We start from the raw sequence: 72,089 nt of genomic DNA on the forward strand, positions 1-72,089 counted from the left end.
TAAGGAAGATACTGTACAATCTCCAAGGCAAGTCGTTTATGAGGAATCAGACGGAATAATCCAAGAAGCAAATTCCCTTGATGATGATATTCACAAGTCTAGCTCTCTTGGTGATGAACTTGCATCCGCAAGTGAATTCTCTAAAATCGAAGAATCTTCCCCAAGTGAATATGAAGATGATGCAGAGGTGGATTTCTCTCAACCTCCAATCTATGACTCAAGTGATGAGGAAGACACGAAAGACTTTGACCAGGACACAGATACAATTGAAGATCTTTGCAAAGAAGTGGAGGAATTCACAGAAGAGCACAAGGAAACGGAACTTGCAGAACCACCAAAAACACCTATCCCAAGGCCATTACCACCTAATACAAGCTTCAAGTGGGTACAATCCTTAACTTATAACTTCACTTATTCACTTGAATATGGTTTGCTCGAAACAGATGGCCAACTTAGAGCTCTCTACGGCTTTAAGAGTAAGAGGGAAATGGCTCGTACTCAGAGCTGGTGCACAAAGTTCAATAAGGTTCCACGCTTCACCTCGAAGTACACGGATTGGTATCATGCTCAATTGCATGGATCACGGAGAACGTTTGGTCACCACGGTGAGATTCTACTTTTTAAACCGCCCGGATGGAGACATATAGATCAAGACGGAGGCGGATTTAAAAGCAAGGCTTGGAATCTTGGAGTTTATTCTGACATTTGTCGTCCCGGGAGCCTAACAATATATTTAAAGCTGCTCAGAAGCTTCACATGCCTAGTTTGGGACCCCGGAGGCTATTGGCATTCCAAGCACTGGTGGAGATTTTTGGACGAATTTAAACATAAACCACCATAACAGGATACTCCTCCAATGTCCAACTTAAGGACTTTAACTAAAAGTGCTAGGTGGGAGACAACCCACCATGGTATGGTCGCTTCTTTTTCAATTTATTTCTTGTTGATTGCTTTCATTTTTCCTTTTTTATTTTAATTTTTTTAAACCTGGAATCATGCATAGCATTCATGTTAATCATTGCATTCTGCATTTTTCATGCATATATAAAAAAAAGGGGTGCACGACGCGATCGCGTCATATTGCGAAAACACCACCCGCGCGACTGCGTGACTCACGCGGCCGCGTGATATATATATATCGGCGTAAGGATCCAACGAACAGAAAGTTAGGCTGGAATCGTGCGGCCCTTGTGCGTTTTGCGCAAATTGGCCCACGCGATCGCATGCCCCATGCGATCGCGTCACTTACACAATACCAATCCTACGCGACCGCGTGAGCGACGCGATCGCGTCGCATGGATTACACATCACCCCAAAAGGAGACAGAGAGTTGCACTGAAACGGTGCTGGAGTCGTGCGTTTAGCACGAATTCCAGCGACGCGATCGCGAGACCCACGCGATCGCGTCAACCTTCTTTTCCCCCTCTCATGCGATCGCGCGCCCCACGCGATCGCGTCACTCCCATTTTCGCCCCAACCACGCGACTGCGTGCCCCACGCGGCCGCATGGATTCGAAAGTATAACCCCCCAGCCACGCGAATCCTATCAGTCGCGCAGCCCCCCCACCCCCAACCCTCTTCTCCCTCTCTGCTTCTTCTTCCTTCTTCTTCCTCCAGCGCCACCCAGCCGCCACCGCACCACCACCCAAACGCCGCCTCCACGCCGGACGCCGCCGCCGCAACCCCCTCCCTTCCCTTCTTCTCCCTTCTTCCTCTATCCTCCCCTCTCCACCACTGTCCTCCGCGACCACCGCCCCCCACCGCCGGCCACCCAGCCGCGCCCCCCCTCTCCGCCACCCACCCGCAGCCCCCTTCTTCTATCACTAACCCTAAACCCTCTCCGCCACTGCCCCCCTCAGCCGCCACTGCGACGCCGTGCCCTGCCACCGCGCCGAACGCCGCCGCAGCCACCTTCTTCCCCGTTCCACCCCTCCCGCCTACCAGGTTCCGCAAAACGCAAATCCTTTTTATCCGTTCGTCATTTTTCTATAATTTTTCCGTTTCTGTTCATAATTAGGATAGATAGATATGCATGTTGTAGTGGAATTTTTAGGTTGTTAGGTAGCTTAGGCTGTGGTTAGTGGATCTAGGTCTGTTTACTTGCACTGTTCTTGTTTCTGTTTTATCATAACTGCAATTCTGCTGTTCCTGTGACCTCGTTCATATGCTGTGATTTCTTGCATTTGCTGCTTGTTACTCTAAATTTTCCTATTTCTTTTCATTACTGGTAACTGCAGCAAGTTTTTAATTCATATGAATTGCTATGATTGCTGTTTATTTTTCGGGACAATCCAATTTTAGCCGGAATGCTGCCCAAATTTTTTGAAAATTATTTTCATTCATGTTTTGGTTTGGCATTTCTGAACTCTGTTTTACTCTGCTTTACCCAGACCATTTCATGAATGCTATGGCAGACTTTCTTATCCTCTTTGATTTCCTGGTTCATAAACTACATTTGTGATTCACTGATTCCAATTTTTGCTTTTTTTTATTTCTATTCAAATCAGCATCACCCTGTTTCTCTTGTTCGATTATGAGTACTTCTATTCTTACCTGTGAATCACTGTTATATGGAATTTTTCTATGCCACTTACTTTAACCCGCACTTTACTAACTCACTAATTTTAATTTACTAATTTCTTTTTCAAAATTCTAACCATACTAACCCTTTTGATCTCTTTTCTGATTATTTTCACTTTCCTCTAACTTTCTAACCATGTCATATTGATTTTTTCTCCATTTAACATAAATTCCATCACATTTCATTTCCTCATTTTCCTTATTCTCCCTTGACGCTTTGAGTTTCCTTTGTTTACTTGCCTATTTGCTTTCCTATTTTTTTATCCATATCCTGGTTTTCTATTTTTCAGGATGTCTGCCTCACAAAGGAAAGGTAAAGGCAAGGCTACTGGCAAGTGCAAGCGAGGAGTTTCCTCCCAGTCCATCATTGCTCTAATGCACGATTCTTCATGGCGGGAGAAGAACTTCACACAGCAAGAGAAAGCTGACCAGCTGCTTCCTACAAATGATCCATTAAAATTTGTGAACCGGTACTGTGAACTGAAGTACCCGACTTTTGCAAACTCCAGAAATCTATACCTGGAACGAACTCTGAAAATTCCAGAAGCCCTCCAGCAGTACACCACTGAGCAAATCTAGCAAAGGTGCTGGTTCTTTCTGGAAAGAACACTGACAGAGGTCAACACATCTTGGGTCCGGGAATTCTATTGCAACTACTACCTCACCACCCTAGATGCCATAAACCTGAGAGGAAAACAAATTTTGGTCACTGAAGAGGCCTTAGAGGACATCCTCCAGCTCCCAGCCAAATCCGATCAGCCTGATGGTTTTTCAAAGGCTGAGGAGGACATGAGTCAGATGCAGTTTGATTGGGATGCCGTGAAGGCACGGATAGCTCTCGACCCGACAGTTCCTTGGGAGATGGGTCAGGACACTACCATGCCTAGAGGGATCAAGAGAGCGTACTTAAATGATGAGGCTCGGTTATGGCATCAGATCTTGAGTAATTTTGTGATGCCGAGTACTCACGAGATGGAGATCCCGGCTACCATGATCACCCTCCTTTGGTGTGTGCTGGAGGGTAAGGACCTTTATCTGCCACGTTTCATTCGGCACTATATGGCCAGGGTCCACGTCCGAGGCACCCTCCCTTTTCCGTATCTAGTTACACAGCTTGGCCGTCAGGCTGATGTGCCATGGGAGGATGCCGATGAGAGACCACCAGCGACGGATTGCAGGAAGATCATTCCTCACAGCAGGAACTTCCTAGCTTTGGGCTACAGACGACCACCCTTCACTGCTACTGATGAGACAGCCCCACCGTCTGCTGGACCCTCTTCATCCACAGCTGTCACTACTGCTCCTGCCGCTACTACTGCACCTCCACCTGCCTCTGAGCCCGTATACCGCCTCGTGCACCGCCTATTCCGACAGCTTGATCAGATGGAGCACCGTAACCGGTGCCGGTATGGGAGATTGGAGCGTCGCAGCCAGCGACGCTATTCGCATCTGAAGCTGATGATCCGACAGGGTGGTGACATCCCCTCTGAGCCCGACACACCATTTGAGCCATCAGAAGAGGAGGAGGATGAGCACGAGGAGGAGACTCATTTCCAGGAGGAGACCCATCAGCAGGCAGCCACAGAGCAGGCTGCCCCGCATCAGGAGGTTATGCCCCAGATAGAGGCTGCGGATCCAGAGATCCCGATACAGTCAGCCCCACCTCTACAGCAGCCAGACTCCCAGCCCACCACCACTGAGACTCCAGCTGCCATCCCTACCAGTGATGACACCCCTTCACACCCGGCTTGATTAAGCATCGGGGACGATGCTTCCTTTTAAGTGTGGGAAGGTTGCCATCTCTAGCGTTTATTTTGGTGAACCACTACATACTTTTTCTTTTATTTTGGATATTTTTCTGTATTTTTCTTTTTACTGTTATTTTCTGAGTACTTATACATTGCTTTTATGTAGTTTTACTCTATTTTCTGCATTTTTCATCTTTAGTTCATATTTTAGCCATTTAGTTTATTTTAGTTATTCAGTTTAGTTTGCAATTCTGATTTATTAGTGGATTAATTAGTATAGTTTACCCCTTTTAGCATAAGATAGTATAGTTTAAATAGAAAAATATAAAAAGGAAGTAAGCTAGGAAATTGAACATATCAAATTTAAATCCATAAACCTTGTATATAGCATTACATGATGTAGTTAAGCTGACAACATTTCATCAAGGAGGAACATTAAAACTTTAAAAGCTACCCTAAATAATTTTTTTATGAGAATAATGGGAATTTTTAACTAAACCTGCATACAATATATAAATGATATATGATGCTTGAGTTAGAGAACACACAGCCTCTAAGTCTTGAGCTTAATTGTATGGTTGCATTCAAACCATAATTTCATTTCTGTGTGTTACATTTCTTTTTATTCTGATGTTCTTTCCTTTGCTTTAATCTATATGTCCAATTATAGAATATAGAATAGATACATACCAAGAGAATGATTGAGGCCATCATTTGATTTTAGCTCACTTACCCTAAATTAGCCTACCTTTTACATCACCCTTGTTAGCCCCCTTGATCCTTTTAAAACCCCTTTATTCTATTTAGCCAAATTACTAGCCTTAAGCAGAAAAATAAAAGAAAACCCCAAGTGAATCCTTGGTTAGCTTAAGATAGAAAATCATGAATAGAGTTAAATGTGGGAAACCTTTTGGGAACATGGATGATAGAAACAAAAGGGTAGAGAAGCTAAAAGAAATAAAATAAAGTTGGGAAGCATGCTCATGAGAAAATCAAAGTGATTCAATTACCATGTGCATTAAAAAAAAATTTCAGCATCTAAATAAAAGGGGATACAAAAAGAAATTCCCCAATGAAAACAATACACATGGGATAAAAATAAAAAGTGAAACATGAGCATGTAAACAATAAGTGGGATAATATGGAAAATAGGTAAAAAAGTTTTATCTTGCTGAATATGTATGTTAGGTGAGATCTTAGTCTAATTAAGGATTCACTTATTAGCTCACTTGACCCTATACATAAATCCTTACCTTTACATTGGCCCCATTACAACCTTAATTAAGACCTCATGATTTTTTGGTACGACTATATTCTATAATTGTCAATTGGTTAGATGAAAAACAAAGCTATAAGAAAGTAAGAATAAAAAGAAAAATAGAGTGAATAAACCCAATAAACACTGAGTGACTAGAGAGTAAACACAAAATCCAGTGAGGGTTCAATCACTCATCAACATATATCTGTGCTTAAAATTTACTAATTGTTTTGCAAGTTTGTACAATGTTTTCTTTCCCCATCTCATGTGTTAAAATGCTTTATTATTTAAGGGTTGGCTATATATATATATATATATATATATATATATATATATATATATATATATATATATATATATATATATATATATATATATATATATATATATACATAACTCCTTGGGAATGTGAATTAACTTAGCTACATGTAAGCTTTATATATGAGTGAATAAATTAGAGTTGCATGATGCATGACCCATTAGGTAGTTGCATTTAAATTAGGTTGCATTGCATGACATTCCATCACTTTAACCTTAATTATTTACCTTGGATTTAGCATGAGGACATGCTAGTGTTTAAGTGTGGGGAGGTTGATAAACCCATATTTCATGAGATCTTTTGTGCTTATTTTGAGTGATTTATACAATCCCTCACCTACTTATTCACATTAATTGCATGGTTTTACTTTCCCTTCCTTATTATGTCATATTGTGAAAAACATGTTTCCTAAGCTTTGAAAATTAATTATTTTAATTACCTTTATTTCCATTCGATGCCGTGATTAGTGTGTTGAGTAGTTTCAGATTTTCTAAGGCAGAATGACTTAAAGGATGAAAAAGGAAACATACTAAAAGGAAAGGAGAAAGCAAAACGGAGCTTTAAGGAAACTGGTATCCACGTGATCGCATGGACGACGCGATCGCGTGCCAAGCACGAATCAGCAGCAACGCGGCCGCATGACTGATGCGACCGCGTGCCTTAAGCAGAATGCACATGACGCGGTCGCATGACTGACACGACCGCGTGGCAAGGAAAAGCTCCGAATGACGCGGACGCGTGACAGAGGCCACGCACCAGAAATTGCAGAAAACGCTCATAACGAGTTCTGAGGCCCTTTTTGGCCCAAATCCAAGTCCAGAAGGCATAGACCAGAGGTTAAGAAGTGGGGGAAAGCATCCATTTAGAGAGCTCGCCAATTTCTAGTTTTCTATGATTTAGATTTAGTCTAGAGAGAGATTCTCTCTCTCTAAGGATTTAGGACTTCTTCTTGTTTTGGAGTAACTCTGGATCCAGGTTTAAATGTTCTTTTATTTTAGTTCTACAATTATTTATTCCAACATTTGAATTGATTATTATAATTTGATTTATGAATTATTCCATGTCACAGATTGTTATTTGAATTAATGATAATTGAGGTATTTTCAGTCTATGATTGTTCTCTTTGATTTAAGTTGCCATTGCTTCCCATCTAAGGATATTTTTATTATTTCAGCAAATTTACTTTTTCCCTTTTGGTTCTGGTTAAGAATTCAGTAACTCAACAGTTATTAAACTCAACATAATTGATAATCGTTATCTTGCTAATTGAGCTGAACTTAAATAATCCCAACCTTTTCTTAAGAAATAATTAGGATTCAAAGGTCAATTTAATTAGTCCCTTGACTTTCCTTTGCCCTGGTAAAGGTTGACCAAGTGGAATTAAGATACAACTTTCATTATTGTTGAGAGGGATAACTAAGTTGGACTTCTAATTTCTCTTATCTTGCCAAAAGTTGTTTTACAGTTATTTATTTATTTTTAATTGCCATTTAATTCACTCGTCATTTAAATCACTTGCTTCCCATATTCTAAACCCCGATTACAACCTTTATAGCCAATAATAAGAACACACTTCCTCGCAGTTCCTTGAGAAGACGACCCGAGGTTTGAATACTCGGTTAACAATTTCTAAAGGGGTTTGTTACTTGTGACACCCAACACGTTTGTATGAAAGGACTTTTGAAGGTTTAGAAACTATACTTGCAAAGAGGATTTTTCCGCAAATTTTTAGACCACGCAAAAGTTCTCTCGTCAAACTGCAAAACAAAAACTTGTAAGCAAACTACTAAATTGAAATGCATTGGTGGTAGCATACCACTGAATGCAGAATTGTCACTGCCACTGCTGGGATTGCGATATGGCTTGAAGGATGTTGCTTCACCTCCATAACCAAAGGCAATCTATGAAGCTGACACTACAAATCACAAAGATAAAAATACAGTTTTAGAAAACAAAAAGAATAATGCTACCCCTGCTTTAGGGAAAATGAAATTATATCAGCCATCGTTATATCAAATATGTGATCTCCACTCTCAACATAGACAAACTAGATGCTTCATAGTAAATATTCAAATTGATCAAGTTCAATTTTAATTTTAATTATTATAGTGCTAGGAACTTACATAGGAATTACAGAATCATTTGTGAGAGTAAAGCTAAATCTTAGCAGATAAAACTTGTTTTGAGTTCAAATGAAAAGTAGAAAATTTTTCCCTAAGAAGGAATTATTTTGATTTTTAGTAGTAGCTTTTCATATGTCTTGCAAATATATTCTATAATTGCTGGTCCCTATCGAATAAACACAAAATCCCATACAAAGATAATGAAGTACAGGAGTAGCAACATTGACTCTGCTACATGAATAAATGTCTCTCTACAACTTCTGGTACAAATTACAATGTTAGTCTCCATGCTTATTTTATAAGTAAATCCAGCATTATTAATTTAAATGATTGAAACAATTGCGTGGACTGTCAGTTTCTTAACAAATTCATAGAAAATCAGAATCGGTTTTCATGATGAGCACAAAACAATCAAACACAGCTTAACATGATGGAAGCAGGAAATGAATGCTTAAAATACAAAAAGTTAAAGAAACTGGGATCAAAGAGCTTCAAAATCAAGAGGAGTAACATATTAAACCTTTTTTCTCAACCTTGTGTCTGCCATTCATGGCACTTTCCTGAAACAAAGATCACGAAAATATCAACAAGAGAATTTCAAGTCAGAGAAAATCGAGTAATCCAATGTCAATCGCAGAACCTCCCCTAATCAGAATAAATTCAACACAACAACAACAAGGATCAGTAACAAATTCAACTCAACTCAATTATCCAGCAACAAATTCTACTTCCAGCAACAACCACATTTATGATATGTTCAACATCAAATTCAACTTACAGTTGACAACAAATTCAACTTCTAGAATTCTAGCAACAAATTCAGCTATGATAACTATGATAACTTTCAGGCAGCAACAAAAACTTAAACTATGATAACTTTCAGGCAGCAACAAAAAACCTTCAATTCTCCAAATATGATTTACAGCAGATTAACATTAGCTAAATCATAATTTCAGCAACAAACTCAACTTTGAGCAATAAATTCAAGATGTACTAATAATTTACAGCAATAAAATTGAAAGAGAAATAACAGGGCTGAAGATAAAACTCACATAGATAGAGAGACGAAGCAAGCATTGATGGAAGACTCGAGCCGAAGCTGAAACCCTAAACCCAGACTCAGGGCCGAGGAAGCGTTGATGGCCGAAGCAGGAAGGCGAGCTTACGAACTATGATAGAGCGCGATAGAGCTTGAGCGGCGATGACCTTGAAGCGGTGACGCGAGCTCGAGGCGGCGACGAGCTTGAGGCGGCGACAGAGCTTGAGGCCGTGACGAGCTTGAGGGGGCGACAGAGCTTGAGGCAGCGACAGAGCTTGAGGCAGCGACGAGCTTGAGGGGGCGACCAAAGCTTGAGGAGCCGGCGACGGGCTTGAGGGACAGAGTGGCGAGAGAAGAGAGATGTGAGATGGGTTCTGATTCTAGGTTAGGGCACCACGCAAAGAGGGTAAGTGAGGGAGAGAGTGTAGTATGTGATTTGGTGAAAAGGAAACAAAAAATTACTAAGTGTTTGTGAGTTGTGTTAATTTTTTTTTGCACTAGATACATTAGGCATCACTTTTAAAATGCACCCAAAATTTAATAAATAGGCTACCGTTTAAAAGCGTCTCCTTTGATACAAAAAGTGAACTTATAGATATCAACCTACGGCTACGCTTTATAAGTGATTTCTATAATACCTAAGGCTACACTTTTTAAATGATGCCACAATTGTGTATCCTTATCTCTTATAAAAAGGCAACACGGAGAAAAGCGTAGCCTATTCATAGAATAGGCTACGCTTTTCAAATGTAGCTTAAAAAAAGTGTGGCTGAATGGGTATTTTTCTTGTAGTGTAATCATCACATTCATCATGTTCTTGGGTACGAATGAATATCTTAAAATAAGAATAAGCGTAAATTGAATAGAAGAACAATAGTACTTTGCATTAATACTCGAGGAACAGCAGAGCTCCACACCTTAATATATGAGGTGTAGAAACTCCACCGTTGGAAATACGTAAGTGATAATGGTGTTCATTGGTTTCGACCCCAGAGGCGGAACCAGAATAACCAAGACGTCTAATACAATGAGAAAAAGTAATATTTATACTAAAACTAGTAGCTTAGGTTTACAGAGATAAGTAAATGATGCAGAAATCTACTTCTGAGCCCACTTGGTGTATACTTGGGCTGAGCATTGAAGCTTTCATGTGTAGAGACTTTTCTTGGAGTTAAACGCCAGCTTTTATGCCAGTTTGGGCGTTTAACTCCAGCTTGTATCATGTTTCTGGCGTTTAATGCCAGAATAGGACAGGAAGTTGGCGTTTGAACGCTAGTTTGCGTCATTAAAACTTGGGCAAAGTATGAACTATTATATATTGCTGGAAAGTCCTGGATGTCTACTTTCCAACGCAGTTGAGAGCACGCCAATGGGGATTCCGTAGCTCCAAAAAATCCATTTCGAGTGCAGGGAGGTCAGAATCCAACAACATGAGTAGTCCTTTTTCAGCCTCTGAATCAGATTTTTGCTCAGGTCCCTCAATTTCATCCAGAAAATACCTGAAATCACAGAAAAATACACAAACTCATAGTAAAGTCCAGAAATGTGAATTTTGCTTAAAAGCTAATAAAAAATATACTAAAAAGTAGCTAGATCCTACTAAAAACTATCTAAAAACAATGCCAAAAAGCGTATAAATTATCCGCTCATCAGTGCTCAGCGTCCCATTTAAAATGCATCTGTAACAAAGAAACTTTAAAATTAGTTAAGCAAGATAGAAGATATAAACTAGTTAAGAAGGTTTGAAACTAAAAATAAAATTAATCACCGCCCATTTCCAAAAACTTGGTGCACAATACCATGATTCACACATCTCTTCACAACTTCGCACAGCTGACCAGCAAGTGCACTGGGTCATCCAAGTAATACCTTACGTGAATAAGGGTCGATCCCACAGAGATTGTTGGCTTGAAGCAAGCTATGGTCATCTTGTAAATCTCAGTCAGGCGGATTCAAATGGTTATGAAGCTTTGATAATTAAAAGATAAATAAACATAAAATAAAGATAGAGATACTTATGTAATTCATTGGTGGGAATTTCAGATAAGCATATGGAGATGCGTTATTCCTTCTGAATCTCTGCTTTCCTACTGTCTTCATTCAATCATTCATACTCCTTTCCAAGGCAAACTGTATGTTCGGTCTTCACCGTTGTCAATGGCTACCTCGCGTCCTCTCAGTGAAAATGGTCCAACTACGGGTTACGTAGGGCTAATCATCTATCGGTTCTCACTTGTGTTGGAATAGGATCCAATAATCCTTTTGCATCTGTCACTACGCCCAACAGTCATGAGTTTGAAGCTCGTCACAGTCATCCCATCCCAGATCTTACTCGGAATACCACAGACAAGGTTTAGACTTTTCAGATCTCAAGAATGCTGCCAATTGATTCTAGCTTATACCATGAAGACTCTGATCTCACAGAATGGAAGGCTCTGTTGTCAGTAGAGGCAACCATGCATCGCGAACTAGGAATCCAAGAGATATACATTCAAGCTTGTTTTCAGGTAGAACGGAAGTGGTTGTCAGACACGCGTTCATAAGTGAGAATGGTGATGAATGTCACTTGATCATCACATTCATCATGTTCTTGTATGCGAATGAATATCTTGCAATAAGAATAAGCTTGAATTGAATAGAAGAACAACAATACTTTTCATTAATACTCGAGGAACAGTAGAGCTCCACACCTTAATCTATGAGGTGTAGAAACTCCACCGTTGAAAATACATAATTGATGAAGGTACAGGCATGGCCGAATGGCCAGCCCCCATAAAAGTCTAAGATACCATAAAACTGATCGAAAAATAATCTAAGGATAATCCAAAGATGTCTAATACAATAGTAAAAGGTCCTATTTATACTAGACTAGTTACTAGGGTTCACAAAAATAAGTAAATGATGCAGAAATGCACTTCCAAGCCCACTTGGTGTGTGCTTGGACTGAGCATTGAAGCTTTCATGTGTAGAGACTTTCTTTGGAGTTAAACGCCAGCTTTTATGCTAGTTTGGGCGTTTAACGCCAGAATAGGGCAGGAAGTTGGCGTTTAAACGCCAGTTTAAGTCGTCAAAACTCGGACAAAGTATGGACTATTGTGTATTGCTAGAAAGTCCAGGATGTCTACTTTCCAACGCAATTGAGAGCGATCCATTTGGACTTCTATAACTCCAAAAAATACATTTTGAGTGCAGGGAGGTCAGAATCCAACAGCATCTGCAGTCATTTTTCAGCCTCTGAATAAGATTTTTGCTCAGATCCCTCAATTTCAGCCAGAAAATACTTGAAATCACTGAAAAACACACAAACTCATAGTAAAGTCCATAAATGTGAATTTTGCTTAAAAACTAATAAAAATATACTAAAAAGTAGCTAGATCCTACTAAAAATTACCTAAAATAATGCCAAAAAGCGTATAAATTATCCGCTCATCAATACCTCAGTAGCAAATCTCTCTAACAGCTCTATACAAGTCCTCATGATGGGCACCCCACGTGTAGAATCATAATCAGCGTTAAATTTTTTAAAGCGCAAGTGTGCAACACACCTTTGAAAATGCTCTACAAAACTTGTCAAATCATACCACGACCCCATATACCTTAACACTACTGAGTGTAAACCTTTATATCTTGAGATAGTTCTAAAGCCAGCAAAAAACTTACCTTTTATATATACAGTAGCCCACATATGCTTTTCTTCATACATGTTGTTCACCCACAGCTTATCCTCAAAGCCAAATTCTTCAATAAGCTGAACCCATTTTCGCTTAAACACGAGAATCTCGTAGTCTCCCAACATTATTTTCTTAAATTTATATGAAAATGATGGATTTTCAACATTGTTAGTTGTATTTTGAATAAGGTGCCAAGCGCATAATCTATGTCTGACTTCGGAAAATACATCTGTTACTGCATTCCTAATCATTATGGCTCCATCAGTTATTATTGAGGCTAGGGTCTTACCTTTAATTGCAAACATGAGTTGACGCATGAGCCAAATATATGCATCAGTAGTTTTGTCCTCAATTAACGTAGTAGCAAAAATAATTGTTTGGTTGTGGTGGTTAACCCCGCTGAATATGACTAATGGACAACTATACTTATTCTTCTTGTACGTGGCATCAAAAGCAATAACATCTCTGCAGAGTTGGTAGTCTAGTTGGCTAATCCCATCATACTAGAACAAGTTACGTAACAAACCTCTTGAATCATGACATGCCTTGAAATATAATTATGGATCCTTCAACCGCATATCCTCCAACATCTTCAACACTCGTGCTGTATCACCAGAAACTTGACGCCTTTGCCTTGCAATCTCATTGTACATATCTCTGGGACCATAGCCAATAAATTCATACCCGCCTGCTTGACTAGCTAGAAGACCAAATATCTGTGAAGTGCTAATCCTAGACTTTAGCATGTTCATCATTTGCATAATATCTGTCTCTGATATTTTTCTATGGGCAGGCAACATAGCATTGAATTGTGTATCCAATAGAACATGGTTGTTTTCCTCAGAGAAATAAAAGATATGCCACCTTCCAATTTCTGGTACAAAACATCCGTTCGGGCTTCACACCCATTTCTTGTTTCCAATCTAGGCTCTTTCCTTTTTTTTCATCGTGTAATACTTCTCCTCCCTGAATCTTTGCCTATGACATACAAACTTTTGTTTGTAAACCTCACCTATACTATTCTTGAAAGTCTTACTCTTCCTTGCACTAAAGCCCTTTGACTTTGAGTACTTCAGATAAAAATCAAATGCAAGCTGCAAAGCAGAAAAGTGATATTTTCCAATTTTCTCCACACAATTTTCACTTAAATTCAAATGCCTTGCACGGAGTCAACCGCAGAAGCAGCTTCAAGGGTATCTTCTGACAGATCAGATTCAGAAAAATACACTCCCTCAGTAAATTCATCTCTGAAATTTTGTTCGGATTCATTCTGTTCATCCATCATATCTTGGTCACAAACTAGCTCTTCTTGTTGCTTAATGTCATTGTCCTCCTGGTATTTCTCATCCATATCAATGTCCGTAAATATATCTGATATCTTAAAAATATCCAATAAAAAAAATTTCAATACACTATGTCTTATAACATTAAAAAAGTAAATAGCTTCCAATATCACATCAATGTCCTAAATCTAAAACGATTACATAAATGTGTGATTTTGCCATATAACTATGTAAATCAAAGCAAACAAATTCGATTTACACTTATTCTATTTATTTATTGGTATAAAATGAGATAACTACAAAAATTTTGAATAAAATATACTAATTATGTTATTTTTTTAATTATATTTTCATTAACAAATTTTTATTTTAATAATATATATAATACAAATGTTTTATGTATGCACATATAATGGTTACATACTAGTACATTTTTTTATTCTAAAAGAAAATTAAAAAAAAATAAAACATGTTGAAAATATGTTGCTATTTTTTAATTGTTTTTCTAAGAAACACAAATAAACGTATCCAAGGAAAGTGTTTGAATTGATAGACTTAGTAGGTAAATATTTAATATTTAAAATATTATTATTTTGAGTAATATTTAATAATTTTTTTCAAAGGTGAGTACCCGTGATAAGATTCGTAATTAGTTGCTTTGATTTAGAGATTTGATAAAATGTTAATTGATTCGATTTACTATGACGCTCAACCTATTCCATAAATCGAATTAATCTAATTCGATTTATCATGGAATATAATAAGCTTCATTATAGTGGGACTTACAATAACAAAAAAAATGTAAGTTATATAAATTCTTTTAGTATAATAATCCAATAATACATTTTAAGTCCACACTTTTAAATATTATTAGCTAATTAATAATAAAAAAATAATAATTTATTTACTTTTTAGTATTTCTCAATGTCTGTAAATTACTAAAAGATAAGACAAAATATTTTTTCATTACACAATCAATTTCACGATTAAAGAATCGAAACAAAAAATTGTAAAATTAGAGATTTTATTCACTGACCTCAGTTTTGAAATCAAAACAGTGGATTATTTTCTGAACACTATAATAAAAAAATTGATTGGATCTTTGCTGATTGCTACAATTGTGATTATCAATTAATGATGAACAAATATTGGATATTAAAGAGATGGATAAAAAATAAAGAAAAATTGGATATTAAGTAGATGGATAACTAGAACAAAAACAATGAAAATTTTGATAATCAAGGAGATTGATAAATGATTCCAATTATAGAATTGAGTAATTGATGATAGATTATTCACCAAATTATAATCTTAATATTAAAGAAAAGATAAGATTAGAGTATCTAAATCAAAATAAAAACTTAAAAATTGAAAATAGAATTTTAAAGATAAGATAGATGAATAATAAAATAATAATTTATAAACACGAGCAGGAAAATTGAGAACGGCATAACATATAACGTAGTGCACAATTCAATTGATTGGATAACACAACTAATCAATTGAATTGTGAAAATTTGTATTGCTTTCAAGACATAAATCGATTGGGTAATACAAACAATCGATTAAATTGTAAGACTTCATATTGCTTTGAAGTCTTCAATCGATTGGGTAAAATGAACAATCGATTGAATTAGAAAAAAATCCACATTCTAAGCATTGTTCAATCGATTGTGTAAAAGTTACAATCGATTGATTTTTGGGAAAATCATACTATCATCCAACATTCAATTGATTGTTTTGTGGAAACCTGAATTCCAATCGATTGAATCATGGAAAACCTAAAATTTAATCGATTGTTTTGTAAATTCAATGGATTGATTTTTTAAAAAATACGATTTCACAACCCTATACGGATGTAACAGATCAAAGATAGAATTTTAATCGATTAGGATTGCTAAAAAGATTATTATGATTAAAGATCTAATTCGTTATTATTTTTGTTTTTGATTATTAATAAATATGATAAATAAATAATAAAATAATAATTTATAAAATTAAAAATAGATTTTATAATTAAATAATATATAAAGAATTAATTTGTAATTAAAATTAGATAAGGACTATTTAGCAGATATTAAAACATTTTAAAAATATTTTTTATTATGAATTATATAATGGTCCAAACGTTTTAGGACCATCCAATTCGATGCATTTTTACTATTTGTATCAACTAACTCTCCCCTTCTCTATCTTAAGTAATCAATCTTCCTTCCTTATAATTCATTCAGATTTTTAAACTCTACGATTTTTTTCTTTTTAAATTTATTTTCATTATTTAATTAGATTTGAACCCATTATATTATTTCCTAAAAAGAATTTGAAACAATACGTTGCTACATTCCTTAGAAGAGAGGGACTACGAAAATTTAAAACCATACGCTATTTCCCTAGAAGAGCAAAGAGCGGAAGTCCTTGCATTAATTTAATATTTTAATTTTTTTAGCATGCAGTTACTTTAAATAGAATAATAAGCAGTTTTAAATCTAATTTATAAAAAAAATAATAAATGAGAGATTTAAATAAGTGATAGAAGAAGATGCCAAATTAAAAAGATTGGAAGTTAAATAAATTTAAATAAAATTTTTATGTATTTTTCTAAATATTAAAAATTTAAACATACATACTTCTAGCACTTGTTACAAAATTTAAAATAAATTTAAATAACTTTTTTATGTACTCTTTTAAGTATTAAAAATTTAGATTATTGTAATCGGTTTTTTTATAATAATAAATATATATATATTTTTTCAAACTCTAAATATTTTGTTTACAAACGAAATATGTGTAAAGTGTAAAACCCGGTTAATTAACGGCTAATTAACCCATAAATGAGAATTTATTTTAGAAAGCCTAAAATGTGATTTTTATGGCTAAATGTGATAGAGGAGACTGAGACGAGAATTTTGGTACCAATTTTATAGAATTCGGACCAAGATTGGACCGAACGGGCCAAACCGGGCCAACCGGACCCAAAGTGGGCCCTTGGCCCAACATAACTTAACCAAAACCCTAGTTTTCAGCACTCTCTCTCCTCATTTGTTACACACACAAGCTGAAATTAGAGAGAAAGGGAGGAAGAACACTCTCTCAAGTTCTCTCCCTTGGTTGATCTTCAAATCACCATAACTTTTGATCTAGAGCTCCGATTGCCGCTCCGTTTGCGGCCACGCGTTCACCGCGGAGAGCTCTACAAAACCCATACAATCAATCTTGAGGTAAGCCACGTGTTGCTGTTCGAAATCTCAGCCCTTATTTTCGAGTTTCATGGGTGAAATGTTGAGATTTTGGGTTCTTTGATGTTATAGGACCAAACTCTCTTGAAGGAGAAGGTTAATCTTGTCTCCTTGGACCTTGGGTGTGGTAAGATTCTCAACCCTAGTGTATTTTGTGGTTTTATGATGTTTGGGTATTGAGATGTTGTGTATGGGTATGATGATTGTGGCTTAGGTTGTGTATGTGTGGATATTGGAGCTTGATTGGTGATTTTGAAAAGCTTGGAAAGGGTTTGGTGGTGAAAAATCTGTTCTTGGAGGTATTGAGGCCTTGAGAGCTTGTGGATATTTGGTTTGGAAGTGCTCCGGTGGAGCTTGGGAAAATCGGCTAAGGTATGATTTCGGTTTCCCGTATCTAATATGTAATGTGGTAGGAAATACTTAGGCTAGAGGCCCTAAGATAGGCATTGAATTGTTGATGTTGTTGAATGATTGAGATATATGATGTGGTCATATATGTGATGATGATTATTGATGCCTTGGTGGTGTGATGTATGAGAAATATGCATGTTGTGATATATGCTTGATGAATGGTTATGGTTGAATTGTGGGTTGAACCATGTTGATGGTGAATATGATGTTGATTGTGTGCAATAATAATTTATTGGAATTGGTGTTGTTGAGAATTGGCATGAGGAATAGTATATGATATGTCAATATGTTTGAGTTTGAGCCACTTGGGTGAAGTGGGCTAAAATGATGAGATAGTGATTTTGTATATTGTGGTAATGTGTCAATGTGCGAGTTGAGGAGGCTTGATGTTGAATTTGATACATTTTGATTGATTTCAAAGAAAAGGGATGAAATTGGCATGTTTTGATTGATTTTGAAAGGAGTTGAAAATGGTTTGTTTTGAAAATGGCATATTGTGGTTTTGTATGAAAATATGGTTTTTGGGCATACTTTGACGGGACATAACTTGGACTACGGATCTCCGTTTTGTACCAAATCTGTTTAGAAATGAAATTGGATCTGGGATGTCCATACCGTTCGAAGAACGGGTGAAAAACGATTTAAAATGAGGAAGTTATGTCCGTTGGAAGATTGGGGTGTAAATCTGTGAAATTCTGCAGCTTTTAACTTAGAAAATTTTTAGCAGAATGACCCCTTGCGCGTGGGCGCACCTGGCGCGTGCGGGCCGATCTTCCGAGAAGTGCCATCCACGCGTACGCGTGATGTGCGCGGGCGCGCCGATTGTGCTGCACCCAATGCCCAGCTATTTTCCAGAGAGTTATGCCAGAACTGTGCCAGTGTTGTGCCTGGGGCACGAGAACACCCGCGCGTACGCGTGGTTGACGCGTGCGCGTCGATTGGCAAAGTTGTAATCCACGCGTCAGCGTGCATGACGCTTGCGCGTCGATGATTTTTTTGAGGCCATCCACGCGTGCGCGTGGAGTGCGCGTACGCGTGGCCCTGTTTTCATCCCAAAGTTGATTTTTGAGTTTTAAAAGCCAAATCTCATACTTCTAAGCCTCCGATCTCACCATTTATGTCTTAAATCATTATGACATGCCTAGCTATTAGAAAGGGGCTAGTGAATGAGGTAACTTGCGAGTGAAGCAAGGGAAAAATGAATGATCAATGAGGATCAAGATGATTATGTGAGATGCGGAGGATGGTGGTGGAAGTGCTTGTTATGCCATGGGCCGAAAGGCTGTAATTGTTAATGAAATGGCTGGTTATGGATTTAACCGTGAGCCGGAATAGCTGTGTATGCTATGAATATTGGCTGGTTATGGATTTAACCATGAGCCGAATGGCTGATATGGATGTTGATCCATGGATGAGAATTCATGCATGTTTATGCTGAATTATTGATAATTGTGATTTGCACTTCCACTATCTGAGATACGAGTTTCCCTGGGTAGTAGCAGTGGCTAGCCACCACGTGCTCTAGGTTGAGACTTGATACTCTGTTTACCTTATGTCGTCAGGGTGGCCGGGCACTGTGAAATTCCCGGACGAGCTCACTCCCAAATATTCACCTGTGATGGTGATGGATAAATATTCACCTGTGATGGTGATGGATAAATATTCACCAGTGATGGTGATGGATATGGATCATGATTATGATCAAGCTCATATTGAGCATACTCGAGTTGGGGAGACACGACAGAGGGACAGTCCAATGGTTAGCTACCAGGACTTGTCGGGTTGGCTCTATAACCGACAGATGATATCATCGGCCACTAGGGACAGACATTCATCATATGCATACTATGTGAATTGTTTGAGATTGCCTATTTGACTGCATATTACTTGCTAATTGTCTAGATGTCTTAACTGCTCCTATTTGTATATTCTTTGTCTGATATAACTGTGTTTTCTATAATATACTCCTGCTGGTGGTTGGGAGGTTTGAAGGAATTGGAAAGGGAAGTATTAGTTAGACTGAAGAATCTTTAGTCAGATGCCCTTATATGGTTTAGCTTGTTTATAAGCTTTGATATTATCTGGAGGAAGTTCTAAGATTGCCTTTGGCTTTCCTCTATTATTATGTATTATATATGTGGAAGCTGTTACCATGCTGGGGACCTCTGGTTCTCACCCATGCGGATTTTGTGGTTTTCAGATGCAGGACGCGAGGTTTCCCGCTGAGGCATGCTGGAGACTTCTAGATTTGCGAAGATCCTTTGTTCTCGGGACTATGTTTTGGTTTATATGTTTTGCTTAGATACTCTTATCTCCATTAAATAATACAAACTGTGATGACTCCTCTTATGGGAGATTTTGGAGAATAGGTTTTATGTATTTGTGTCCCTTTGGGTTTCCTTTGGGGTTTTCCTTATTTTATCATATGTATATATTGTTATGCCCAGACCGGTTATCTTCGCAGCCGGATTTTGAGTCTTGATATTCCTGTTTTTGACACTCTTTTGTATATATATAATCTCGCGTTGGTTTATCCTTGTTCGTTGCGTTATCGATCGGAGTGTTGCGCTTTTGAGTTGCGGTTTTTGTTTACCCCTTTTTCTACAAAGGCTCCTAGTTATAATCAATCATTCATACTACTATACGTACTAAATTTTTATTTTAGAGGTCGTAATACCTTGCCATCTCTGAATTATGACTTAAGCATAAGACTCTGTATGGTAGGGTGTTACATTATGGTATCAGAGCAGTTCGTTCCTGTAGAGCCTGAGGGATGGACTGACTATGCTTCTGTGCATTCTCTGTATGTGTGTTATGTGCTATTAGTATATCTGCTTGATATAATTGGCATAAACGTTCATGAGCATGCATTTGGGACTTTGAAGCACTAGACTTCCGATATTGAGACTGATCAACTTAATATCGATTGTTGGGTGTGTATAGGGACCAGATGGCGCCTCGTGGACGCGGTAGAGGTAGTGCGAGAGGTCGTACGAATGCTCGTGCACCGGAGAATAACCCTAATGACCCGATGAACTTTATGGCTGCGTTGGAAAACATGGCTGCTGCTATGCAAGCCACTGCTGAGGCTCTTGGTCAACAGATGAACAACCATGGTAATGATGGAGGTGGAGTTCAGGGCCCGATGACCTTGGCAAACTTTTTGAAGGTTAATCCGCCTAAGTTCAAGGGAACTACTAGCCCGACTGAGGCTGATACATGGTTTCAGGCTATAGAGCGAGCACTGCAAGCACAAGTGGTCCCTGAAGGGCAGCGTGTCGAGTTTGCTACCTATATGCTCACCGGTGAGGCGTCGCATTGGTGGCAAGGCATCCGACGTCTTCTGCAGCAGGGTGATGACTATATCACCTGGAATGTCTTTCAAGAAGAGTTCTATAAGAAGTACTTTCCGACTTCTGCTAGGACGGCTAAGGAACTTGAATTGTTACAACTGAAGCAGGGTACCATGTCCATATCAGAGTATACTGACAAGTTTGAGGAGCTGTTCAGGTTCTCTCGTATGTGCCAAGGGACTCCGGTGGAATATGAGGAATGGAAGTGTGTTAAGTATGAAGGAGGACTCCGGAGTGATATCTTCAGTTCAGTAGGGCCAATGGAGATTAGGACTTTCTCCGAATTGGTGAACAAGTGTAGGGTGGCTGAAGAGTGTGTGAGAAGGGCAACCGCTGAGAAAGGGAGTCACAAAGGATCATTCCCACAGAACCGAGGAAAGAGCTTTGCACCTAGAGGTCCGTCTTTCAAGAGGGGAAGCTCTTTCAAGAGGCCCAACAACAACTCCCAAGGAAAGAAGTTTGGGAAGCAGCCTCAGAATGATCAAGCTTGTACTAGGTGTGGAAGTCACCATCCGGGAGCACCATGCAAGGCCGGATGGGGTTTGTGCTACAATTGTGGAAAGGCGGGGCATAAAGCCGCCAACTGTCCGGAAAAGCAGAAACAAGGTGCTGGGAAGGCACAACAGACTGGTCGGGTGTTCACCACTTCAGCTGTAGGAGCTGAGGGATCCGAGACACTCATTCGAGGTAACTGTGTATTAGCTGGTCAAACTTTAAATGCTTTATTTGATTCGGGAGCATCACATTCATTCATTGCATTTGAGAAAGCCCATGAGTTAGGGTTGAAGATTGTAACTTTAGGTTATGATCTAAGGGTGTACAATGCTACCCATGAAGCCACGGTAACTAGGCTAGGATGCCCGGAAGTTTCCTTTAGGTTCAAGCAGCGTGATTTTGTTCATAATTTAGTCTGCTTGCCGATGGTCGGTCTTGATCTTATCTTGGGATTAGATTGGTTATCTAAGAACCATGTTCTGCTTGATTGTTCTACAAAGTCGGTGTACTTTATGCCGGAAGATACAGAAGGGCCGGTCGTGGTGAATAATTATTACTAAAATTCGATGATGGTGAATTGTTCCGGAACCGAATGTCAGGGTATCTTGCTGTTAACCGCGGGCGTTTCGGGTGATGACCAAAGGTTGGAGCAGATTCCGGTTGTGTGTGAGTTTCCGGAAGTGTTTCCCGATGATATTGATGAGTTTCCACCTAACCGAGAGGTTGAGTTTGCTATTGAGTTGGTGCCCGGGGCGGGACCAATCTCAAGTGCTCCTTATAGGATGTCACCGTTAGAGATGAACGAGCTAAAGTCTCAGTTAGAGGATTTATTGGGAAGAATTTCATACGACCAAGTGTCTCTCCATGGGGTGCTCCAGTGTTACTGGTGAAGAAGAAGGATGGGAGTATGCGGCTCTGTGTGGATTACAGGCAGCTGAACAAGGTTACGATAAAGAATAAGTACCCATTGCCGAGAATTGATGATCTCATGGATCAGTTACAAGGAGCTGGAGTTTTCTCTAAGATTGATTTGCGATCCGGTTATCACCAGATAAGGGTGAGGGGTGAGGATATCCCTAAGACCGCTTTCAGAACTCGTTATGGTCATTACGAGTACACCGTAATGTCTTTTGGGTTGACGAACGCTCCTGCGGTATTCATGGATTACATGAATAGAGTCTTCCGTCCGTTTCTGGATAAATTCGTTGTTGTCTTCATTGATGACATACTGATTTATTCCAAGACTGAAGAAGAGCATGCGGAACACTTGAGGACCGTGTTGCAGATTCTAAAGGAGAAGAAACTCTATGCAAAACTGTCTAAGTGTGAGTTTTGGAAGAGTGAGGTGAAGTTTTTGGGCCATGTGGTGAGTAAGAAGGGAATAGCAGTAGATCCAACTAAGGTGGAGGCAGTGATGGATTGGAAACAACCAACCACCATAACAGAGATAAGGAGTTTTCTGGGTCTAGCTGGCTATTACCGAAGGTTTATCAAGGGCTTTTCACAGATAGCGTTACCAATGACAAAGTTAACCCGCAAAGACACTCCGTTTGTTTGGACTCCTGAGTGCGAGGAGAGCTTTCAGACATTGAAGAAAAGGTTGACCACTGCACCTGTGTTAGTGTTACCCGAGCCGAACGAGCCTTTTGAGGTGTATTGTGATGCCTCATTGAAGGGTCTAGGGTGCGTGCTGATGCAGCACCATAATGTGGTGGCGTATGCCTCACGACAGTTGAGACCTCATGAAGTTAGTTACCCTACGCACGATTTGGAACTCGCTGCGGTTGTGTTTGCCTTGAAGGTGTGGAGGCATTATCTCTATGGGGTTAAGTTCCAAGTCTTCTCTGATCATAAGAGCTTGAAGTATCTCTTTGATCAAAAAGAGCTTAATATGAGGCAGAGAAGGTGGATGAAATTGTTGAAAGACTACGACTTTGAGTTGCATTACCATCCGGGAAAGGCGAACGTGGTAGCGGATGCGTTAAGCCGAAAGTCATTATATGCGGCTTGGATGATGCTCCAAGAGGAGAAGTTGCTCAAGGGATTCGAGAGTCTAAAAATCGGTGCTCGAGAAGTATCCGGAACCTTGTGTTTGAGCCGATTAGAAATCTCAAGTGACTTTAAGTCCGAACTCCTAAAGGCTCATCAAAATGATGAAGCGTTATGGAAGGTGTTACCGGCTATTGAGCAAGAAAAACAGTGGCGAGTGTCAGAAGAAAAAGATGGGTTATGGAGATTCAAGGGTAGAATCATTGTGCCGGATGTTGGCACTTTGAGGCAAGATATCTTAAAGGAGGCACACAAAAGCGGATTCTCCATTCACCCGGGAAGTACTAAGATGTACCATGATTTAAAGGCGATGTTTTGGTGGCCGGGTATGAAGAAGGATGTGGCGGAATATGTATCAAAGTGCTTAACTTGTCAAAAGGTAAAGATTGAACATCAAAGACCTTCCGGGATGTTGCAACCTTTAGAGATTCCACAATGGAAGTGGGAAAGTATTGCAATGGACTTTGTGTCGGGATTGCCAAGGACTAGAGCTGGTTTTGATGCTATCTGGGTGATTGTGGACCGACTGACGAAGTCAGCTCACTTTTTGCCCATTCGTATGACTTACACCCTTGAGGAGCTAGCACGGTTATACATAAAGGAGATTGTGAGACTCCATGGTGTACCTGCTACTATAATCTCTGATAGAGATCCTCGTTTCGCTTCAAGGTTTTGGGGTGCATTTCAGAAAGCTTTTGGAACCCGATTAAGCTTGAGCACGGCTTACCATCCTCAAACAGATGGTCAATCTGAGAGGACAATCCAAACACTAGAGGATATATTGAGAGCTTGTGTTTTGGACCAACCGGCGAGTTGGGATCGGTATATGCCATTAGTGGAGTTTGCATACAATAATAGTTATCATGCGAGCATCGGAATGGCTCCGTATGAGGCCTTGTATGGGAGAAAATGTCAATCTCCGCTATGTTGGTATGAAGCTGGAGAGAAAAGCTTGTTGGGACCGGAAATGATAGCTGAGACTACTGAACAAGTCAAGAAAATCCGAGATAGGATGCTTACGGCGCAGAGTCGTCAAAAGAGTTACGCCGATCAAAGGCGAAAGCCCTTAGAATTTGGGGAAGGAGACCATGTTTTCCTTAAGGTTACTCCGACCACGGGAGTAGGTAGGGCGATTAAGGCAAAGAAGTTGAATCCTCGATACATTGGTCCATTTCAGAACCTAGAGAGGATTGGACCGTTGGCGTATCGGATGGCTCTACCACCTCATCTTTCGAACCTGCACGACGTGTTTCACGTGTCGCAGCTTCGGAAGTACACTCCTGATGCTAGCCATGTGTTAGAACCTAAGTCGGTTCAGTTAAGGGAAGATTTGACGCTTCCAGTGGCTCCGGTCAGAATCGATGATTCTAGTATTAAACGGTTGCGTGGAAAAGATGTTTCACTAGTCAAAGTGGCATGGAGTCGAGGCGGTGTTGAGGAACACACTTGGGAACTTGAGTCGGAGATGCGAACGGATTATCCGCATTTATTCTCAGGTAATTGCATTTGAATTTTGTGGGCAAAATTCCCAATTAGGTGGGTAGAATGTAAAACCCGGTTAATTAACGGCTAATTAACCCATAAATGAGAATTTATTCTAGAAAGCCTAAAATGTGATTTTTATGGCTAAATGTGATAGAGGAGACTGAGACGAGAATTTTGGTACCAATTTTATAGAATTCGGACCAAGATTGGACCGAACGGGCCAAACCGGGCCAACCGGACCCAAAGTGGGCCCTTGGCCCAACATAACTTAACCAAAACCCTAGTTTTCAGCACTCTCTCTCCTCATTTGTTACACACACAAGCTGAAATTAGAGAGAAAGGGAGGAAGAACACTCTCTCAAGTTCTCTCCCTTGGTTGATCTTCAAATCACCATAACTTTTGATCTAGAGCTCCGATTGCCGCTCCGTTTGCGGCCACGCGTTCACCGCGGAGAGCTCTACAAAACCCATACAATCAATCTTGAGGTAAGCCACGTGTTGCTGTTCGAAATCTCAGCCCTTATTTTCGAGTTTCATGGGTGAAATGTTGAGATTTTGGGTTCTTTGATGTTATAGGACCAAACTCTCTTGAAGGAGAAGGTTAATCTTGTCTCCTTGGACCTTGGGTGTGGTAAGATTCTCAACCCTAGTGTATTTTGTGGTTTTATGATGTTTGGGTATTGAGATGTTGTGTATGGGTATGATGATTGTGGCTTAGGTTGTGTATGTGTGGATATTGGAGCTTGATTGGTGATTTTGAAAAGCTTGGAAAGGGTTTGGTGGTGAAAAATCTGTTCTTGGAGGTATTGAGGCCTTGAGAGCTTGTGGATATTTGGTTTGGAAGTGCTCTGGTGGAGCTTGGGAAAATCGGCTAAGGTATGGTTTCGGTTTCCCGTATCTAATATGTAATGTGGTAGGAAATACTTAGGCTAGAGGCCCTAAGATAGGCATTGAATTGTTGATGTTGTTGAATGATTGAGATATATGATGTGGTCATATATGTGATGAAGATTATTGATGCCTTGGTGGTGTGATGTATGAGAAATATGCATGTTGTGATATATGCTTGATGAATGGTTATGGTTGAATTGTGGATTGAACCATGTTGATGGTGAATATGATGTTGATTGTGTGCAATAATAATTTATTGGAATTGGTGTTGTTGAGAATTGGCATGAGGAATAATATATGATATGTCAATATGTTTGAGTTTGAGCCACTTGGGTGAAGTGGGCTAAAATGATGAGATAGTGATTTTGTATATTGTGGTAATGTGTCAATGTGTGAGTTGAGGAGGCTTGATGTTGAATTTGATACATTTTGATTGATTTCAAAGAAAAGGGATGAAATTGGCATGTTTTGATTGATTTTGAAAGGAGTTGAAAATGGTTTGTTTTGAAAATGGCATATTGTGGTTTTGTATGAAAATATGGTTTTTGGGCATACTTTGACGGGACATAACTTGGACTACGGATCTCCGTTTTGTACCAAATCTGTTTAGAAATGAAATTGGATCCGGGATGTCCATACCGTTCGAAGAACGGTGAAAAACGATTTAAAATGAGGAAGTTATGTCCGTTGGAAGATTGGGGTGTAAATCTGTGAAATTCTGCAGCTTTTAACTTAGAAAATTTTTAGCAGAATGACCCCTTGCGCGTGGGCGCACCTGGCGCGTGCGGGCCGATCTTCCGAGAAGTGCCATCCACGCGTACGCGTGATGTGCGCGGGCGCGCCGATTGTGCTGCACCCAATGCCCAGCTATTTTCCAGAGAGTTATGCCAGAACTGTGCCAGTGTTGTGCCTGGGGCACGAGAACACCCGCGCGTACGCGTGGTTGACGCGTGCGCGTCGATTGGCAAAGTTGTAATCCACGCGTCAGCGTGCATGACGCTTGCGCGTCGATGATTTTTTTGAGGCCATCCACGCGTGCGCGTGGAGTGCGCGTACGCGTGGCCCTATTTTCATCCCAAAGTTGATTTTTGAGTTTTAAAAGCCAAATCTCATACTTCTAAGCCTCCGATCTCACCATTTATGTCTTAAATCATTATGACATGCCTAGCTATTAGAAAGGGGCTAGTGAATGAGGTAACTTGCGAGTGAAGCAAGGGAAAAATGAATGATCAATGAGGATCAAGATGATTATGTGAGATGCGGAGGATGGTGGTGGAAGTGCTTGTTATGCCATGGGCCGAAAGGCTGTAATTGTTAATGAAATGGCTGGTTATGGATTTAACCGTGAGCCGGAATAGCTGTGTATGCTATGAATATTGGCTGGTTATGGATTTAACCATGAGCCGAATGGCTGATATGGATGTTGATCCATGGATGAGAATTCATGCATGTTTATGCTGAATTATTGATAATTGTGATTTGCACTTCCACTATCTGAGATACGAGTTTCCCTGGGTAGTAGCAGTGGCTAGCCACCACGTGCTCCAGGTTGAGACTTGATACTCTGTTTACCCTATGTCGTCAGGGTGGCCGGGCACTGTGAAATTCCCGGACGAGCTCACTCCCAAATATTCACCTGTGATGGTGATGGATAAATATTCACCTGTGATGGTGATGGATAAATATTCACCAGTGATGGTGATGGATATGGATCATGATTATGATTAAGCTCATATTGAGCATACTCGAGTTGGGGAGACACGACAGAGGGACAGTCCAATGGTTAGCTACCAGGACTTGTCGGGTTGGCTCTATAACCGACAGATGATATCATCGGCCACTAGGGACAGGCATTCATCATATGCATACTATGTGAATTGTTTGAGATTGCCTATTTGACTGCATATTACTTGCTAATTGTCTAGATGTCTTAACTGCTCCTATTTGTATATTCTTTGTCTGATATAACTGTGTTTTCTATAATATACTCCTGCTGGTGGTTGGGAGGTTTGAAGGAATTGGAAAGGGAAGTATTAGTTAGACTGAAGAATCTTTAGTCAGATGCCCTTATATGGTTTAGCTTGTTTATAAGCTTTGATATTATCTGGAGGAAGTTCTAGGATTGCCTTTGGCTTTCCTCTATTATTATGTATTATATATGTGGAAGCTGTTACCATGCTGGGGACCTCTGGTTCTCACCCATGCGGATTTTGTGGTTTTCAGATGCAGGACGCGAGGTTTCCCGCTGAGGCATGCTGGAGACTTCTAGATTTGCGAAGATCCTTTGTTCTCGGGACTATGTTTTGGTTTATATGTTTTGCTTAGATACTCTTATCTCCATTAAATAATACAAACTGTGATGACTCCTCTTATGGGAGATTTTGGAGAATAGGTTTTATGTATTTGTGTCCCTTTGGGTTTCCTTTGGGGTTTTCCTTATTTTATCATATGTATATATTGTTATGCCCAGACCGGTTATCTTCGCAGCCGGATTTTGAGTCTTGATATTCCTGTTTTTGACACTCTTTTGTATATATATAATCTCGCGTTGGTTTATCCTTGTTCGTTGCGTTATCGATCGGAGTGTTGCGCTTTTGAGTTGCGGTTTTTGTTTACCCCTTTTTCTACAAAGGCTCCTAGTTATAATCAATCATTCATACTACTATACGTACTAAATTTTTATTTTAGAGGTCGTAATACCTTGCCATCTCTGAATTATGACTTAAGCATAAGACTCTGTATGGTAGGGTGTTACATTAAGTAAAATTTAGTTTATCTCATTTACAGTGTAAATAAAATATATTCATAATTATCCTGTTTATTCTGTAAACGAGATAAACCAAATAATATAAATTAATAAATACGCTACAAATTATATATTTCGTAAATAAAATAATTAAATTATTTATTTAAAAAAATCTCCCAACTTATTACATTGAAGGGCCCTGTAGTAAAATGGAAATAATAATAAAAAAAAGACAAATAAACATTGTTAGACTTTTCAATTTTTTAGTTTTTATAAACCAAAATATGGAATCAAACTGAACATATTTTTTAGATTTTAAAAAAGAGTAAATGACCATTTGTACCCATTAAAAATACAAACGCTGACAAATGTAACCATAGAAGAAGGAAACTCACCTTGTAACCACAGAAGATAACCTCCATGTGCCAGAAATACCCTGACGTTGGCTATGCACTTGGTCCATTAATATCCGAACCTACGTGGCAACAAAACCACTCCAAACCTATCTACGTGTAATCCAACGTATACCTCTGCAAAAACTGAAACCCTAACATGCCTTTCTTCTTCCTTTCTTCTCCAATGTTTACCCTAACCCAGAAATTGAAACCATTTCATTTTCGTTTCTTCCTCAAACACGAACACAGACAAAGAAAAACCCTCTAACCCCTGGCCATGTCTCTGCACAGATTTAACTCTACTATAAGTAATGTGAGTTACAGCAATACTTCGAGTTCGAGGAAGAAGAAGGAAAAGAAGCTTGATGGGAGATGCTTCTGTGGACTGGAGGTTGCATTAATGGAATCTGGCACGGTAACAAACCCAAATAGATGGTTCATCCGATGTCCTCTCTGGAAGGTAAGGGCTTAGCATCTTTCTTTTTTCTTTTTTTTTGTGAAGGTTCCAATTTTTTTTTTAATTTTTGTTGACAGTTGGATGGGTATGGATATTTTGATTTTTCAGACAAGAGACTGCAAATACTTTATGTGGGTGGATGAGATCGAAGAAGGTTGGGAAGGTCTTGCTAGATCATTAGCTAAAAGAAATACATATCATTCTTATGCAATATGTAAAGATGGGTTGACAATCACTGCAGTTAAATGGAGAATCAAGAAAGCTTCTCCATGATTGCAAGGAAAATGAAAAAACTCAGGGGCGAAGTTAGAACAAGTAGAGTGTTGCTTGTAACTATAGCATTGATGGCTGTGTTTTGTTTAGCTTGCAATTTGTATTTAGTGATAAAAATATAGGATTAATGTAATCTGAAGATTGTTGTTTATGATTTGAAAAATAATTTAAAAAGATTTGATTTTAAAAATTAATGACCTGCCTAACAAGAAAGATATGATTCAAACATTAAACCTTTTCTCAACAGAAAAGGTAACATACTTGAAATGTTGAATTAAATCATTAATTGTTAGCAAGTATTTTTGAAAATGGAAAGAAATTGATTTTGAAAATATATGATTGAAAAGATATAATTTGAAAAAGATTTGATTTTGAAAAATTATGAAAACATGAAAAAAAAATTGAGTTAAAAACAAAATCTTTCCTCTTGTGCCATCCTGGCGTTAAACGCCCAGAATGGTATCCATTCTGGCATTTAACGCCCAAAACTCACCCCATTTGGGCGTAAAACGCCCAGCCAGGCACCTTGGCTGGCGTTTAAATGCCAGTTTTCCTTTCTCACTGGGCGTTTTGAACGCCCAGCTTTTTCTGTGTAATTCCTCTGCTGTATGTTCTGAATCTTCAATTCTCTGTATTATTGACTTGAAAAGACACAAATTAAAATTTTTTTTGGATTTTTAATAATGAGGAATAATCAAGATGCAACTAAAATCAAATAAACAATGCATGCAAGACACCAAACAAAGAAGTTTGTATACTATTGACACTAACAAAATGAGAATGCATATGAAAAACAACAAAACACTCAAGACAAGAGAATTTAAAGATCAGAACAAGGAAATCATCAAGAACAACTTGAAGATTAATGAAGACACATGAATGAATTCAAAAAAAATGCAAGAAAAATAGAAACATGCAATTGACACCAAACTTAAAATGAGACACTAGACTCAACAAGAAACATAAAATATTTTTGGTTTTTATGATTTTGTAAATTCTTTTTTTTGGATTTTTTCGAAAATTGAAAGAAAATAAAGATATCAAAATTCTTAATGAGAATTCCAGGAATCATGCAATGTTAGTCTAAATCTTCAGTCTAAAGGAATTAGACATGGCTAGCCAAGCTTCAGCAGGACATTGCATTCAAGAGCTAAATTGATGAGAATCAATCAGCTTTGGTGATGATAAGAACATCACCTTGAAACACTAGAATTCATTCTTAAGAACTCTGAAGAAAAATACCTAATCTAAGCAACAAGATGAACCATCAGTTGTCCAAACTCAAACAATCCCCGGCAACGGCGCCAAAAACTTGGTGCACGAAATTGTGTTCATCAATGGCGCCATCAACATGGTACGCTCAATTGCAATCTCAACTCTTTATCACAACTTCGCACAACTAACCAGCAAGTGTACTGGGTCGTCCAAGTAATAAACCTTACGCGAGTAAGGGTCGATCCCACGGAGATTGTTGGTATGAAGCAAGCTATGGTCACCTTGTAAATCTCAGTCAGGCTGATTCAAATGGTTATAGATGATTTATGAATAAAGCATAAGATAAAGATAGAGATACTTATGTAATTCATTGGTGAGAATTTCAGATAAACGTATGGAGATGCTTTGTCCCTTCCGTCTCTCTGCTTTCCTACTGTCTTCATCCAATCCTTCTTACTCCTTTCCATGGCAAGCTGTATGTTGGGCATCACCGTTGTCAATGGCTACAGTCCCGTCCTCTCAGTGAAAATGTTCAACGCGCTCTGTCACAGCACGGCTAATCATCTGTCGGTTCTCAATCAGGTTGGAATAGAATCTAGTAATTCTTTTGCGTCTGTCATTAACGCCCAGCCTTCAGGAGTTTGAAGCTCGTCACAATCATTCAATCATTAAATCCTACTCAGAATACCACAGACAAGGTTTAGACCTTCCGGATTCTCTTGAATGCCGCCATCAATTCTAGCTTATACCACGAAGATTCCGATTAAGGGATCCAAGAGATATCCACTCAATCTAAGGTAGAACGGACGTGGTTGTCAGGCACATGTTCATAGGTGAGAAAGATGATGAGTGTCACGGATCATCACATTCATCAAGTTGAAGAACAAGTGATATCATAGAACAAGAATAAGCCGAATTGAATAGAAGAACAATAGTAATTGCATTGATACTCGAGGTACAGCAGAGCTCCACACCTTAATCTATGGTGTGTAGAAACTCCACCATTGAAAATACATAAGAACAAGGTCTAGGCATGGCCTTGAGGCCAGCCCCATGATCTAAGATAACATAAGACTACTCAAAGATAGCTACCAAGATGAGAATACAATAGTAAAAGGTCCTATATGTAGAGAACTAGTAGCCTAGGGTTTACAGAAATGAGTAAATGACATAAAAATCCACTTTCGGGCCCACTTGGTGTGTGCTTGGGCTGAGCATTGAAGCTTTCATGTGTAGAGACTTTTCTTGGAGTTAAATGCCAGCTTTTGTGCCAGTTTGGACGTTTAACTCCCATTCTTGTGCCAGTTCCGGCGTTTAACGCCGGGCAGTTTTAAGCTGATTTGGAACGCCGGTTTGGGCCATCAAATCTCGGGTAAAGTATGGACTATTATACATTGCTGGAAAGCCCAGGATGTCTACTTTCCAACGCAATTGAGAGCGCACCAATTGGGCTTCTGTAGCTCCAGAAAATCTACTTCGAGTGCAGGGAGGTCAGAATCCAACAGCATCTGCAGTCCTTTTCAGCCTCTGAATCAGATTTTTGCTCAGGTCCCTCAATTTCAGCTAGAAAATACCTGAAATCACAGAAAAATACACAAACTCGTAGTAAAGTCCAGAAAAGTGAATTTTAACTAAAAACTAATAAAAATATAAAAAAACTAACTAAAACATACTAAAAACATACTAAAAACAATGCCAAAAAGCGTATAAATTATCCGCTCATCAAACAACATAACAACAGAATTAAACAGAAGAGTCTATCATCTCTCTTGATTACATGAAACATACCATCAAAACAAGCCTAGAAGTCTAATTCAGATTAAAATAAGATTGAACTAATACAGCAAAATAAGTAGTTTTCATCAACTAAACAACTATGATATTGGAGTTGAGTTGCTGCTCCTGCTTGAAACAACATTACTGGGTCCATGGTGCGCGAAATTGTGATCACTACAACTTCACACAACTAACCAGCAAGTGCACTGGGTCGTCCAAGTAATACCTTACGTGAGTAAGGGTCGATCCCACGGAGATTGTTGGTATGAAGCAAGCTATGGTCACCTTGTAAATCTCACTCAGGCAGACTCAAATGGGTGTAGGTAATAAACGAATAAAGCATAAAGATAAAGATAGAGATACTTATGTATATCATTGGTGTAAAAGCTTCAGACAAGCGTATGAAGATGCCTTCCCTTCCGTCTCTCTGCTTTCCTACTGCTTTCATCCAATCCTTCTTACTCCTTTCCATGGCAAGCTCGTGTAGGGTTTCACTGTTGTCAGCAGCTACCTCCCGTCCTCGCAGTGAAAGCTAATGCACGCACTCTGTCACAGTACTGCCAATCACCGGTTTGGTTCCCTCCCCTACCGGAATAGAATCCCTCTTTTGCGTCTGTCACTAACGCCCAGTAGGTTACAGGTTTGAAGCACGTCACAGTCATTCAATCATTGAATCCTACTCAGAATACCACAGACAAGGTTTAGACCTTCCGGATTCTCTTGAATGCCGCCATCAAGTCCTGCCTATACCACGAAGATTCCGATTAAAGAATCCAAGAGATATTCACTAAGCCTTGGTTGCTCGTAGAACAAGAATGGTTGTCAGTCACCTTGTTCATAGGTGAGAATGATGATGAGTGTCACGGATCATCACATTCATCAAGTTGAAGAACAAGTGATATCTTAGAACAAGAACAAGCGGAATTGAATGGAAGAACAATAGTAATTGCATTAATACTCGAGGTACAGCAGAGCTCCACACCTTAATCTATGGTGTGTAGAAACTCCACCGTTGAAAATACATAAGAACAAAAGTGATCATTGGTTTCGGCCCCAGAGAGGGAACCAGAAGAACCAAGATGAAAATACAATAGTAAAAGGTCCTACTTATAGAAACTAGTAGCCTAAGGTGTACAAGAATGAGTAAATGACATAAAAATCCACTTCCGGGCCCACTTGGTGTGTGCTTGGGCTGAGCAATGAAGCATTTTTCGTGTAGAGACTCTTCTTGGAGTTAAACGCCAGCTTTTATGCCAGTTTGGGCGTTTAACTCCCATTTAGGTGCCAGTTCCGGCGTTTAACGCTGGAATTTCTGTAGGTGACTTTGAACGCCGGTTTGAGCCATCAAATCTTGGGCAAAGTATGGACTATTATATATTGCTGGAAAGCCCAGGATGTCTACTTTCCAACGCCGTTGAGAGCGCGCCAATTGGGCTTCTGTAGCTCCAGAAAATCCTCTTCGAGTGCAGGGAGGTCAGAATCCAACAGCATCTGCAGTCCTTTTGAGTCTCTGAATCAGATTTTTGCTCAGATCCCTCAATTTCAGCCAGAAAATACCTGAAATCACAGAAAAACACACAAACTCATAGTAAAGTCCAGAAAAGTGAATTTTAACTAAAAACTAATAAAAATATAATAAAAACTCAACTAAAACTACCAAAAACATACTAAAAACAATGCCAAAAAGCATGCAAATTATCCGCTCATCACAACACCAAACTTAAATTGTTGCTTGTCCTCAAGCAACTGAAAATCAAATGAGATAAAAAGAAGAGAATATACTATAGACTCCAAATTATCAATGAAACTAAGCTCCAAATTAGATGAGCGGGACTAGTAGCTTTTTGCCTCCGAACAGTTTTGGCATCTCACTTTATCCTTTGAAATTCAGAATGATTGGCTTCTTTAGGAACTCAGAATCCAGATAGTGTTATTGATTCTCCTAGTTAAGTATGATGATTCTTGAACACAGCTACTTATTGAGTCTTGGCCGTGGCCCAAAGCACTCTGTCTTCCAGTATTACCACCGGATACATACATGCCACAGACACATAATTGGGTGAACCTTTTCAGATTGTGACTCAGCTTTGCTAGAGTCCCCAATTAGAGGTGTCCAGGGTTCTTAAGCACACTCTTATTGCCTTGGATCACAACTTTATTTCTTTCTTTTTCTTTCTTTTTCTCTTTCTCCCCTTTTTTTTTCGTTTTTCTTTTCTCCCTTTTCTCTTTTTTTTTTTTTTGTTTTCACTGCTTTTTCTTGCTTCAAGAATCATTTTTATGATTTTTCAGATCCTCAGTAACATGTCTCCTTTTTCATCATTCTTTCAAGAGCCAACAATTTTAACATTCATGAACCACAAATTCAAAAGACATATGCACTGTTTAAGCATACATTCAGAAAACAACAAGTATTGTCACCACATCAAACTAATTAAGCTAGTTTTAAAGATGAATTTGAAATCCTGTACTTCTTGTTCTTTTGTGATAAAAACAGTTTTCATTTAAGAAAGGTGATGGATTCATATTCATAGCTTTAAGGCATAGACACTAAGACACTAATGATCATAAGACACAAACATGGATAAACATAAAGCACTAAAATTCGAAAAATAGAAGAATAAAGAACAAGGAGATTAAAGAACGGGTCCACCTTAGTGATGGCGGCTCTTTCTTTCTCTTGAAGATCCTATGGAGTGCTTGAGCTCCTCAATGTCTCTTCCTTGTCTTTGTTGCTCCTCTCTCATGATTCTTTGATCTTCTCTAATTTCATGGAGGAGGATGGCATGTTCTTGGTGCTCCACCCTTAGTTGTCCCATGTTGGAACTCAATTCTCCTAGGGAGGTGTTCAGTTGCTCCCAATAGTCTTGTGGAGGAAAGTGCATCCCTTGAGGTATCTCAAGGATCTCATGATGAGAGGGGTCTCTTGTTTGCTCCATCTTCTTCTTAGTGATGGGCTTGAGGTCATGCCTTCTCATTTGAACCAGCTTTGGATGCCATAAATGGTTATGGAAAAACAAAAAGCAATGCTTTTACCACACCAAACTTAAAAGGTTTGCTCGTCCTCGAGCAAAAGAAGAAAGAAGAGAGTAGAAGAAGAAATGGAGGAGATGGATGTGAGTGGTGAGGAGGTATTGAGGTGATTGGTGAATGGGTGAAGAAGAAGAGAGGGTGGTGGGGTTGGTGGGGATCCTGTGGGGTTCACAGATCCTTAGGTGTCAAGGAAAAGTCATCCCTGCACCAAATAGCATCAAAATCCACGTTTTGAGCTATTTCTGGCGTTAAACGCCGGGCTGGTGCCCATTCCTGGTGTTTAACGCCAGGTTCTAGCCCTTTTCTGGCGTTTAACGCCAGTCTGGTGCCCCTTTCTGGCGTTAAACGCCCAGAATGGTGCCAGACTGGGCGTTAAACGCCCAACTGCTAGGCTTACTGGCGTTTAAACGCCAGCAGCTTCTTCCTCCAGGGTGTGCTGTTTTTCTTCCTGTTTTTCATTCTGTTTTTGCTTTTTTCATTGATTTTGTGACTTCCTATGATCATCAACCTACAAAAAAGATAAAATAACAAAAGGAAATAGTTAATTATAAAACATTGGGTTGCCTCCCAACAAGCGCTTCTTTAATGTCAGTAGCTTGACAGATGGCTCTCATGGAGCCTCACAAATGATCAGAGCAATGTTGGAACCTCCCAACACCAAACTTAGAGTTTGAATGTGGGGGTTCAACACCAAACTTAGAGTTTGACTGTGGGGGCTCTGTTTGTCTCTGATTTGAGAGAAGCTCTTCATGCTTCTTCTCCATGGTGACAGAGGGATATCCTTGAGCCTTAAACTCCAAGGATTTTTCATTCACTTGAATGATCAACTCTCCTCTATCAACATCAATCACAGCCTTTGCTGTGGCTAGGAAGGGTCTGCCAAGGATGATGGATTCATCCATGCATTTCCCAGTCTCTAGGACTATGAAATCAGTAGGAATGCAATGGTCTTCAATCTTAACCAAAACATTCTCTACAAGTCCATAAGCTTGTTTTCTTGAGTTGTCTGCCATCTCTAATGAGATTCTTGCAGCTTGCACCTCAAAGATCCTTAGTTTCTCCATCACAGAGAGTGGCATGAGGTTTACACTTGACCCTAAGTCACACAAGGCCTTCTTGAAGGTCATGGTGCCTATGGTACAAGGTATAGAAAACTTCCCAGGATCCTGCCTCTTTTGAGGCAGTTTCTGCCTAGACAAGTCATCCAGTTCTTTGGTGAGCAAGGGAGATTCATCCTCCCAAGTCTCATTTTCAAATAACTTGTCATTTAGCTTCATGATTGCTCCAAGGTATTTAGCAACTTGCTTTTCAGTGACATACTCATCCTCTTCAGAGGAAGAATACTCATCAGAGCTCATGAATGGCAGAAGTAAATCCAATGGAATCTCTATGGTCTCATCTTGAGCCTTAGATTCCCATGGTTCCTCATTGGGGAACTCAGAGGAGATTGGTGCACGCCCATTGAGGTCTTCCTCAGTGGCGTCCACCTCCTCTCTTTCCTCTCCATATTCGGCCATGGTTATGGCTTTGCACTCTCCTTTTGGATTTTCTTCTGTATTACTTGGGAGAGTACTAGGAGGGAGTTCAGTAACTTTCTTACTCAGCTGACCCACTTGTCCTTCCAAATTCCTAATGGAGGACCTTGTTTCATTCATGAAACTTTGAGTGGTCTTTATTAGATCAGAGACCATTGTTGCTAAGTCAGAAGTACTCTGCTTAGAACTCTCTGTCTGTTGCTGAGAAGATGATGGAAAAGGCTTGCCATTGCTAAACCTGTTTCTTCCACCATTATTATTATTGAAACCTTGTTGAGGTCTCTCTTGATTCTTCCATGAGAAATTTGGGTGATTTCTCCATGAAGAATTATAGGTGTTTCCATAGGGTTCTCCTAGGTAACTCACCTCTTCCATTGAAGGGTTCTCAGGATCATAAGCTTCTTCCTCAGATGAAGCTCCCTTAGTACTGCCAGGTGCATTTTGCATTCCAGACAGACTTTGAGAAATCAAATTGACTTGTTGAGTCAATATTTTGTTCTGAGCCAAAATGGCATTCAGAGTGTCAATCTCAAGAACTCCTTTCTTCTGACTAGTCCCATTGTTCACAGGATTCCTTTCAGAAGTGTACATGAATTGGTTATTTGCAACCATTTCAATCAATTCTTGAGCTTCTGCAGGCGTCTTCTTCAGATGAAGAGATCCTCCAGCAGAGCTATCCAAGGACATCTTAGATAGTTCAGAGAGACTATCATAGAAAATACCTATGATGCTCCATTCAGAAAGCATGTCAGAGGGACATCTTCTGATTAATTGTTTGTATCTTTCCCAAGCTTCATAGAGGGATTCTCCATCCTTCTGTCTGAAGGTTTGGACTTCCACTCTAAGCTTACTCCATCTTTGTGGTGGAAAGAACTTTGCCAAGAAGGCATTGACTAGCTTTTCCCAAGAGTCCAGGCTTTCTTTAGGTTGAGAATCCAACCATATTCTAGCTCTGTCTCTTACAGCAAAAGGGAATAGCATCAGTCTGTAGACCTCAGGGTTAACCCCATTAGTCTTGACTGTGTCACAGATTTGCAAGAATTCAGCTAAGAACTGATGAGGATCTTCCATTGGAAGTCCATGGAACTTGCAATTCTGTTGCATTAGAGAAACTAATTGAGGCTTAAGCTCAAAGTTGTTTGCTCCAATGGCAGGGATAGAGATGCTTCTCCCATAGAAGTCGGGAGTAGGTGCAGTAAAGTCACCCAGCACCTTCCTTGCATTATTTGCATTGTTGTTGTTTTCGGCTGCCATATGTTCTTCTTCTTTGAAGAATTCGGTCAAGTCCTTTTAAAGAGATTTGTGCTTTAGCTTCTCTTTAGCTTTCTCTTCAAGGTCCTTTCAGGTTCAGGGTCAGCTTCAGCAAGAATGCCTTTGTCTTTGTTCCTGCTCATATGAAAGAGAAGAAAACAAGAAAATATGGAATCCTCTATGTCACAGTATAGAGATTCCTTGAGGTGTCAGAGGAAAAGAAAAGTAGAAGACAGAAGTAGAAAATTCGAACTTATCAAAGAAGATGGAGTTCGAATTTTGCATTAAGAGATAGTGTTAGTCCAAAAGTAGAAGGATGTGAGAAGAAGGGAAGTAATTTTCGAAAATTAAGTAAAAGATTTTTGAAAACATTTTGAAAAAACACTAATTGATTTTCGAAAACAAAAGTGGGAAAGAAGTAAAGTGATTTTTGAAAAAGATTTTGAAATTAGAAATTAAAAAGATTTGATTGAAAACTATTTTGAAAAAGATGTGATTAAAAAGATTTGATTGAAAAGTTATGGTTTTAAAAAGATGTGATTGAGAAGATATGATTTGAAAACAATTTTAAAAAGATATGATTTGAAAACAATTTTAAAAAGATTTGATTTTAAAAATTAATGACTTGCCTAACAAGAAAAGATATGATTCAAACATAAAACCTTCCTCAACAGAAAAGGCAAAAAATGTTCAATCAAATCATTAATTGTTAGTAAGTATCTTTGAAAAAGGAAAGAAATTGATTTTGAAAACATTTGATTGAAAAGATATGATTTGAAAAAGATTTGATTTTGAAAAACTTTGAAAACTTGAAAAAAAATTGATTTTGAAAACAAAATCTTCCCCCTAGTACCATCCTGGCGTTAAACGCCCAGAATGGTATCCATTCTGGCGTTTAACGCCCAAAATGCACCCTTTTTGGGCGTTAAACGCCCAACCAGGTACCCTGGCTGGCGTTTAAACGCCAGTCTGCCTTCTTCACTGGGCATTTTCGAATGCCCAGCTTTTTCTGTATAATTCCTCTGCAGTATGTTCTGAATCTTCAATTCTCTGTATTATTGACTTGAAAAGACACAAATTAAAAATATTTTTGGATTTTTAATAATCAAAATGCAACAAGAATCAAATAACAATGCATGCAAGACACCAAACTTAGCAGTTTGAATACTACTGACACTAATAAAAATGCATATGAGACACATAAACACTCAAGTCAAGAGAATTCAAAGATCAGAGTAAGAAATCATCAAGAATTACTTGAAGATCTTTAAGACACATGAATGAATGCATGCAATTGACACCAAACTTAAGATGAGACACTAGACTCAAGCAAGATATATTTTTGGTTTTTATGATTTTCTAATTTTTTTGTGTTTTTTTTTTCGAAAATTAAGTGAAAAGGAAAATAAAGGTATCAAAATTCTTAGTGAGAATTCCAGGAATCATGCAATGTTAGTCTAAAGCTTTAGTCTAAAGGAATTAGACATAGCTAGCTAAGCTTCAGCAAGACATTGCATTCAAGAGCTAAATTGATGATGATCAATCAGCTTTGGTGATGATAAGAACATCACCTTGAAACACTAGAATTCATTCTTAAGAACTCTGAAGAAAAAAAAATACCTAATCTAAGCAACAAGATGAACCGTCAGTTGTCCATACACAAGAACAATCCCCGGCAACGGCGCCAAAAACTTGGTGCGCGAAATTGTGATCACTACAACTTCACACAACTAACCAGCAAGTGCACTGGGTCGTCCAAGTAATACCTTACGTGAGTAAGGGTCGATCCCACGGAGATTGTTGGTATGAAGCAAGCTATGGTCACCTTGTAAATCTCAGTCAGGCAGACTCAAATGGGTGTAGGTAATAAACGAATAAAGCATAAAGATAAAGATAGAGATACTTATGTATATCATTGGTGTAAAAGCTTCAGACAAGCGTATGAAGATGCCTTCCCTTCCGTCTCTCTGCTTTCCTACTGCTTTCATCCAATCCTTCTTACTCCTTTCCATGGCAAGCTCGTGTAGGGTTTCACTGTTGTCAGCAGCTACCTCCCGTCCTCGCAGTGAAAGCTAATGCACGCACTCTGTCACAGTACTGCCAATCACCGGTTTGGTTCCCTCCCCTACCGGAATAGAATCCCTCTTTTGCGTCTGTCACTAACGCCCAGTAGGTTACAGGTTTGAAGCACGTCACAGTCATTCAATCATTGAATCCTACTCAGAATACCACAGACAAGGTTTAGACCTTCCGGATTCTCTTGAATGCCGCCATCAAGTCCTGCCTATACCACGAAGATTCCGATTAAAGAATCCAAGAGATATTCACTAAGCCTTGGTTGCTCGTAGAACAAGAATGGTTGTCAGTCACCTTGTTCATAGGTGAGAATGATGATGAGTGTCACGGATCATCACATTCATCAAGTTGAAGAACAAGTGATATCTTAGAACAAGAACAAGCGGAATTGAATGGAAGAACAATAGTAATTGCATTAATACTCGAGGTACAGCAGAGCTCCACACCTTAATCTATGGTGTGTAGAAACTCCACCGTTGAAAATACATAAGAACAAAAGTGATCATTGGTTTCGGCCCCAGAGAGGGAACCAGAAGAACCAAGATGAAAATACAATAGTAAAAGGTCCTACTTATAGAAACTAGTAGCCTAAGGTGTACAAGAATGAGTAAATGACATAAAAATCCACTTCCGGGCCCACTTGGTGTGTGCTTGGGCTGAGCAATGAAGCATTTTTCGTGTAGAGACTCTTCTTGGAGTTAAACGCCAGCTTTTATGCCAGTTTGGGCGTTTAACTCCCATTTAGGTGCCAGTTCCGGCGTTTAACGCTGGAATTTCTGTAGGTGACTTTGAACGCCGGTTTGGGCCATCAAATCTTGGGCAAAGTATGGACTATTATATATTGCTGGAAAGCCCAGGATGTCTACTTTCCAACGCCGTTGAGAGCGCGCCAATTGGGCTTCTGTAGCTCCAGAAAATCCTCTTCGAGTGCAGGGAGGTCAGAATCCAACAGCATCTGCAGTCCTTTTGAGTCTCTGAATCAGATTTTTGGTCAGATCCCTCAATTTCAGCCAGAAAATACCTGAAATCACAGAAAAACACACAAACTCAAAGTAAAGTCCAGAAAAGTGAATTTTAACTAAAAACTAATAAAAATATAATAAAAACTCAACTAAAACTACCAAAAACATACTAAAAACAATGCCAAAAAGCATGCAAATTATCCGCTCATCAGTCCACTAGAAGTTTCTCTGCCTCTAACCGTTGTTCTTCTGCCGCTAACAGTAGTTGATGTTGCACTAAGTGTAGGCATAAACTGCATAAAACGTGTGGTTGTCCCAGCACTAGAAGGTATTAATCCCTAACAACACAAGCATATATAACAATTAAACCAGAAATACTAATTAAATAACAACACATATGATTAATACATATCCAAGTAATTCAAGAACAATATAACTCAACTCAATATTATGTCACACATAATTAAATAAATAATAATTTTAACATATCATTTTATCTCATTTTTATGAATTTTTAAAAGTGCGTCCTCCCGTGTACTCGCATGTACTCTTCAGATGGAGACAATAATTTAAATTTATACCATCATATTTAGTATTTTTGCTTCTTTTTCAACTGATACAACAATATGTAGAACTTGTAAGAGGTTGAATAACAACACAGATGAATAATACAGGATGCAAATACAAAAATTCATTAATTGCTAACAGGTTTTCCAACTCAAAATAATCACTAACAATTCACTCATCATTAATCATTAACAGAATATATCAATTACTAAAATTCTTAAATGTATTAGGTACCTTTTACATATCTATCATGAATATAATCTATTTGCTCTGAAATCTCCAACGTCCTCTTCCAGTATCTCTAAAAACCACTTCCAACTGGCTTTGTTCTCGGACTCAACAATGGCATAGGCAATAGGGTATATGTGGTTATTTGCATCTTGACCTATGGCGGTAAGTAGCTGACTCCCGAAGTATCCTCTGAGAAAAGTCCCATCTAATCCTATAAATGGTCTACATCCTCCAAGAAATCCCTTTTTACAAGCTTCAAAACATACATAAATTTTGAGAAACAGAGGGTTTGAATCAGGTTGTGGATTAGTGTGTATCCTCACTGTGGACCCTGAGTTAGTCTTCAGTCTCTCATTTGCGTAATCACGGAGCCTAGCATATTGAGCAATCTCAGAATCCTCTATCCTCTCCTTTGCTTTGTCCATCACTCTATAGATATTTCTTTCATTAATCAGCACATCATACTCATTTATGAAGAATTGTTCAGCCTCCCTTACTATCAGATTTGGTTGGACTCTTATTCTCTCTTCTAATTTATCTACAACCCATTTTCCGTTAGCTAACTTACAATGGTTATCTCTGCTGCAAGTGTGTTCATTGGCAAACATCTTGACTTGATAACTCAAGGGAAATGACCTCTTAGGACAATATATTTTCCACGGGCATTCCTCATCACAGCAAATTGCTTTGCTTCTAGTTGAGTCACATCGAGGAAAGAATATGCTCCTTCCAATGTTGATGTTAAACTTTCGAACTGCCTTCCTGAAATGGCTGAGAGTTTCAAACTCCATCTCCAACTCCAACCGAACTTGGCTAACAGGAGCATCAGCATTGCTTTGAGAAAAGACTGGAGGCTGATCAACATCTTCATCATTGTTATGCTTCTCAATTCTTCGGATTCATAACAATGATATCCAGTATTTTCATCCGAAAATTCTTCTGACTCAACAGGCACATAGATGGATGGAGGCTTGTCAAGATCAGGATTGGGTATGAAGGATTGTCCAGTTGAGGGAGGCCTTTTTACTGATCTTCTCTTGCTTACCTTAGGTCTTTCCTCAACCTGCTCATTTGTGTTGGTCTGATTGTTCTGAGGAGTACTATTAGTATCAGATGGTGGGACTGGGTCTGATTTAGGGTTTAATTGTGAAAGTGGGTTTCTATATGGCTGTGGGATGTATTGGGTTACTTGTTTAGCTGCTTGGGCCTCGTTCTCACTATATAATGAGACAAAAACTACACTTGGAGATGTTGAACCAGCAGTATGTATTGGTTGCTGCTCTTGTTCAATGGAATTTTGTGAAGGCTGTGATTGATTGGAAGGTGGCTCATCTAATTGCACAGGTGTTGTAGGAAACTAAGACATCTATTTTGCTGGAGATCTTTGTTGGGCCACATTAACAACACCTCCTTTTGGGACTCAACCTCAATCTGGCTGCTTGCTTTAGAGACCTCTTTCCTATTCTAGACCTCACCATCCATAAGTCTTCTTCTTGGAGTCTTTTTTGGAGTTGGATTTCTCTGAGCACAAGTCTTCAATCTCATCTTTGATGGAGTAATATTCTCTTCAACAATAACAGGATCATTTACAGGGTGTTCTGTGTATAAGTAAATTCTGTTACCATTCTTCACAGCAGCCTCATACAACTTAACTATGTCCATATCAACCCTTAACAATTTCAACCCATTATCAAGCTCCTTACCAGGTTCTAACCAATAAAAATCAGTAATGGATGTATATCCAATGTTCCCTTAGCAAATCATTTATCAAAAATCCATTGAGAGTATCCACATTAACCCTCTCAATCTCTGTTACTTCCCCACCAACATACCCAAGCTTCTCACATGGACCTCGCTCAAATCTCCCCCTATGATTAATACACAGAGTAATATGCACAGTAGCCATCCCTGCAACCAATACAGTATTGATGTAAGGTACCATCTCATGTAATTACAGACAATAACATAGCAACTGAAAATCTAACCCTAACCCAAAAATTCTGAAAACATTTCTCAAGTCCATACAAGATAATTAGAATATTCAACAAATTCTCAAAAACATTCTAAGATGGAAAAACTGGTAATGACATACCTCTGTTCTCTGTGGAGTAACGATGGTAGGCTACGGATAGTGGACAACGAGATACATACAACAATGGTGGACTATGGGTAGTGTGGACGACAAGATGCAGACAATGGTGGCCTGCGGATAGTGAAGTAACGACTTGATTAAACTGGAGAAATGTCTCTGTTGCGGAATGGAGGTGCTCTGGTCTTCTTCGATTTGGAATGGCAGTGGTGACAACAATGGAGCTCTGCTAGCGCACAGAGACAAAGAGGGTGTAAGGGTTTTTTTCTATTTCTTAACAAAAAAAATGGGCGTAGATAGGTTGGAGTGATTTTGTTGCCACGTAGGTTCGGATATTAACGAACCAAGTGCATAACCAATGTCAGGGTATTTCTGGCACACGGAGGTCATCTTCCGTAGTTACAAGGTGAGTTTTCTTCTTCTATGGTTACATTTGTTAGCGTTTGTATCTTTAGTGGGTACAAATGGTTATTTACTCTTTTAAAAAATAGAAATGAACACAACAAATTCAATGAAATAGTAAATTTTTTCTGTTGTTTCCTAGCATACTCTTCAATGTCAATGTTTTTTTTTTGTTTTAAGCTCATTATTAGGTGTATAAACTCCCGCACCATTTAAGTTCACCTTTCCATGGATGAAAAGTTGGTTATGAAACTTGTTACAAGCAAGTTTCCCCTAAAAGCTAGTATTTTTGTTGTTTTAATTTTTGGATTTGCATGCTCGAGCAAATTTACTGCACAAATCCATTAACATTTTGTTTGTCCAAAAAGTGTTCCTTCTTACGGAAACAAGACAAAAACGACCACACATTGATCAAATTAATTTGAATTGGTTAAGTAATTAGTTTGTGTTAATCGAAAATATTTTCGATCAAAGAGATTTGTCAGATCGATGTGAATCAAGTATTATTTCTCAAGAAGTCATGTGCATATGTATGAGTTTGAGAGTAGTCAACGTCGATTTGGGTTTCGATCATTTTGTCGAATCGAATGAGGTTAAATCGAATAAGGGATTCGATTTAAGAAATCGAGTAAAGCCTTCGAAGAGCTGGTTAAATAGAAGTGGAAGTGGGAAGGTTAGTAGCTTTCATCACGCAAAGAAAATATGGGGAATATCTACAATCACGCAGCGGGAACAGTTACCAAGAGTGATTGTATTTCAAATTCATAATTTCTTATTTAATTGTAATTAATTGTAATTTAATTAACCGTTATGTAAGATAGCCTATAAATACTGTGAAGTGTTAGGGAATAAGGGTTGGAATCTTTTCAGAGAAAATACTCACACCCACTCACATCCCCAGCGACTTTTTGAGTCAGTCAAGAGTCTTTTTCTCTTCGAAGAGTTCCTTCCACGTTTTTACTTTTCATTTAAATTCCCTACAACTTTCCTTTTCATGCAATTTAACTTCTTTGCAATGTCATTTTGATTCTTTTAAATTCAGCAACTTTTATCCTTTCCAGTTTTTACCTTTCAATTTGTCCTTTATTTTTCCAAACACTTTTCCTTTATTTAATTTGATTTTCCTTTTATTCAAAATATTTAAATTAAATTGTTCACTTTGAATTTCTACAAAGCTTGGTTCCTTCTTCTTCGTCATTGTTAAATGCATGGATTTTTATGCAAAATAAAAACTGGTACTCACAAAGAGGAGTAGGTTTCGCTCCCAGACCATTAGAATCGAACCACCATCCATTGGCAAAAAATTTGACAAAACAAATTGGCATGCCCGGTGGGACAGTTTTCGAATCGAAGTGTGTCAAATAAAGTCTTTTCTAGTAATATTAGTGTATGCGATTACGGAGTGAGAAGATCATTCACATGGCTGATGAATTATCAAATGTGAATGGTGGTTCTTCCACCAATGATAGCATAACAGTATCCATGCAACAAGCGGACGTATCTTCACGTTCAAAGGGTGCAATTGGAACTGAAAGTATAACTATTACGACTATACAAACTGGAATATTGGGCATAATACTTGTCCACGTGATCCTGTGCCACCATATTAACCTCCATTAACCGCTGGTAGGCCTCCTTATGGTCTTCCTCCTGATTATACCCCACCGGTGGGTGGTTTCATGCCACCTGTCCATTTTGGGAATATGAATGGAATGAATAATGCTCAAAACCCACAACAATATTCCGAGTATTCTCTTGAATATCAAATGGGTTCCACTTCGAATGCTACCAATTCAATGGCAGTATATTGACAGCAAGTGGAAGAAAGTCACCATGACTTGGTCACTTTATTGACCCAACAAATGACTACAATCTTGAATCTCATGATGGCAGATCATGAGTCAATAATCGAGCGTCTCGCTAGACAAGTGAAGAGGATTGCTCGAATTGTTGATTATGATGAAAGTGAAAGGCATAATGCCCGGGGAAATAATGAGGGGATGGAAAACAATTTTCAAAATGAAAATCACATTCCAAATCGAGAAAATCCTCGCGTGGTTCTTCGAGGTGAAAATGCTGATAATGTTTTAAATGGTTTGCATGGTGATCACTATCAAGTCACTAGGATTGTAGAAGAAGTACTGAATCGGGTTAGACTGAATGTTCGTTTTATGAATCAACCATATTTTGTGTCTGCTTTTCTCCAAGTGGTTCAAATGGCTGAAGTGCCAAGAGGGGTAAAAAATTCAAAAATAACCACAAAATTTACTGGAGAAGTCAGAGAATGCACTACTGAACATGTTGCTCGTTATTTGGTCGAGATCAGGAACTTAGCGAATGATGAGAATTTGAAAATGAAATTTTTATGTTTTGAAAAGAAAAGGTTGCTTATGTAACCATGGAATCTTCGGAGGAGGAATTCAATTTCGAAACGGAAGTCGATTTAGCAGAACTTAAGAAAGGTCCTCCGTATGTTTGCTCTTTATTGAAAAAACTTCCTAATAGTGAAAAGTCGAATGATTCAAAACTTAAGAGTGTGAAAAAATATAGTTTTGATATCTCGAAATCTGATCAGATTTTTGATGTGTTGCTTAAAGATAAACAATTAGTTTTACCTGAGGGTAGAACTTTACTTTCCGTTAAAGATTTAAAGGAAAAACCTTATTGTGAATTTCATCAAGCAACAAGTCATTCGACTAACAGTTGTGTCTGTTTCAGGGATTTGATTCAAGAAGTAATCATGGAAGGACGGTTGAAATTTAATGATGGCAAGAAGGAGATGAAGGTTGATGTTGATCCCTTCGAAGTTGATGCCGGTTATGTTGAGCCCCGCTTGAGGGTGAACATGGTTGGCATGTCTTATGATTTTGATGTGGCTCTTGATGATTTTGAGTCACAGGGTAAGATCTGTTTATCCCAGAACGGGGGATGGCTAGCTGGATTTCTTAGTTCACCAGAAGATCAAAGACCGGGACGTATCTCTGTGTCCTCGGTGCAATGCTGTCTTTGATGCTGAGGTAGCAACTATCTTTAAAAAGGAAAGAATGAAGAAAGAATTGGCTCATAGGGAAGAGCAGGCACATCAGAGGCAGCCAATTCGACGCATGGAGGGTTCTAGTTAAAAGATCCCTCAGCGTGATGTAACTGCACCTTTAAGCCAATCTCAGGCCATAGGTGTTCAGTGGATAAGGAATTGTCAAGAATTCCAAAGGCGTGATCATTTGTATCGATGCAATCCTCAGTGGGGGCATCGAGCACCATCTCGAAATCAATATGGTTTTTATCGAGGACGTGCCAGGGGTTACCCGAGAGGAAGAGGTGGAAGAAGGAGTTTTACTCAAAGTAAGAAACTTCAAATAGAAACAGGTAAGGAAGCAAGCAAGGGGGCAACACCCTCTGTGCATTCTCGAATTGTCTTTCCTTATGATGGGGAGACTTATCCTAAAGAAATTCCATCACCTATAAAGATGGATAAAGGCAAAGCGGTTGCTCAGTCATCTGGGGTCGACAAAAATAAAGATGTCGATGTTGATGAGGAATATTTTGATGAAGGGGATGATGATATGGTGGGGACAATCTCGATCATTCCAACTGAATATCTTAGTGAATGTGAAAGTAATCCAGATGAGGATTATGATCAGGAAGATGAAGAAGCTTATTCCTTCATACATATTGAAGATGAGCCAGGTTATTTTCCTCGGCCTACTAAGAGGCAAATGTCCCATTTACGCCCTCTTCATACCATAGCTGTACTGAATGGATTTAAAATAAATAAGGTGTTAATCGATGGTGGGACAGCGATTAGTCTTCTGCCTGAAAGGATGTTTGGAAAAGTAGGAAAGCATCCTGATGATTTTGTCCCTACAAATATTGTTGTGGCTGATTTTAGTGGGACTTCTACACCAACAAGAGGGTTGGTTACTTTGACTGTAAAAGTGGGGTCATCAGAAAGGCACTCCGTGTTTGTAGTAGTGCCATCGAAGGCCAGCTATAATGCCTTGTTGGGCAGGGATTGAATTCATGGTGTAGGTGCAGTATCTTCTACAATACATCAGAGCGTGCTTCTATGGACTAAGGAAGGCAAACCTGAAATTGTCAAAGCAGATTCGAGTTTATACATTGAACAAATGCTTGTCGATTTTAGGATATATAACCGCAAGTTAAAGCCTTTAAATGTTGATCGATCTCTGAAACCTTACAATTGTGAAGGGTGTTATCTGACTTCGGAAGGCCTTTCGGTAAAGCTGCGTTACCCAAATTTGGGTTTCGAGCCGACAGGTTGGGACTGTCTTTCTTGAAGACCTTGAAGGCTGAACTATGGACTAGGTTGAGGAAGTTTCCAATTACCTGGTAACTTTGCATAATTATTTTAAAAATTCTCATGTTTTAGAAAATAAGGATGATTCTTCTGATAAAGTTGAATCTGATAGGATTAGTAAATTTAATTATTGTAGTATGTTTGATTCGACACTTCTAGTCGAATTTAGTTGTGATTCCCATATTGCTTGTAATGAAACTAATGATGTGAGTCGGACTGCCGATTTAATAGCAGAGGCTCATTGTGTAGAAAATAAAAGTAGTGGTGATTTAATCAAAGCTTAAGTTTCTTCTATTTATAATGATTCTATTAATTTTACTTTTAATTGTATTTATGATTTGGAGCTCTTGGGATTTGAAAAATATTCAACCAAAGAGAATGATCATTATAAAGGGTTCGAATCTCAAGATCCTTTAGAAGAAATTTATTTGGGGACTCATGATGACGTTCGAATTATGTATATTTGTAAAGATCTTGTTGATCCTTTTCGAACTGAGCTTTTCAATTTGTTACATAAATTTAAAGATTGTTTTGCATGGGATTATCATGAGATGCCTGATCTTGATAGTTCATTAGTAGAACATCGATTAGCATTGAAACCTAATGCTCGACCAGTGAAACAAACTCCGAGACGTTTTGCTCCTGAAATTAATATAAAGATTAAAGAAGAAATAGAACGCTTGATCAAAGCAAAGTTTATTCAAACTGCTCGATATGTGGAGTGGGTTTTGATCGTCCCAGTAATGAAGAAAAATGGGAAATTAAGGGTATGTATTGATTTTCACGATTTAAATAACGCTACTCCAAAGGATGAATATTTTATGCCAATTGTCGATATGTTAATCGATTCTGCAGAAGGAAATGAAATTCTTAGTTTCATGGACGGTTATTCTGGATACAACCAGATTTTCATTGCAGAAGATGATGTGGCTAAAACTGCCTTCCGTTGTCTTTGAGCTTTAGGTACATATGAGTGGGTGGTTATGCCTTTTGGTTTGAAAAATGCTAGAGCGACATATCAGCGGGCAATGAACGCTATTTTTCATGAGTTTATCGGAAAGTTTATGGAAGTATATATCGATGACGTGATGGTCAAATTGATTTCTGTAAGTCAATATATTGACCATTTAAGAAAGGCATTCTTTACTATGAGGAAGAAATGATTAAAAATGAATCTTTTAAAATGTGCATTTGGGGTATTGGCTGGAAATTTCTTAGGTTTTGTTGTTCATAAAAAGAGGATAGCTATTGATAAAAATAAAGCTAATGCCATATTAGCATTGTCTACGCCCAAATCGAAAAAGGAAGTACAGTCATTTTTGGGAAAAGTGAATTATCTTCAAAGGTTCATCTCGAATCTTTCAGATCGAATAAGAGTGTTAGCACCTTTAGTAAAATTAAAAAATGATTCACATTTTGAGTGGACCGCAGCCCATCAGTCGGCGTTCAATTCAATTAAAACTTATTTGTCTCAAGTCCCAATTATGGCCAATGTTTGACCTTTTGAACCTTTGAAATTATATATTGCAGCAACTGAAACTACTATAGGCTGTATGCTAGCCCAAGATGATGAAAATGGGAATGAACGAGCAGTTTATTATCTTAGTTGAGTTTTAACTGATATTGAAACGAGGTATTCCCCGATTGAGAAATTGTGCTTATCTTTATATCATTCTTGCATGAAATTAAAGTGTTACATGGTGGCTAAAATAGTAAAAGTTATAGCATAGACTGATCTTGTGAAATATATGTTGAGTTTCCCTATGTTAAGGGGACGGTTGGAGAAATGGATGTTGGCATTAAAAGAATTCGATTTACAGTATGTATCGGCTAAGGCTGTGAAAGGACAGATCATTGCAGACTTTCTTGTGGATAATTCGAAAGTTCTGAATGACCAAGGGGCAAATATAGTTGATGTGGAAATCAACTATTGAAAATTGTATTTTGATGGATCTAAGCATAAAGATGGCGCAGGGGTTGGAATCCTCATTATTTCACCAGAGGGTACTCCATCAGAATTTTTATTTCAAGTTAAAGTATCCTTGTTCTAATAATGTGGCTGAATATGAGGCTCTGATTTTGGGTCTTGAAATTTTAATCAATAAGGGAGCTTTAAAAGTTCAAATTTTAGGGGATTCACAGTTAGTTTTAAAGCAGTTGTCGAAAGAATATAAGTGTAATAATGAGACGTTACAGAAATATTTAGTAACTGCTTGGGAATTATTAACGTCTTTTCAGAAGGTTTCTCTGGTACATATCCCTAGAATTCATAATGAAATTGCTAACGAGTTAGCCCAAATTGCTTCGAGATATTGGGTTGGTCCAGAAACACTGAAGAAATTATCTGGTATCCATTAAATTTTAATTCCAGCAAATGAAAGAGAAGTCTTATGTGTGGATGAATAGGAGGATTCTGATTGGAGAAAACCTATTGCTCATTATTTGCGAGATCCCAGTATTACAATCGATAGAAAGGTTAAGTTACGAGCAATAAACTTTATTTTAATGGCTGATGAATTATACAAAAAAGGAATTGATGGAAGTTTATCAAGATGCTTAAGTCGAGAAGATCAAAATATTGCTTTGGGTGAAGTTCATAATGAAATATGCGGTGCACATCAGTCAGGAAAGAAAATAAAATGGGTGTTATATCGCAATCATGTATATTGGCCGTCTATGATAAAAGATTGTATCAATTATGCAAAGGCATGTCAAGAGTGTCAGAAACATGGCTCAATACAACAGATTCCAGCAACCGAGTTACATTCAAGGTGCCAATAGTTTTGCTAAATTGGAGCGCAGCTTTGTTCTTTTGTTTTCCAGGATTGTAAGCACTTCAATCTGCCTGAGCTTGTCAATTTGGATTTTCTCAAGTTTTTTTTTCATATTCTCCCCGTTCGGTGTCAATTGAGACAAGTTTTTGGATAAGAAGATGTTGCTCTTGTTGGGCTGCGCCTAGAGGCTTGGCTAAGGTGGCTCGATTTTGGCGAACAGTGGTAAGTTGTTCTTGGATCTGAGCCAATTGTGCCTTGAGTCTTGCTTCTTCTTGATCATGGAAAGCTTGAACAGAAATAGCATGGGAGATCTTAAGATCAAACTCTTCACAGGAAACTTGGATTGCTTGAGCAATTGCAAGGCAGTTTTCTATTTTAGATTTGGCTGTAGCCTCCTCAGTTTCAGTTTTTTGGAGTTGAAATTGAGATGCAACGCTTTCATTGAGAAGTTGTTGGAATTCTTGGATTAAGACAGAATATGGTGTGTTAGTTGGCAATACAAAGGAGGAATTCAAGGAATCTGCCAGAAGTTTGTTGAGAATGGGATCATTAACCCATGTGGTAGGTGGATGATCCAAGAGTTTGATGAATGATCAAAGTTGTTCCCGAGTGTTGGGATCTAATTCGATTGGAGGCTTCGATATAACAGGCCTTGAGATTGCTGGTACAGGCACCGACACTTTGTTTTCTTGGATGATTTTATTTAAAACAGAAGTTAAGTCTTCCAAAGTAGCACTGGTTGGTGTGGTAGGAACATTCGACGTCCCTGGTTTTAGTCCTGGAGGAGTCTGGAGTGTAGGATCAGTTTGTAACTCTGGGGGGTTTCTAAAATTTTGGATCGAGAAAAGTCTGAATTGGTGGTGTCAACAGCCTTAGAAGCAGAGTCAGAATCTGGGACTGCTTGATTTTCTTCAGTAAAAGCAGCTTGATCATTTGGTGAAGTTAATTCGAGTCTGTGGGTTTCTTCTGGAGAGTGTTGCAAAGAATTTGTTGTTGAATCAATCACCTGTGTTGTATGAGAAACAGGTGGAAAGGCGGCTGGAATTGTTTGAGTGGGTCTTGTGAATTGAATGGAGTCATGTGATGTAGATTGTTCTTGACCTTGTTGTTGTGGCAGAATTGACTGGTCAATAATCCCAGCAGTTGATGTCGAGTGGGCAACATTGACAGGCTAGTATAGAAGGTACACAGTTATAAATTTGAAATCTATTTTAAATTAAAGTATGATATGTGTATAGATAATGGTATTACCTGAGAGAGCCTGGATCTTAATACTAGCTGAAAACCAGGATCAGAATCGGCTGCATCTTCTGATGGAGAAGAGACAGTAATAGCATCTTTATTGGTTGGCTCACTCTCATCAGCGTTCTCACTCGATGTCAGTAGTACTGACTAATAAGAGATTCAGAATTGAGTCTAGATAAGAATACATAACTTATAGGGTTTTTAAGTTAAAGAGAGGAATTATAAAATTACCTTTCGAGAAGTTCTGGTAGGAGTTCTTCTACTTTTAGATGGTGGTGGTTGAGTAGCTTCAACTTTCCTTTTTTGAGTTCTTTTCGGAGAACCCTCAGCAACAGGGATAGTATGAATTGCAGTTTGTTGAATTTCTTCCAAGGTACGAGTGTACCTGGAATAATAAGCAGGCCACCATTCAAAACAGGATTTGGTGATATAGAAACTGCGATCGTACACCATAAAATTGAAACGGTCCCTGCGCTGTTGATTCTTTAAGAAGCAAGAATCAAAATCCTCTTGAGTGGTTAAAGTAAAGTGGTAGAAAGGCTCATCATTTCGAGGTTGTGGTATTGGGATGGCTTGAGAAAGTCCAAATTGTCTGGCTGTCATATTTGGAGCATACATGGTGATTTTGAATTTTTTCTTTTTGTGTAAAAGTAACCCTATTGGAATTACTTGTAGAGCCAGCATGTTTGCCCAACTTCGATTTGCAAGATCATTTGTTTCATTGGTGTCAGGGAAGAGTAAACGGTCCAACCAAGCAGGACCACTGTTGCAACGCAAGAAAGGAGTGAAATTGAGTTGGTTATTGTCAAAATCTTTACAAGAATAGAAAAGGGAGAAAACAGCCCAAAATCTATCTTCGTCTGATTCGGTGTCTGGAAAATTTGGTTTGAATCCAGTCAATCAAAAACCTTCAATGTATTGCTTGTCAGTATTACCACTTTCAGGTTTTGTCATAAAATTTTCGAAAATGGCATTAAGCCATAGTTGGAGAAGCCATAGAGGGCCTCCTGCATTAATGATTTTGTTGTCTCGGAGGTCACAAACAAATTGACCAAGCTCTTCAAAAATGTGTCATAGAAGTAGCTTGGCCAAATTGAGGGTTTTTCTTTCATGAAGAATAATGGCTAGAGGAAGGTAAATTCTCGACATTTGGATACTTCGAGAACAAAATAGGATGGCATTCAACCAATAAAATAGGAAGGTAACATGTTCACTATCAGTGATTTTTGTACCTTCTGCACCCATGTTGTGGGCAATAAAGTCACTGTAAGAGTTGATCAGGACCACATTGTATTGATGCTTTGACTGCATGTCAGGAGTACAGCCTGAGGAATTGATTGGAAGCCCTGTAATAGCAGCCACATCCAGAAGAGACATTCCAATCATTCCACATGAAAGGTGGACGTTGTTAGTTGTTCTATTCCAAAAACAGGTCGCAGCCCCAACCATCCAAGGGTGGGTGATTAGTGAGAAGTGGGAGAGCTTTAGTAGTTCATGGATTCCTGACGATTTCTAATCAGCATTTTTAGTGGGCTCAAGACGTCGATACCAAACTGTGAAATCGTAGCCCCTAGGACTAATTTTCGGATTATTCCTGAAAGTTTTTTTTGGTTGATAAAATGAGAAATATTGAAGGATTGGTTTATCAAAAAATCTTCCCCTTTGGCACTTGGGAAGAAAGAGAGTTTTTTGTTCGCCCTTTCTAGATATTCAATTGGTCCAAGGAAACAGTGTGTCTCGGCTCCAATGGTGAAAGGAGTTAGGATTCTGGTGTCTTTGGATGACAAATGAGGATTGTCGATGACTTCATCATTGACTTGGTTGAGAATGCAAAGAGCTTGTGAAGATGGCGATGTTGTTTCCTGACCTTTTCCCTTATCTTGGGTGGTAGTTTGAGAAGAAGAACCAGCCATTTTCAGGAAGAATAAAGATTGAAGATTTTGTGAAGAAATCTTAGGGTACAGAGAAAACTCAGAGAATGATGGGGTTCAGGAAGTTTGAACGAAGGTAAGAATGATGAATTTAAAGTGTCAATATAGCCGTTACTGTAGAGGGAATGTGAATAGAGGTAACTTCGCGAAGAAGATGAAGTAATGGAGAGAGAAAGTGCAAGTCTCGGGAGACGTGTCGAGTGGATCAATCGTAATGGGAGTTTTAATGGTAATTATTGTTGATTTGGGAACTGACATTTTTTGGATTAAATGCTTTATTCTTCGATAACGATATCGAAAGCAATCATATTAATCCAAGGGGGCAATTTGTTGATCGAAAATATTTTCAATCGAATAGATTTGTCAGACCGATGTGAATCAAGTATAATTTCTCGAGAAGACACGTGCATAATGATGTGCGGAAAACGATCCGACACAAAACTCACCGGCAAGTGTACCGGGTCGCATCAAGTAATAAAACTCATGGGAGTGAGGTCGATCCCACAGGGATTGAAGGATAGAGCAATTTTAGTTTAGTAGTTGATTTAGTCAAGCGAATCAAGTATTGGTTGAGTGATTTTGTATCCAACAGTAAGTAAATAGCAGGAAATGTAAAGGGAGAAGGATGAATTACAGAAATTAAAGAGAATTGGAAGTAAAGATGCTGAATCTTAAAGAACAAGAAATTAAATGACTGAAACTTAAAGTGCAAGAAATGTAAATTGCAGTAACTTAAAGAGCAAGGAATATAAATTTCTTGAATGAAAAAGGGATTTGAGGACTGGGAATTCAGAATTTAAGCAAGGGGAAATTAAATTGCAACAATTAATAAAGCAGAAGATGAATTGGAAGTAACTAGAATTCAAACAGGAAATGAAATTAAATTGCAGCAGGGGTTCACAGAAGAACCAAAAAGGAAAATGGGATCTCAGGACTCCAGAGACTAGATAGCAAAGTCTAGATCTCAATTGCCTTCCCAGATCTAAGTTCACAAAGCAATTAACAAGAAATTAAAGAAGAAGCAGTAAAGGGAATGTAATTGAACTCAATTATGCAGAAGAGAAATTAAAGAGATCTTGAATGGAGATTGAGACAAAAATTCCTCAATTCTTCACACCCAAGACTCAAACAAGAAAAGTAAAAATGCTCAAGCAAGAACAAGGAAGAAGAGAGATCAATTCTCCTCCCCAATTCTCAGAAATCTCAGTGAAGTCCTAGCTCTCAATGAAGTCTCAAAATGTAAAAGTTCAAAAATCCCTAGAAGGTTCAAAAGTCAAAAGTGAAAAGAAAGGTTCAAAGCTCAAAAGAGAAGGTCCTAATTACATCAAACTATCTCCTATTTATACACTTTCTATTCTTGGATCTTGGGATTTGGATGGGCTTTTGATTTGGTGAAGAAATGAATTAAATTGGATTTTTAATTCAATTTTTAGCCCAAGAACATTTGCTTCCAGGAGGCTGCCCTGCCCTTGTGGAGGGCAGGGTAGAAAATGGTGCGTGCGTCCCTTGGTGCGTGCGTGTTGGTGCTGCAGGATGCTGCCCTGCCCTTGTGGAGGGCAAGGCAGAGTTTTTTGGTGCGCCAGATTCTGCTGCCCGTGCGTGCTGATGCTGCCGAGAGTCCTTGGTGCGTGCTAATCTGGTGCGCTGGCTGTGCACCACAAAATGCTGCCCTGCCCTCGCGGAGGGCAGGGTAGTGTTTCCAAAAGTGAAGTTCCAAGTTCGAAACTTGGTGGATGCACACGCTACTTCTTTTCCTTGGTTTTCTTGGCACCAAATTAAGGCCTAGTTCCTTGCTTCCTCATGGTGCCGTGTTCGATCCTTGTGGCAAGCATTGGTAAGCTTTTTCCTTGAATTTATTCCTTTGATGAGCCCGATATTGCCCTTGAGGAGGGCAGGGCAGAGTTTTTGCTCTCCTTGATCCTTGGCATCAATTTGTGCTCCGCCCTTGAGGAGGGCAGGGCAGTGTTGCTTCTCAAGCTTGTTTCATTATGTTGCCCTCCTGGAGGGCAGTGTGCCCTTGTGGAGGGCAATATTTGCTTCCTCCCTTCCATGCGCCACACTTCTTCTTCCCTTGGGCCACGCTTTCTTTAAGCCACGTTTTTCCTCTTTTCTTCCTTTCTTCACCTACAAGAAACCAAAACAACCACTCAAAGTATCTCTAAACTCATAAGGTTTATAATTCATTAAAAATCAATTAATTCTTGCTTAAACCTCATGATTTAGCATTAATTTCATGGTGGTTGTTTGATTTAAAGAAGTTATGCATTTTCATTCCAAATCACTTACTTAGGATGCAAGAAAGTGCATAAAGACTAATAAAACAAGTGAAATTAGCTTGAAAAATGGGTATATGATGACTTGTCATCACAACACCAAACTTAAATCTTGCTTGTCCCCAAGCAAGCATCAAAACTAAGAGAAAATGAAATGAACAAGAATAGCAAACATATCCTTATTAGGCATATAGCAGAACTTGATTTATGGAGTTTTTATGCAGACAATGATAACTCAATTATTGTTGCTGTTACATAATATACATTTTTCCTCAAAGGCTTACTAAACTTGCTGTTATAAGGTTTACTCTTTATTTGCTCCCTTGCTACTTTTCTTTTCTCATGTTGCTTAACAAGCTTATTATTCTTTTGGAGGCTTGGTGTCTAATGTTGCAGTAGTAGCCTTTGGCTTTATTTTTACTCAACATCTTTCTACCACAGACACATGGCTCACTATTTCTTCCTAGGATCATTGATGCCCAGCATCTCTTTGGATAACTAAATGTTTTGTATCTAGGTTGCTCTTTATTGTGGACTTTCAATTGGTCATCCCAAATCAGTTGATCTAAGTGACCGGGTTTTGAAATACCCCTCAGAATTTACTTATCCAAGCATATCCTAGTACAAGAACACCACAGGCATGTGTCCTAGGGTCCAAGCTATTGGTGTCCAGCCTTTATTCTTTGTTTTTCTTGCCACATTGGCTTTTTCTTCTTCCTTTTCTTTCTGTTTTATTTTCTTTTGTTCTTAAGGGTTTTTCTTTATTGATAAGAACCTTTATAACAGCAAGCTAGCTCACACTTCAATGAAAATTAGATTATGCAGCAATTATTTCATGAGTTATGCATTTAATCAAACACATACACCACCATTAACTTCCATTCTAACTCATGCAACATTGGATATTTATTTTCCAATTCAAACAATTCTCTTTTATTCAAGTATGTGGGAAACAACACAAAATTCAGCTCGGTGATGGATGACAAGCAATATGCAGATTTAGCATACATAATCAAACAATTTCACTTGCAACTAGATAAACACTTTAGCAGGATATATAATGGTTTCCATGTTCAAAACAATTCACAGCAGCAAGGATTAAGTTTAGATACAACCTTTGAAGTTGCAGCCCTTTGATTCTTCCTTCTGTTGTGTTTTCTTTGAGTTAAGATGCACAATATCTTCAATTGTTAACTCATGTCCTGCATATTTCTCAAAGTTGCTTGCTTCTCAAGCCCTTAATTGCATGGTTAGTATGCATAAATTGAGTGTGGCTTTTGAATTTATTTAGGTGTTGGAGACACCAAACTTAATTGCTTGCCACTACCTCTTATGCAACAAGTTAACCATATGTGAAACCTTGTATCCTTGCTAAAGGTTATGGAATTAAAGCTAGAAAGCAGTTAATTAGTTGGATAATTTGTTTGATTGCTTAGAGCTAACACTATGCAAGAGGTGAGAATGTGTTTTTAAATGAGATTTTTGGTGGAACACCAAACTTAGAATCCTTCATTCTCCTTTAGATTGTTTTGGTGTGAAACACCAAACTTAGCTCCTTGCGTTACAGACCAATTATTCAACCTTCTTATTGAAATAAGCTAGAAAAAGGGAACTACCTCAGGTTGGGTTGCCTCCCAACAAGCGCTTCTTTATTGTCATTAGCTTGACATCCTCCATTCTTTGATCATGGAGGCTGAAAATCATAGTGCCTCAGCTTTTCACCTCTTATTGTGAACTTCCTTCCAGTCTCCTCTTTGATGATCTCTAGGTGTTCAAGTGAAAGGACCCGGTTCACAGTGTAGTATTCAGATAACTGTGGAGACACCTTCATTGGTTGGGTGTTTAACACCACTTTATCCCCTGGTGAAAAGCCTTCAATAGGGATTTTCTTGTTTCTCCACCCTCTTGGCCTTTTTTTTTTCTTTCTCAAAAGATACTCCCTGCCTTGGTTGTTCTTTGTCTGGGATGTTGAATTTCTCATCTGGGGGTTTTGGATCTAGTTCCTCCTTGACTTCTTTGGTTTATTGCACCATCTCTACTGCTTTCAAGCATGGATTTAGAAGTCTTGGAGTTAACTCATTGACTGCCTCCTTCAAACTTTGATCTCTGGCCTTATCCTTCATAAAATCTTCTTCTTGAATGGGTTCATGTAAGGTTTTAAAAACATGGAATGCTAGATGCTCATCATGCACTCTCAACAACAATTCCCCTTTTTCCACATCTATCAATGCTCTGCCCGTAGCTAGGAAAGGCCTTCCCATGATGATGGGAGTGTTAGGGTCCTCTTCTATATCTGAGATAACAAAGTCAACAGGGAGAAAGAATTTTCCCACTTTTACCAACACATTCTCCACAACTCCCAGTGCTTGCTTAGTGGATTTGTCAGCCATTTGGAGAACTATTTGTGTGGACTTCAACTCAGAAATTTGAAGTTTCTTCATTAGAGACAAAGGCATCAAGTTTATGCTTGCACCGAGGTCACAGAATGACTTCTCAATTGTTATGTTTCCTATGGTGCAAGGTATGTAAAAAGTCCCAGGATCATCTTTCTTCTCTGGCAGCTCTCTTTGGAGGATAGCACTACATTTCTTTGTCATCTCAACAATCTGTCCTTCCTTCAGGGATCTTTTCTTTGTCAGCACTTCCTTCATGAATTTGGCATATAGTGGCATCTGTTCAAGTGCTTCCAAGAAAGGAATATTGATGCTAAGTGTCTTGAATATGTCTAGGAATTTTGAGTATTGCTTATCCTCATTTTCTTTTTTAAACCTCTGAGGGTATGGAAGTTTGGGGACACAAGGTTGTAGTTGTGATTCAAGGGTGTTCTTGTATCCCTTTGAAATTTTTGCATTTTTGGTTTCTAGATCCTCTTTACTTTTCCCTTCTGTCTCTTCTTGTGGAACTTCTCTGTTGTGTTTGTCCTGAATGATGGCTTCCTTCTTCATAGTCTTCTCACTTCCCACTGTGATTGCTTTGCACTCCTCCCATTTTGTGGCTTTTCCTTTGTCCCTTGGGTGTTCTTCAGTGACATTGGGGAAGGCATTTGCTCTCTTCTCATCCATTTCTGAAATTTGCTTAGCCATTTGCCCCATGTGTCTCTCAAGGTTTCTGATTGAGGTTTCTTGGTTTTTGAATGCCAGGGTCTGATCTTTCCTTGCAGCTTCCTGATCTTGTCTTACCATTTCTTGATTTTTCATGAGTTTCTCCATCATTTTCTCTAGACTTGAGATTCTTTGAGAGTCTGAATTTGGTTGTGGTTGTGTGAAATGAGATGGTTGTTGTTGGAAGTTGTCTGAATTAATTGTGGGGGTACTTTGTGGGTGGGATGTGGTTGTGGAAAAGTTATTTTGGTGGTTTTGTAAGTTATTATGGGGTTGGTGATATGTGTTTTGTGAATTTTTGAATTGGTTAGTATTATTGGATGAATGGTTATGGTTGCTTGTGTTGCTGAGGCTGCCAGAGTTGAAGTCCCTTTGTCCTTGATTCTGATGCTCACCCCACCTTGAATTAGAATGAGTCTTCCAGGGTGTCTTGTGTGCATTACCATGAAAATTGTGTTGAAATGAACTTGAAGTATTGTTCATGCATTGCACCTGCTCAGGGCTTTGTTGCTCAAAATTGAATGTCCCAAAACTTTCTTCAGATTAATTCCACCCATGTGAGGTTTGAGATTGGCATTGTGTGTTTACTGCAACACCTTGCAGTCCATCAATTTTCTTGGCCATCATTTCTATTTGTTGCTGAAGCTGTTGATGCATCTGTTTGTTTTGTGCCAAGAGAACGTCAACGCCTTCAAGCTCCAGCACATCCCTTCTCTGGGCTGGTTTGCGTTGTCTTTGATGAGCAAAGAAATATTGATTGTTTGCTACCATCTCTATGAGGTTTTGGGCTTCCTCTGCTGTCTTCATTAGCTGCAATGAGCCTCCTACTGAATGATCTAATGCTTCTTGAGCTTTCTGAGTCAACCCTTCATAGAAGTTTTGGAGTCTATCCCACTCACTAAACATTTCTGGGGGACATTTCCTGATTAAGGCCTTGTATCTCTCCCAGGCATCATACAGCGACTCTCCATCCATTTGAATGAATGTTTGCACCTCTGTTTTCAGCTTGATAATCCTTTGGGGGGGATAGAACTTGGCTAGGAATTTGCTCACTAAGTCTTCCCAATTATTGATGCTTTCTTTGGGAAATGTCTCTAGCCATTGAGTGGCCTTATCCTTCAGAGAGAATGGAAACAGCAGTAGCTTGTAGATGTCTGGATGCACACCACTTGTTTTGACAGTTTCACAAATCCTGAGGAAGATGGATAAGTGTTGGTTTGGATCTTCAAGCGGACTTCCTCCATAGGAGCAATTGTTCTGCACCAGAGTGATAAGTTGAGGCTTCAACTCAAAATTATTTGCATGAACATTGGGAGTGAGTATGCTACTCCCGCAGTTTCTTGCATTGGGGATAGTGTAAGAGGCCAACACCCTTCTTGCAGGCTAGGTATTGTTGCTCACTCCCTCTTCACGCACCTCAGCCTCCATGACTTGCAAGAATCACAAACAAACCAAATGAAACATGGACATTCTAATGCTAGAATGTGGTTAGAGGGTTAGGTGACACAATGTGTCAAACAGTTAATGTGCTTAGTTAAAAAGAAAAAAATGCTTAATCTAGACCACCACCTTACTTAATCATTGACAATCTAATTCAATCCCCGGCAACGGCGCCAAAAACTTGATGTGCGGAAAACGATCCGACACAAAACTCACCGGCAAGTGTACCGGGTCGCATCAAGTAATAAAACTCACGGGAGTGAGGTCGATCCCACAGGGATTGAAGGATTGAGCAATTTTAGTTTAGTGGTTGATTTAGTCAAGCGAATCAAGTATTGGTTGAGTGATTTTGTATCCAACAGTAAGTAAATAGCAGGAAATGTAAAGGGAGAGGGATGAATTGCAGAAATTAAAGAGAATTGGAAGTAAAGGTGCTGAATCTTAAAGAACAAGAAATTAAATGACTGAAACTTAAAGTGCAAGAAATGTAAATTGCAGTAACTTAAAGAGCAAGGAATATAAATTGCTTGAATGAAAAAGGGATTTGAGTACTGGGAATTCAGAATTTAAGCAAGGGGAAATTAAATTGCAACAATTAATAAAGCAGAAGATGAATTGGAAGTAACTAGAATTCAAACAGGAAATGAAATTAAATTGCAGTAGGGGTTCACAGAAGAACCAAAAAGGAAAATGGGATCTCAGGACTCCAGAGACTAGATAGCAAAGTCTAGATCTCAATTGCCTTCCCAAATCTAAGTTCACAAAGCAATTAACAAGAAATTAAAGAAGAAGCAGTAAAGGGAATGTAATTGAACTCAATTATGCAGAAGAGAAATTAAAGAGATCTTGAATGGAGATTGAGACAGAAATTCCTCAATTCTTCACACCCAAGACTCAAACAAGAAAAATAAAAATGCTCAAGCAAGAACAAGGAAGAAGAGAGATCAATTCTCCTCCCCAATTCTCAGAAATCTCAGTGAAGTCCTAGCTCTCAATGAAGTCTCAAAATGTAAAAGTTCAAAAATCCCTAGAAGGTTCAAAAGTCAAAAGTGAAAAGAAAGGTTCAAAGCTCAAAAGAGAAGGTCCTAATTACATCAAACTATCTCCTATTTATACACTTTCTATTCTTGGATCTTGGGATTTGGATGGGTTTTTGATTTGGTGAAGAAATGAATTAAATTGGATTTTTAATTCAATTTTTAGCCCAAGAACATTTGCTTCCAGGAGGCTGCCCTGCCCTTGTGGAGAGCAAGGCAGAAAATGGTGCATGCGTCCCTTGGTGCGTGCGTGTTGGTGTTGTAGGATGCTGCCCTACCCTTGTGGAGGGCAGGGCAGAGTTTTTTGGTGCGCCAGATTCTGCTGCCCGTGCGTGCTGATGCTGCCGAGAGTCCTTGGTGCGTGCCAATCTGGTGCGCTGGCTGTGCACCACAAAATGCTGCCCTGCCCTCGCGAAGGGCAGGGCAGTGTTTCCAAAAGTGAAGTTCCAAGATCGAAACTTGGTGGATGCACACGCTACTTCTTTTCCTTGGTTTTCTTGGCACCAAATTAAGGCCTAGTTCCTTGCTTCCTCATGGTGCCGTGTTCGATCCTTGTGGCAAGCATTGGTAAGCTTTTTCCTTGAATTTATTCCTTTGATGAGCCCGATATTGCCCTTGAGGAGGGCAGGGCAGAGTTTTTGCTCTCCTTGATCCTTGGCATCAATTTGTGCTCCGCCCTTGAGGAGGGCAGGGCAGTGTTGCTTCTCAAGCTTGTTTCATTATGTTGCCCTCCTGGAGGGCAGTGTGCCCTTGTGGAGGGCAATATTTGCTTCCTCCATTCCATGCGCCACACTTCTTCTTCCCTTGGGCCACGCTTTCTTTAAGCCACGTTTTTCCTCTTTTCTTCCTTTCTTCACCTACAAGAAACCAAAACAACCACTCAAAGTATCTCTAAACTCATAAGGTTTATAATTCATTAAAAATCAATTAATTCTTGCTTAAACCTCATGATTTAGCAGTAATTTCATGGTGGTTGTTTGATTTAAAGAAGTTATGCATTTTCATTCTAAATCACTTACTTAGGATGCAAGAAAGTGCATAAAGACTAATAAAACAAGTGAAATTAGCTTGAAAAATGGGTATATGATGACTTGTCATCACATAAGTATGAGTTTGAGAGTAGTCAGCGTCGATTTGGATTTCGATTATTTTGTCGAATCGAATGAGGTTAAATCGAATAAGGGATTTGATTTAAGAAATCGAGTAAAGCCTTCGAAGAGCTGGTTGAATAGAAGTGGAAGCGGGAAGGTTAGTAGCTTTCATCACGTAAGGAAAACATGGGGAATATCTACAATCACGCAGCGGGAACAGTTACCAAGAGTGATTGTATTTCAAATTCATAATTTCTTATTTAATTAACCGTTATGTAAGATAGCCTGTAAATACTGTGAAGTGTTAGGGAATAAGGGTTGGAACTTTTACTCAGAAAAAACACTCTAGTACTCTCAAATCCCAGCGAATCATTGAGTTTGCGATCGAGTTACATTTTCTGTAGGGTTCCTTCCATCTTCTTCTTTTACTTAATTTGTCTTTACTGTAACTTTAACATTTCAATTAATCATGTTTATTAAGTATTCTCTACTTTCTCTGTTTAATTTATCTTTCTGCATTTTATTGTTTAAGTTAAAAATCCTTTGATTTAATTAAAGGCATTTTCATTGTTTTCTTTTAATTCTGATGCAAGCCTTTTTTCATTTACCATGTATTTAGTTTTTTGAAAACTTTAATTTCTAAGTTTCATTCGTTAATTTACAAATTTGTTTTATTTTTATTTTCAAACTTTGTCTAATCGAAGACGCTTTGATGCATTTCTAAAAAACTGGTACTCGCACAGAGGAGTAGGTTTCGCTCCCAGATCACTAGATATCGAATCACCATCGATTTGCTAAAAATCGACAAAACAATTTGTTTATTCGTTTACATAAATTTTGGAAAGTTCGAATTCAATAATTCTATCTTATAGAAACAACAAATTCTAAATGAAAATTTAAATTTACAGTAAATTAGTTTTTAATTTGTTAAATAGAAGTGACAAATTAATTTTTAATTTATCAAATAGAATTATGCTGTGGGACAAAAAAAACCGGGATCAATCACGTATTTAGGATTTTCTTCGTCGACTCAGGATCTGTCGTGGAAATTGTGATAAAGCAGCTCATTGAGAATGTTTAAGGGTGAGTCCACTGGGGAGCTGTGACTCTTACACTTTGAAAAACGGCCTTTCGAAGCATTGAAAGGTAACATAGCTTCAATGAGAGAAAAAATTATATATTTGTGAACGAGAAACTCGTTCTAATCTAGTTCCAACTCATCAGGAGGGGACATTCCTCCACGTTGCACCTTCATATAATACAAATCATTTTCTTTTCCTGTTTTTTTTGTTAACGGGCTCCACCTTTAGATCCAATTAAGTGTGAGGAATAATTAATAGCTGTTTTATTTTAAGAGTCGAGAAATATCAGAATTAGAAGACCAGTGCAATTTATTTTTTGTGATTAATTAATTACTAATATTTAAAAATATACATTAGTTAAAAGTATATTATTAAATTATTAGATTAAAAAAATTAGAGTAACAAAATTAAAAACAATAATTAAAAATAATAAATTTTATTTATTTTTAAATATTTTAAACCTTCTAATTTTTTAAAAGATTTAGTTAAAATATATTTTAAAAAACAAATACTAAAAATATAATAATGAATTTTTTTAAACTTTCGATGTTTAATATATTAAAAATGTCAAGAATTCACTTTTTTAATTTTTATTCAAATATTTTTAAAATATATTCTCAAGACATATGTTAGCAAATTTTTTTTTATTAAGCATCGTTTTCATTAAATCGCTAAAAATTGTCATCGATAAAATGCTAAATTTTTTGCCGTTGGAATATTTTTTACTCAATAAAACTCTAAATCCAAACAAAATACTTATCTAAAATTAACGGAGTTATTATAACAACTTTTTAAATCACGCGCCTTCTTTTTTTTCTAAATTTATGCAAACTTCTTCTTATCCAATGTCGCCTCTTATTTTTTTTCTTTTTCTTTTTCGTTATCATCATCACTAATAACACCAATATTTTGCAAATATTTTTATTAGTTCTGATTTTCTCTGATGCCATCATTAAATAATTTTGGTTCATTTTTTAATTTATTTCGATTCATTTGTGTATTAATTGAGATTCACTTGATGCTGCTGATAACTATTGACCAAATTTTTTATTCCTTAAATGATTTCGGTTCATTTTTTAGTTTAATTGAGGTTCATTTAGATTCAGAAATAAATTCGATGTGTTTTTTTAATAATTGAGCCTTTTTGGTTGTTTATTAAATCTGAACTAATTTCGATTTATTTGTGTGTTAATTGAGAGTCACTTGATACTGTTGTTAAGTATTAACCAAATTTTTTATTCCTTAAATAATTTCGGTTTATTTCTTAGTTTAATTGAGGTTCATTTGGATCCAGAAATGAATTTGATGTGTTTTTGTTGATGATTGAGTTTTTTTTATTGCTTGTACAAATCTGAACTAATTGAATAGAATAAAGTGGAATCTAATATTCTTTTTATATTTTATTTCAACTGATAATTATCATATATGTTGTATGATTTTAATTTTTTTTATCAAAGACAGGGAAACCCGAACCCGCAACTTCTTTGATGAGTATGGAGAGACATGCAGCAACACATTGGCCAGCGGCAAACCCTTAAATGGAGCTCAACACCGCGACGGATTAGTCCTTAGCCTGCCGGGCTGGGGGATATCGTGGAAAACAAAAAAAAAGTGGAATCAAATGCAATTGAATAAAGTGATAATGAATAATTTCATTCTTCTTTGTTAAAAAAATTAGTCAATATTTACCAATAACATCAAGTGAACCTCAATTAACACAAACACATTGAATTCATTTCTGGATCAAAATGAATCTCAAATAAACTAAGAAATGAACTGAAATTACCTAAGAAATAAAAAATTTAGTCAATACTTATCAGCAGCATCAGGTGAATCTTAATTAACACACAAATGAACTGAAATTAGTTCAGTTTTAAACAAGCAGTAAAAAAGATTCAATTATCAACAAAAACACATACAATTTATTTCTGAATTCAAATGAACCTCAATTAAACTAAGAAATAAACCGAAATTACTTAAGGAATAAAAAATTTAATCAATACTTATCAGCAGTATCAAATGAACCTCAATTAATTGACAAATGAGTCAAAATAAACTAAAAAATGAACTGAAATTATTTAAGGATAGAATCAGAGAAAATTAAAACGAAATAAAGATATTAGTAAAATGTTGGTATTATTGATGATGATAGTAACGTGCATGAATTTAAAAGAAATAGGAGGAGGAGGAAGAAACGGAAAAGGAAAATGAAGGAGAAGACAAAGATGAAGAAGACTATGTTTTACATTATTAAAACGTATGTGTTTACATTGGTGTGATGAGAGTAGTTTTTGTTAAATTTAACCCAATTTAATAAGACTTAATTATCAAAAATATTTGAATGCGTAGCAATTCTCTGTATAAAAAAAAAGATTAAATAGTTTAATTATTAGACTTATTAGTTACTATGTCTTTAATTATTTATTACAATGTTAACTTTCTTATTAGTATTAATGATTTGGTTGATTACAGATATACAGTGTACGATGATATTCTAAAGTTTGATCGTTAACAACTTTATTAAAAAAAATTCCTTGACATAATCTTTCAACTAATCAGGGATTTGTGGTCGGAGCCGACAATGCATAAATTTGTGAACGTACGTAACAACTCCTAGGCGGTGCGTCGCAGCCCCTTCCACAAAATGAGTAACACCTTTCACTTTCATGGACATATTATAGCACTGAAAAATAAACAATATCAACTTTTGAAGAAGGGGGATAAGACAATGCACATTGCTTCAAAAATGGAATCTGCTTATATTATATTTGGCTCCTTGCTTTTCGCTTTTAGTTTATTTGTTCATTATATATATAAATTTATCAGTTCAATTAAAAAACCAATTTTTTTCGATAAATATTAGTCAATTTTTTAATTATTTTTATCTTAAATTTTAAATTCTAAATTTTAACATTTTAATTTTAATCATAAAAGTTTTTACAATTACAAAAAAGATGCCTAATATTGATCATTTTAAAAAGTTCATTCCTATAATTGTTCGTATAAATTTGTATGTTAATTATAAAATGTTTTTTATATAATATTTTAAAATAATAATATTAATATTTTATATTTGATCAGTAATCTTTGTAATAATTCATGCTAATTAACACATTATGACATTAATAATGTACCTTTGTATTACTTATTTTTATTCTTAATTAATAACAAAAAAAGTCTCCTCTCGCCAATAAAAAGATGAAGTTTACTGTTTACAACTCATTGACTTGAAAACTTAAATATATTAGAAAATAAATATTATAAATTAAAATTTAATTATCAAAATAATCCTTAAGCATAAATGTATATAAATCTTAATCTCTATTGCATAAATAACGAACCAATTAAAACTCATGTATATAAATCTTAATCTTAATCCAACGTACAACAAATAAAACGATTGATTTAATGATTAAGACTATTGTTTTAATTTAAATAAATAGATATATCTAAAATGATTATTGTTATTCCCTAATAATTTAGATATTATTATTAAAGAATAGTACTAATTTTTTTTTTTTTGTTATCTTCGGTCACAAAAAAAAAACCTCACATATGATATTATGAACATAAAAATGATTGCTTTTTTTAGCGTAAAGATAAAATTATTCAGAGCTAACGACTCATCAATTGATATTATTTTTCTCAACCGTGCAAAAGGAATGATACATTTAATTATAAGGAAAAGTATAGGATACCAACATATTATCTGTCAACTTCTGCCAATTTTTATTTATATTTGTGTTTCATGGAAGTGTGTTTGTGGATGTGTCTAATAATTAATATATTTTAAACACATATATAAAGAGACACATCCAGAAAATATATCTATAAAGGCACTTCTATTAAACACAATTATAAAAAAAACATTTTTATTAGACACATCTACGAACACACTTCCATGAAACACAATTATAAATAAGAGTTGGCAGAAATTGGCAGATATGTTGTTGGTAACGTAGCGGAACCGTAATTATAATAATGCGAGAGAAGCAAGAGAGAGGTCCAACCAATAATAAGCCAACAAATATTTTTAAAGTATATTCTATACTAATTAATAATATTAATTATAATTAATTAATAGTTATTTAAATATCTTTTTTAAAAAGATATAAAATTAATAATTATTAATTGCTTTTTTTATTTTAATTTACTTTTTACTATTTACTAGTGTATGTTTTCGTATTCTATACGGGATAATACATAAAATTATATAAAATTTATTAAAAAGTTAAATAATATATAGTAATTATTATTATAAATATTTTACAAAGTTATAATTAAAATCAAACTCTCAGAATTTTTAATATTAAAATATTAAAAATAATTAGTATTTGTCTTAATCAATTTGAATTTGTTAAATGATCATCTCATTCGTCCGTTTAAACAACTATTAGGAGTTAGAATCTCACTTTGTGTATATAACAATCCATTGGCTAGTGATAAACCCTTAATAAATGGGGTATCAATATGTGGTTAGACTTGGCAGGAGTTTTCGAATACGCTGGTGCTCGACCCGTCCAGACCCGGATGGAGAGGGTAATCACTTTATGTAAGACCCAGAACTTTTGAAAAGTCTTATTATGATCAAGTCTCAAATCATATATTTATTTATAGCCCTAATTTCGGAAATTGATTTATTAAAGACAATTAAGGCAAGTTTTGATTTATTGAATTTGAGACGAGTTATGATTATTATCCAATTTTATAATTATTGGATTATTTTCTATATTTAAATTGTAAAGTTGGCAGTTATGAAATAATAAGGATTTTATACGATTTGGATTAGATAAGTAATATTTGGAATATTAATACTGCTATTTCGGAAAATGAAGAAATTAAGTATATTATTTCTAATTATTTGATTTGGGTATTTTATTGAAAGTAATTTGTAAAAATAGAGGAACAAATAGTATTTTTATACATTATTATTGTTGGACTAGAATTTATTTCTAATTACTATATTATTTCCACTTTCATTTGAAATTACCATTTTATCCCTAACCCTAATTTTCAAAATAATGAAACCCTAGCCCAGTGAACCGTTACCCGACTCGGTTCCCTTTTCACTCACACTCAGCTCCCAAACCCAGCCGCCACACTAAATCTGTCTTCATTCCTTCTTTGATTCACGCCACACACGGTTTCCCTTCTGTTTCCATGAAAGAAAGAAAAAGAGAAAGGGAGGAGAGAAACGGGAGATCAGAGAAGAGGGAGGCGGCGTGGTGGGTGCCACTGCCACCGTCGCCGCCGTTGCGAGCTGAGGGGAAAGAGAGTTCTGGGTGAAGAGAGAGAGAGCTCGCGAACCAGGGAGATCGACCCACGCCTCGCCGCCGCGCTACCGTCGTTCAATCCGCCCGCAAGCTGCCGCCGTGAAGCCGTGCCGTTCATCTCTGCCCATTCGCGATTCTGGCACCCATCACCCCATTCCGTCGTTGGAGATCTCGAAGCCGCCACTCGTTGCTCCATCCTTGTCACCGCCACTGCCTCCATGTCTTCCAATGGCGCCACCATCGCCGCCGTGAACCGTGGCTAGAGGAGGGAGCGAGAGATCAGAGGAGAGGTGTGTCGCGCTCTGCTGCAGTTTAGTCGGCCTTGCTGCCTCTGTTGCTGGGGATTGCCTCCGTCACTGTCGCCGGCGAGGAGAGAGCAGTGTGGGAAGAACAGAACGCGAGGGAGAACCGGTCCGCCATTGAGCTGCCGCGTCAGGAAAGGGGTTCATGCCGCCGGAATTCCCCTGCAGCCGCCGTTGCCTTTGAAAGCCGCCGCTGAGGCCAGGGTGCTATGGTGGCTGCTAACCGAGTCGCCGTTGATGATTGGGCGAGGCTATGCTGATTCTGAGTTGCCGTGTCATTGCAAAAGTAAGGAAACTCACTGGAATAGCATCACCGGAGCTGATGCCGCTGCCTGGGTCGCTGCGGTATGAGCTGCCGTTGATAGAGCTCCTATGTTCAGTGATTTTTGTGAGTTTCGGCTTTGCGGTAAGGGTGTTAAATTTGTGGTTTCTGTCATTTTGGGTTTTGATAAGATTTTAATGCTGCGCGGTGTTTTATAGCTGATCCACCGAAGCTTCTGGCCGCCGCCGGAACTGTTGCTGGGCCGGTTCGAAATCGCAGCTTCCTCATTGTGTTACCTCGGTAAGAAACTATGTTTCGAACAATCTCGCGTTAGTATTTGGGTGTGTTTGATAACGTGGGATTGAGTCCTGATTATTATGTTACGATTAGTGTTGCCTTGGTTATTGCGGAAGTGGCTGGGAGCTGAGGTTTTGGTTGCCGGTGATTTCGAGTTGAGGCGGAAAGGACTCTGTGAGACGTTTGGGTTATGGATTTGCGTTTTGAGGTAGGGGCGCTTTCCAAAAACTATGTTTTATGTATTGGAATTATTACATATGGATACTGATGTGAGATATTGTGTATTTAGTGATTGTATCTGCCTTATGTATTATTTGATTGACTCGAATGATTATGGATGTTGGTTTGGCTGAATTTGTTGTGCGGCTTGTGAAATGTAATGTTTGAAGTTGATTCTTTAAAGATCTGAATTTGAGTTTAATCCGTTGAGGATTGATTTGATTTGAGCCAATTATTTTAATGATGTGAAAAGTCGAATGCACTTTTGAATTCAACTTGGTTTATTTTAATTGATTTGGTTTTGGACAAATGATTTGTTATTGAACCGTTTCTTTAAAGCTTTGGAAATGAGTTATATTGATTGATATTGAGTTGATTTTGAAATGATTTCCTTGAGATACGCCACTGAGGCGATTGTTGGATTTAGCTTGCTTTAAATTGATTTCTGGTTTTGAGCTGTTGAAAAGGAATGAGAAATGGTTTAGTTGGGACCCGAAC

General features: G+C 38.0%; 1 non-coding gene across 1 annotated transcript; it reads left to right on the forward strand.

Annotated features, from left to right (window-relative positions):
- Positions 1-38,109: 38,109 nt before the first annotated feature.
- LOC130951020 (small nucleolar RNA R71) lies at positions 38,110-38,217 on the forward strand. The gene has a single exon (XR_009073807.1). It is a non-coding gene; the product is annotated as a small nucleolar RNA R71 (small nucleolar RNA).
- Positions 38,218-72,089: the final 33,872 nt, after the last annotated feature.

Source organism: Arachis stenosperma, chromosome 1 (assembly GCF_014773155.1).
Source record: "Arachis stenosperma cultivar V10309 chromosome 1, arast.V10309.gnm1.PFL2, whole genome shotgun sequence".
Taxonomy (NCBI): Eukaryota; Viridiplantae; Streptophyta; class Magnoliopsida; order Fabales; family Fabaceae; genus Arachis; species Arachis stenosperma.